The sequence below is a fragment of the Callorhinchus milii genome, unplaced genomic scaffold, assembly GCF_018977255.1.
Source record: "Callorhinchus milii isolate IMCB2004 unplaced genomic scaffold, IMCB_Cmil_1.0 Scaffold5, whole genome shotgun sequence".
NCBI classification, from domain to species: Eukaryota; Metazoa; Chordata; class Chondrichthyes; order Chimaeriformes; family Callorhinchidae; genus Callorhinchus; species Callorhinchus milii.
The window spans coordinates 67,038,325-67,108,483 of NW_024704746.1; the positions used below are offsets into that span (position 1 = coordinate 67,038,325).

The window sequence follows — 70,159 nt, forward strand, 5'->3', positions numbered from 1 at the left end:
AATCCTATGTGATCGATAATCTAGACTGCGCGTGCAAACTTCAACGCAGCCGGTAAGTGCACAGATGAGGTCTTATCTGAAGGAACGCGCCTGCTCAAAAATGATAAGGGGCTTGAACCCACAATCGTCTGACAGGGGCCCGGGGCGCTACCGACTGAGCCAAGGCTGATAGGAACAAGGCAATCTGATGCAATCAGTGAGTTGGTTATCACTGAGCGTCTCTCCACACTGGGCTCCAGTTCACACCCTGCGGTGAACAAACTCAAGTATGCTCTGGATTCGGTGGAAACTCAGGTTTTACTGGGTCTCAGTTTCAGGTTCTGTCAATTCCAACCTGACTCAACCCTGTTTGCACTCTCACCTCTCGAGTCAGAAGGTTTTGGGTTCAAGCCCACAAGCCATCAGAACTTTGACCTCAAGTAGTCCCTCCTGGCTAACGCTCCAGCCCAGTCGGCCAGGATAACGGGAGAGAGAAACTCCATTCTCTTTTCGAATAGCGCCATGGCACCTCCTGAACAGGAAACCTCACTTGAACGTCTCATCCGAAGGCCGGCACCTCTGACAATGCAACACCCCACCCCACCCCACCCCACCTCACCCACCAGCGCTGCACTGGAGCATCAGCTTAGACTGTGCGATTCCAAGTCCCGACGTGGTGGCTTGAACCCACAACCTTCTGCCTCGGAGGTTAGAGCGCTACCAACTGAGCCGGGCTGACACCTCCTTTTTCCCCGCCAGTCGCCAAGAAGAAAAGTGGCTTCCAAATTGAGACAGAATTTAGAAAGAATCCACAACTGTGTTCAGCATTTAAATTGTGAGTCAAGCTGGTTAGACTCCAGCAGTTACCCCCATCGCACACTCTGGGTTCCCCCGCCCCTAAGTCTTGGCTCTTGCCAACCTACGCCTAATACTTTCTGGAATTAGAGAAGCAGGATGCATCCCTCCAGGGATGTGTAGGTGGGAGGCCTGGAATTCTCAGTTGGGTTTGGAGACTCTTAAGCACCGGTGAGGGGTTTCCATTGTGTGTCAGACACCCCCGGCTGACCCACCCCCACAAAAAATATAATTTTTAAAATCTGAGCCAAAAATGATGCCGCAGGCTGAGCGAGACCGGTGGAATTTGAAGGCTTGGGTTGTCAGTCGCGATACGAGAGAATATATTTCCCCCAAACTGTGCCCCAACGCGCTATTGTGCGAAATCTTTCCTTTGGATCCATCGGGAGACAAAACACGGATTGCCTTACAAGGCTCCGATTTCCAGACAGTGCTGTTGTACTGCCTTTCTAATGGACTCAGAGAGCTATCTGGTCACTTGTGTCTTGTGACTTTTTAATCCGGTCTCGGATGACTAATGCCTCTCTTACATTACCGCCTCGCTCCCTCCCGCCGCATCGACCCACTCTCCAGACCAATTTCCTTTTATCGGCGGCGGGTGGTGGGGGGGTGTGGGGGGGAAATTTTCGGGAGAGAGAGAGCGAGAGAGAGAGAAAAACTCTCTTCTCTTTTTGAATAGCCCGCGGGATCTTTCACGTCCACCTGGGTTATCGTGCATGCCGTCTTTCGGACGAGCATTTCGCTATATAAGTGCAAGTTGTCGCCGTTGGCGTTGTTACACCGAGGTCCTGTCTGTGCCCTGTCCAGCTGGACATTAAAGTTTCCCGCGGCGCTATTCAAATCGAGACTTGCTCTCGCTCTCCTGGTCCACCGACTTCCCAAATAAAATAAAATAAAAGCATTGGCTTCATGGCCGTGTGTGGGAACGTTGCAGCTACTTTTTCCCACAAAAATCTAATAATAATAATAATAATCCTTGCATTTGGTACAGCGCCTTATCACGTCGTCGAGACGTCTCAAAGCGCTTCGCAGAATCATCGTAGAATTATACAGCACACAGAAGGGAGGCCATTCGGCCCATCGTGCCTGTGACGGCTCTTTGAAAAGAGCTTCCCAAATCAATCCCACTCCTCCCACCCCACCCCCCGCTCTCTCCCCATAGCCCTGCAAACTTGTCCTCCCCAAATAATTATCTAATATAATATACCACTAACCATTATAGCACTAACTAGACAGAACATACCACTGTCAACGCAACAATGCAATGCAACAGCCCAAAAAACCAACAGGATGACAAATGGCCAAAACACGTTCCATTCACCTTTCACTAATTTCTGTGAACCTGCAAGAATGTGGGTGGGAGCCGGTGAGAGCGCACAAGCAAACTGCCACGAGGCAACAGACTAAAAAGGGTGAGTCAGTGAAAGGGCAGAAACCAGCCTTAGAAAGTGATCCATCAGCTGCTCCGATTCCAAGTCGATATCCTGGGTCCGAGAGATCATTGGTGACTATTATTATAATAATAATAATAATAATAATAATAATAATCGTTGCATTTGATATGGCTCCTCATCACGTCTTCCGAGACGTCTCAAAGCGCTTCACAGAATATACTGTGAAAAAATTGACCGGATATCTTGCGGGCGAAACACGACAGCCGCGTGGAGTAAGGAGACTTGCCTAACTTTATTTACTCCCTGACCCGGGAATCGAACCCGGGTCCTCTCGCTCGCGAGGCGAGTGCTCTAACCACTGCGCTGGAGATCGCCACGAAGACATTTGGTTTGAGCACATTTCCTGCCAAACAGTGTCGGCGGTGACACGCGACACAGACGCAGAAGTGAAAGAGAAACCAATGAAGCCGATCTCTCGGTCGCAGGGAGGTCTCCTGAGGTGGACAGAACCCAAGCCACTGCTTAATAAAACGTTTAGCCTCGTGAGCACTGCAGATGACCTTGCAGATTAGATCTTAGTTTATGGACGTTACTTCCTCAAACAGATCGCGTTTCACAGCAACGGGGGGGGGGGAATATATAAATTTGCATCGGTTCAGTCAAACGATTGAAAGATCCTGTCAAATTCTGCTTTAATAAAAGGACGCAGGCTCCCCCTAGTAGTCGGTGGGTAGATTTCACCCACAAAATATACAGTCAATTCACTTCGCCGTATATCCTGTGAAGCGCTTTGAGACGTCTCGAAGACGTGATAAGGCGCTGTATCAAATGCGAGGATTAATCATCGTATTATTGTTATTATTACTGACACCTCAGTGGGCATTGCCTCCTCGCGGGAGTCCAATAGCAACATTGAGTTGAACGTTAAAGATTGCACATCATTTCTCAAATAACGCCCCCCACCACCTCCAGATAAAGTCGCTCGTTCGCTAGTCCACAGGGCCGTTTGTGGGGACGTTGCTGGACGCAAATTGGCTGCCGTTATACGCCGACAAAATACACGGTCACACTTTGCAGCAAATCCTGCGAAGCGCTTTCGAGACGTCTCGACAATGATCGATTGCCATAGGAATAAGAGACAGATCCCATTGTTTGCTGGTGCAGGTTAGCAAAAAAAGTCACTTCACTTCTAACCAAACCCCATTCTGTTCCTGAGGCACGATAGGTGTTACGTGACATCAAACTACTGTCAATTTGCAGTGTGGTTAGACTCATCTTGTAAGTAGGTTAATATCGTTTAGAGGGCATTTATGTTCAAGATGATTCAAGTTTCTCCGAGGTGAACGGATTAAAGGCTATTTGTTGCTGACTGGATCCCTGAATAACTGGTTAATTGACGGGGATTATACACAGGACCTGAAATAGAACACAATGGATTGGCAATGGTGCAACAGTAAGTTGCGGTGTCTATAGGTGGAGAATAATAATAATAATAAATAATAATGCTTGCATTTGATATAGCGCTTATCACGCCTTCGAGACGTCTTTATTAAAGCGCTTCGCAGGGTACATTGTAAAGTGGAGTGACCGTGTATTTTGTGGGCAAAAAGGGATATTTTGTGGGTATAGTGTAAAATGGATTACATTTTGTGGGGGATACACGGCAGCCAGTTACACACAGCAGTGTCCCTCAAACAGCCTATGTAGACCTGAAGGACGGCACCTCCGACACAGCAGTGCCAGGCTGGGAACCAAACCCTCGTGTCTCTCCAGTGCTCTCCGGTGGACAGGCGATGAGAAGTCAGCTCAACTTTGTGACGGAAGGAAAAAAAATCTGAAACAAACACAGAAGGGGCTGGGAATGGGAACTGGGAACACTCAGCAGGTCAGGCAGCATCCATGGAGAGAGGAGAATGCGTTAACGTTTCAGGTTGGTGACCTTTCGTCACTCACTGCCAAGCCTAACGCATGGGCAAGGGTCACTTTGTGGGGTGTGGGGGTGTGGTGGTGGTGGGGAGGAGGGTGGCAGGTACAGGAGGGCAACTAGAAGCATTCAAATGTCAGCCTGGCTCAGTGGTGGCGCACTCTCTCTCACTCACTCTCTCTCACGTCTCCGAGTCAGAAGGTTGTGGGGGTTCAAGACATGGAATCACACAAGTATAAGGTGACTCTCCAATGTCGGAGACACCGTCCTTCAGGTGAGACGTTAAACCTCTGCCTGTTCGGGTGCACGTTAAAGATCCCGCTGCGCTGTTTGAAAAGAGAAGGGAGTTTCTCTCTCTTTCTCTCTTTCTCTCTCTCTCTCCCCCCCCACCACCCCACCACCACCCAGTATCCTAGCCAACAATCCCCCAGATAAAATTAGTCGCTCACTCCACGACTGGTTGTGGGGACATTGCTGTGCACAGACTGGCTGCCGGGTGTCACCCCCCAAAAAATACACAGTCACTGCACTTTACAGCATATCCTGTGAGGCGCTTTGAGACGTCTCGACGAGGCGATAAGGCTCTGTTTCAAATGCAAGGATTATTATTGTTATCGGAACTAACTGCGAGGGGAGGCCAGACGGGGTGGGGTGGCAGGGAGCGGCGAATGTCAGCGGAGAGGAAAAAATGAGAGGACCCTGCAAAATGTTCAACAAAAGAACAGCCTCACCCCCAACCGGCTTTTAACAGCGAGTGCGGCCAGATGGCGTTTGCTATTTAAAACACTCAGGAATCTGCTGAACAAACAACAGTATCCTGTGCTCACACACCGCGCCGCCTTTCACGTTATGTGAACATCTCAAAGCTCCACCGTGAGAACGAGTTAGAGAGAGAGAGAGAGAATGCGGCATCGCTGAGCAGGCAAGAGAGGAAAGGGGAGGGCGAGGAAGGGAGGAAAGCCCCCACGTCGCAACTGTGAATCACATCCCGCCGAGGCCCAGACTGTCCTGTTCAGGCGGATGTTAAGGATCCCGCGGCGCTACCCGAAAAGAGAAGAAAGTCTCTCTTCTCCCGGGGTCCTGGCCAACAATTCCCCCCCGAAGCCCCCCAAATCCGTCACTCACTCCATAGATGTCTCCAGGAATGCAAATTGCCTGCCCTATTTCGCCTACAAATGACACAGTCACTGCACTTTAGAGTATATCCTGTGAAGCACTTTGAGACAAGACCTCCCAATGCGAAAGATGCCCCCGAAATCTATGGCACACTCTTCCTCTGTTCCTCCACCTTGTCCCCTCCTTCCCCTACTTCAGATCACACCTGAAGACCCTCCTCTTTGAACGTCCCTTTGGTCACCTCCCCTCTCCCCCAGGCTCTGCGTCAGGCACAGCTGGTAAGCGCTCTGAGATGCCTAATGAAGGGTGCTGTGTAAATGCAAGTCCTGTAGCTCAGTGGTTAGAGCACTCGCTTTGCAAGTGAGAGACCTGAGTTCAATTCCAGGCAGAGGGCGAAACCTCGGGCAAGTTTCCTTACTCCACACAGAGCCTAATAATAATACCTCCAAAACCAAAAACAATAATAAATTGGTCATTTTCAATCTACGACTGTTTGTGGGACATTGCTGTGCGCAATTGGCTGCCGCGTTCGCCCACAAATATACAGTCAATTCACTTTACAGTGTGTTCTGTGAAGCGCTTTGGGACGTTTAGAAGACGTGAAAAGCGCTATATCAAATGCGAGGATTGTTATTATTAAGTTGTGGTTACAAATGCAAGGAGTACCCCTTAAATCATACCCCTTCACCCGCACCACTGGGACCTCCCCCCCTCCCCGACCCCGTCATTGTGAAGAGTCCACAACGTAATCCTAAGTGAAGTTGGGTGTGGGACGTTGCTGGTGTCTGTTATGGTTGCTATGTTTGTCTGAATGGCAACATACACGCACACACACGCACAAGAAAAGCCTATTAGGACATTGAACATAGCATTCTGGCTCCGATCACAGGATTCCTCTCCTGCGCTCATTCGCATCTCTGTGTTATGACTCACCCCCCAGCCTCTCGCCGGCTGCCCGTTCCCTCGGAGAGTCTCTCTGCAGATATTTGGCTGAGATCCTGGTCCGTGTTCCTTTGCCGACTCCCTCCCCAGGGCCTCACCTCCCGCTGTGATTACCACATCAATGCTCCTTTCCAGGATATACTTGCACCTCCGACCCCGCAGCGCCGCATTGGAGCAACAGCTGTTAGATTCGGTGATAGACTCCCGGCTGTTTGCAGGGAAATTGCTACAGCCTAACACCTTGCACCGATCAAGCTGAGAATACTCAAATAAGGTTTGGTTTGTGTATGGCTCGATTTGAGTTGATTATGTGGGCAAATCCACTTTACGCTCAACAGCCTACCTTGCAAAGCGCTTTGAGACATCTCCAAGACTTGATGCGACGCGATATCAAATGCAATGGTTAATTATTATTTTCAATGGCATGTTCTTCCCCAACCACGTTTCACCAACTCACCCCCCCACCCCCCCCCACCAAAATTGCCAGAGTATCAACTAAAACCGTGAGGTTAAAGCACCCCAGATGAGGGACTTGGTGTGAAGCCACAATCGGGTCACATTATTAATGAATAATAATAACCCCCTTTATTTTGGTCTTCTTTTTTTCATCCCTTTCCCTTATCTCGGGATTGGAGGGAATTAAGGCAACCAAAAGGCGAGGGGATCAAGGGATGCGAAATTAGTTAATGGGATTGTAAATCTTAAAACTCGGATTAAAATCTCCACTATGTATGTTAGTTAAGCATTGGCCCAGATAGAGGTGGTGTGAGTTAGGTATTTGGAGTCAGATCGGAAATCTCAGATTAAAACATATTCAATATGTGTGTTAGTCAAGTATTGTCCTTGATTGGGAACATTGTCCTGGGTAAAGGACGTGTGTTGGGGCCTAGTTTGCCTATAATAATAATAATCCTTATGATGCTGTTCACATCAGGAGGACATCGCAAAGCACTTCACACGATATGCTTTGCTTGCTTGAAAGATCGTGGAGCCTTGTGGGCGCAGTGGTTAGCGCTCTTGCCTCGCAAGCGAGAGAACCCGGGAGTAATAATCCCTCCTCTCTCCCCCCCCCCCCGCGAAAAAAAAAGATGTGGTCACTCAATCCGCGGCCGTTAGTTGTGGGGCCAACGTCGTGCACAGTTGGCTGTCGGTTTTCATTCCGGAAAGAGCCATGTACCGGAGCTCATCGGCCTCCAAGTGAAGCGTGCCGGGAAACTAAACCTGCGTGAAGGGCGCGATGTAAAGGCGAGCTGTGGTGGTGGTGGCAGTGGTGGTGGCGGTTGTTGTTGTTGTTGTTGTTGAGATCTCCGATCTTAAGATGGTGATCTTAAGACTGTGAGAAATGTTTGACGCCCGGGTGCGTTCCTTTCCGGGCGAGATGACAGCTCGCGGTGCAACGTGAAACTTTTCGTCTCCCAAGCCCGGGTGTTTGGGCAAAGTGAAAGGAAAGGGATATTTTTCCCCCCACCCATTACTGACATCTGCAGAGCGTCACATAATGTGCCGGTACTCGGGACACGCTGTCACGTAGCAACAGGACCTCGGATCGCTCCTGGGTTGCCCCTCCCGATACGCGAGCTGCTGGTAATAGAACAACGCTCGCATTTTATGTGCTGCGCACGGAAGGGCCAAGGGTCGAAGTAATTCACAGGATTTAGTGTGAACAGCGCCACAGGATCTTTTAACATCCAGACAGGGAGCTCAGTTTAACCCCTCACCCGAAGGAGTCCTGTAGCTCAGCGGTTAGCGCACTCGCCTTGCAAGCGAGACACCTGGGTTCAATTCCGGGCAGAGGGCGAAACCTTGGGCGAGTTTCCTTACTCCACTATTAACGCCTAATAATAATATCCCTCCAAAATAAAAAAAAAACCAATAAATCGGTCATTTTCAACCCACGGCTGTTTGCGGGACAGACGCTGCTGTGCGCAATTGGCTGCCGCGTTTCGCCCACAAATATGCGGTCAGTTCACTTTACAGTCTGTTCTGTGATGCGCTTTGAGAAGGCGTGAAAAGCGCTATATCAAATGCGAGGATTATTGTTATTGATTATTATTTATAAGGACAGAATCTCTGGGCAATGCTACTCTCCCCCACCCAGCACTGCAATGGAGCGATCGCCTAAACCCCGAGGTCACAGCTCGATGATGGGGTTTGGTCAGTGACTTCACAACTATCCACCCTGACCTCTCCCCTCCCCTCTCCACCCTCTCCCCTCTTCTCCTCCTCCCCTGCCCTCTCTGAACCCACAACCTTCTGACTCTCCCACGTCACGTTATCAGCACGAGAGAGGTTACTTGATCCCTTCAGAATGCTAAGCCTTTCCCTGCCATCATCAAAGTCTTTCTCAAACAAGTTTTTCCTCTTAGTCGCACGTCTTTTTCCAATCACCATTCAGTCTATCACGTGTAGATAACTAAACATAGACCTGAACAATTATCCTTTAGGCCAGCTCTGATGGCTCGATTTTTCCGAGGGTTTATTTTCCTGGCTTCAATCCTCGTCCTCGCTTCAAAGACCTCTCTATGGCCTCCCTGCCTCTGTGACCTGCTAACCCCATACCGACCAGCCTGCTTCCTCCGCTCAGTGGGCTCCGGCCGGCTTCACGTCCCGTTCTGTGGCGGTCTCTAGACCCAGTTCCTGAGCTCGAAGGGTCTCAGTATTCCAGGGCGCTGCTGTTTTACAGCACAGCCCGGCCCATCGGCAGGACCCGGAAGGGCAGACCAGTCACTGGGGACAGGGAATCCTTCCTCTCAGCTCCATGTTAACCCTGCAAGCAACGGGTAGGTAGGGTGGTCCTAGCTGGGCAAGCAGCAGGGAAGCTTGCCAGGCAGTGAGCGCTCTCAATGGCAAGCTATAGGTTCTTAGCACACTCTGGGGTCCCCAAGTCTTGACTAACCCGCTCCTAAGGCTCTCCGGAATTAGGTAAACAGAATGCATTCCTCCAGGGAGAGAGTTCGCATTCCATTCTGACAATCTCTCTGTGGAATTTCCATGTGTAGGTGGGATGCACTTAACCCTGCGTTTGGTTTGCACGGTGACGTATTCCCGCATGAGTCAGACCAAAAAAAAGATTAAAAACTGGACCGTTTATTAACTGGCTCCCAATCTGAGGCCGTGCGTTCGACACAGCGCCTCATCCCGTCTTCGAGACGTCTCAAAGCGCTTCACGGGGTACGCTGCAAAGTGAATCGACCGTGTATTTTGTGGGGGAAACCCGGCAGCCAATTGCGCACAGCAGCGTCTCCCCGCAAACAGCCGTGGATTGAAGTGACCAATTTATTATTATTATCATTATTATTTTTGCGATGGGTGAGACTGACAGCTGCTCCGAGCACAAAGACAGCCTCACATTAAAACCCTGAGTTAAAATTAAAATGAAAGAATTAAAACGTGACGACAGATTCCGGGGAGCGAGTGAGGGAGCGAGCGAGTAACGCACAGCCCGAGGGTTCAGGCGGAGGACGTGAACGGCTTGACCTTGTCCCACGATTTATGGGAACCTGGTACATTCCCAAGATTGGCAATCGATTCCCGCTAGTACATCACTCGTCCCCACCCTCCTTCACGCTCTGTGCACACGGTTCCCCCGTCTTATCACATCGCCCGGTAACCTTTGTACTGTGTCCCTTCACAGCATTTACAAAACACACCGTCACTACACTCACTTCACTGTGTGCTCTGTGAAGCGCTTTGAGAAGTCTCAATGATCTGATAAAGCGACGACGACTACGAGGACAACAACTTCAAACGTCCCGGAGGCCTGGACAATGGCGAAGTCTGACAACGAGCCGGGGGGAGAGGGAGGGAGGGAGGGAGGGAGTTTTGGGGCGTAGCGGCTGAAGGCACGGCCACCGATGGTGGAGCGGAGGAGACGAGAGACAAACAGGAGGCCGGAGGCAGCGGGAGGATAAGCTGCTACATCAAATATAAGGATAATGACGTGTAATTTGATACAGCGCCTTATCAAGACGTTGAAACGTCTCAAAGCGCTTCACAGAGTACACCGTTAAGTGAATTGACTTAATATTTTGTGGGCGAAACGCGGCAGTCAATTGCGCACAGCAGCGTCCCCACAAACAGCCGTGGAATGAGTGACCGATTACCCCAGGATTTTTTAAACATTGATCTCACTCACACACACTCACAACACTCACACACACACCGTAGGCAGCGAATTGTTTAAAATGATGAAGTATTTTGATAAATAGCTGATGAGTCAGTAACTGGAGGGCACGTATTTAAAGATAATGATCAAAAGGGAAAAGGGAGAGGTCAGGAGAATTTTTTTTTAAACATCAACATGACACCCATCCGCACATCAATACACCCACCCACACGCTGTACAGGCACACAAGCACACACGCAATACAGATACACACACATACACAGACACGTACCCACGCGCTCAGACACACAGACAAACACACACGCAGGCGCGCAGACACGCGCGCAGACATGCACGCAGACACGCGCGCAGGCACGCACCCACACACGCGCGCAGGCACATACACACACGCGCGCAGGCACATACACACACGCGCGCAGGCACACACACACACACACGCGCAGGCACACACACACATGTGCAGGCAAACATACACACACGCAGGCACATACACACACACACAGGTAGGATACGATCAACCGTGCAACATTGCTGTCTGCAACAAAAGGCCTCTGAGGTTTGAATACCAAAAGTTTTACTTCCTTATCAGTTTGAGAGACATAAGAACATAAGCATTAGGAGCCATTCGGCCCCTCGAGCCTGTGCCCCGCCATTCAATAAGATCACGGCTGATCTTCTGACCTATCTCTAATTACCTGCCCTGTCCCCATATCCCCTAATCCCTCTATTTTTCAAGAATCTCTCAGTCTCAGCCTTGAAGATGTTCAAGGACTGAGCATCTACAGCCTTCTGGGGGTGTGAATTCCATAAATTCACTACCCTCTGAGTGAAGAAATGTTTCCTCAACTCTGTTCTAAAAGGCTGACCCTTAATTTTAAGACTGTGACCCCTGGTTATAGATTCTCCCACCGGGGGAAACAGTCCCTCTGTGTCTACTTTATCAGCCCTTACAAAGCACATTAACACGTCAGTTGAGACGTCCCAACATTCTTCCCAGAATCTACCGTAAAGTAAACTGACTGGGTATTTTGCGGGCGAAAGGCACCAGTTAACTGCACACGGCAGCGTCTCACAAACAGTCATGGATTGAGCGCCCGCATTTTTGTGGATGGGGGGGGGTGTGGCGGCGGGGGGTGGGTATTACTCTCGGAGAGCGACCCGCCAATCCATCCACAAACAACCGGCTTCCTATTTACTGCGGGGTAAACAGGGCAGCGTGCGTGCGGAGTAAGGAAACTCGACTAAGGCTTTGCCCGGCCCGGGACTCGAACCCGGGTCCTCCGGCTTGAGAGGCGAGCGCTCTGACCACTATACCATGGGACTCCCACTCATTGAACCAGCCCTCACCCTCTGGCAGCCATTTTGTAACATGTCCCCTTTGGAACACAGTTTTTGAGCTCAAGAACCCAAACCACTGTGTGAGTAAACGGGTTGACGCGTCGGTCTGTATCGCTCCTTTCTCTATCTCTCCCGCTATCTCTTGCTCTCGCTCCGTCCGTCTCGCTCTCTCTATCATCTTCAAAATACAATTTGCCCCAACGCGGATTACAATTAAAATCAAACGCATCGCACACATCATCACCGAGGGGAGGAAATGCTGAGATTTTGGGGGGAAAAAATGTCACAGAAAACAAAATCATTTGCAACATCAAAAATGTACCCTTCCCACTTCCCCTTCCTCCCTCCCCTCAGCCCAAAGTGACATTTTCCCACCGATTGACGATTCAACTTCAGTCTCTCTCTCTCTCTCTCTCGCTCCACGAATTGGCTGCCGCGTTTCGCCCACAAAGCACGCAGTCACTACACTTTACAGTGCATCCGGTGAAGCGCTTTGAGACGTCTCAAAGACGTGACAAGGCGCTGGCGCAAACGCCAGGATTAATTAAAGTCCACAGGAAAAGGGTACATTAACACAGTGTTTAAGAACCTTTCCGAAGCCAAGGCAGGGGAGGATTCACTGTCAATTTAACACGCGAGTAGTAATAAGAATCGTTGCGTTTGATTCAGGGCCTCACCATGTCATCGAGACATCTCAAAGCGCTTTCATAACGGTAAAGTAAATCGACTATTGATTTTATGGGCAAAACAGCAGCAGCCAATTGCCCACAGCAGTGTCCCGCAAATGCAATCGTGGATTGAGTGACTAAATCATTATTCTTTTTTTTTAAATTAGATTATTGCCCCGAACAAAATAATACCCCCACCCCTTCCCTCCCCGTTGAAGCGACCAAAGGCAACAGACGGAGCCCTTTGAGGGATCTGCAATTCAGATAATAGTGAGATGAAGAATGCAATTCACCTCAACCACTGCGTTAAAAGGACAAGTAGCTTAAGGTCAAACTAAATCAGAGGCAGGTAGGAAGGACAGAGCCAAGGAGATAAAATTCCTCACAACACCTCCCACTGTAAACCCTTCTCTCTGCTCTGTGGGTGTATGCATTTATATATATATATATATATTGTCCTTATTCAACACAAAATTATTCCTGGAAAGGCATTCCAGTATACAGTATACATAAAACCCAGTCGAAAAAGCCTCGCCCCTGAAACAGCTGATATGTAGCAAAACAAATATACAGTATTCCAACCTTTAAAGCACAATAATCTCTCCAAACGCTCTCCCACCTCCTGAACCTCACCCCCCCCCCCAAGTTACGATGCAAAAACTCACCAACTTCCAATGGCATCTGGCTGCGAGAGACGTGTCTACCTTTGGATAGAGATATGAAAGGGAGGAAAGAACGATATGCAAAGGGTTCGGAATGACAAGTCTGTCTCTCTGTTCCCTTTCTTGTCGCTGAAAATGATCTGATCCGCTCCGGTCTGGACGTGGGGGGGGGGGGAAGGCAATTCTATTTCCCGATATGTTGCTGGAACGAAAGGCTTTGGCTGCTGTCTTGCGTCGATTTCCAGTAAGCAATCTGCTTTCTTGTGCAAATGTGATGTCAAACCTCAGACGAGGAAGTGGCTTGTCGTTTTAACTCTTAACTTCCCCCAGTCATCAAACCCACTGCCTTCCTCCTAGCTTATAAGGTTAAAGGTCCCCGGTGGAAAAGAGAAAGGAGTTTCTCCCAGGAAATCCTGGCCAGTAATCATTTCTTTCTCCCTTTCCCCACACTCCCGATCAAGAATATATTATCGGTCGCTCGTTTCACGGCTGTTTGTGGGACTCTTCCTTCCGATATTGGCTGCTGTGTTTGCCTACGTGAGTAATGATGATAATAACAATCCTTGCATTTGATACAGCACCTCATCGCGACGTCTCAAAGCGCTTCGCAGGTTATACTGTAAAGTGGATTGACTGTGTATTTTGTGGTCAGTTGCGCACAGTGACGTCCCACAAACAGTCGTGGATTGAGTGACCACATTATTACTATTATTTTAGTGTATTTTTTTTAAAGGGATTATTAACCCTGGAAAGCAATCCTCCAATTGACTAACAAGTAAGGTTCCTACTTACTGCTCAGTAAATAGAGGCGTAAGGAAACTTGCCACGGTTTTGCCCCGACCAGGAATTGAACCCAGGCCCTCTCGCTTGAAGGTCCGAACAATTTTGATCTATCTTCCTGCAAGTTCCAGTCTGAAACCATGTCCTCGTGTTTTTGGGAGGGAGGGGGGAGAGGGAATGGACATGTGCCTGAAAGACAAATTCTCCACTTACCCATATTGTAACTTCTCACCCTTCAAATGTCCGAAGATTCAAAAGAGAGTGACTGTCTTGCCTTGTTAGTCTCCTGCCGTTGGTAAACGAATAAGTTTCACAACCGAGTAAGTTGTAAGCGAGCTCTGCACTTTTTTTTTGCCCAAACTCCCTTTCCTTCCTGTCACTTAACCAATGTCAGAATCCTCAACCGGTGACACGGGCGATTGCGTTATTTTTATCCTAATGCTATGTACGATACAGAAGTGCAGAGAAGAGCGGAGGAACAAGGAACAGGAAGTGGCCATTCAGCCCTGCGAGCCTGTTCCACCTTCTTTTTAGATCATGTCGGCTCTGTACCTCAACTCCCTTTACCAGCCTTTGCCCCATGTCCCTCGATACCCTGACCAAGTAAACATCTATCCACTTGGTCCCGAAAATTTGAAATGGGAGCCAACATCCACAACCTTTCAGTGGGGGGTGGGGGGGGGGGGGGGGAAGAGTTCCAGGCAGTGCCTTCGGTCACCCTCCTACCCCTGCCCTCCACCCCTCCTGATCCCAACCCCCAGCTCGGGTCCAAATCTCTGACTGTCCGACGCCATTGGACGTCCTCCTCCCAAAGTGTAGGGCGTTATACCAATGTAATTTGTTGTTGTTTATAGCGTTGCACTTGTATGTTGTATGTGTATCTGCGGGTGTGTGTGGGGTGTGAGCCTGGCCCAGTTGGTAGCGCTCTTTACCAGAAAGGGCCGTGTGTTGCATTGTCAAGAGGCGTTGTCCTTCGGGTGAGACATTGAGCCAAGGTCCCATCGGTGCCTGTTCGGATTGATGGTGAGGCTGCCACGGCACGCTTTTCGAAAGAGAAGCGAGTTTCTCTCTCCCCGTGTCCTGGCCAAAAATCCGCCGCGATAAAACTGATGGCTCGCACCTGTTTGTGGGACGTTGTTGAGCGCAAATAGGCTTCGGCATTCACCTACGCACAGCCACGCCACTTTTAAGTAGGATCCTGTGAAGCGCTTTAAGATGTCTCATAAACCTGTCTCATCAACGTCTCTAATAAAAGTATTATTATTTTTATAGCCTCTTGTGGTAATGCGTTCCTCAACTTGAAAGCTACTTTAGAGCAAGTAATAATAATAATAATCCTTGCATTTGATATAGCGCCTTATCATGTCGTTGAGACGTCTCAAAGCGCTGCATACAATATATTGTAAAGTGCATTGACCGTTGTGCACAGCGGTGTGCCACGACATTCGTGGACTGAACATCCGAATTATTATGCTTTTTAAGTGATTATTACCCCTGGAGAGCGGTCTGCCAATCGACTAGCAACCGGGTAATATTGTAAAGTGCAGTGACCGTGTATTTTGTGAGCGAAACACGGCAGCCAATTGATGAACGTGTCACACAGGGACCAAACATTTTCACTAGGGAAGGGGAGAAACGCCAGACATTCTATGCAGGTCAAACACTTTTCTGGAGGACAAGGAATTGGATGGGACCCACCATTCATCACACGTTGTGACCTTCCAACAAAGCTCTCGGTCTCTCAATCTGCAAAAGCCATAGATTAAATGAAAATACCAAGAGCAAGTTAGTTGGGTGTTCACGAGATTGTATTTCGCCCACTACATAGTCACTACACTTCACTTCAAGACGCGTCAAAGACGTAATAAGGTGCTAATATCAAACGCAAAGGTTATTGTTAATATTGGAAACATGCTAAGCATGTCATGCTCCGTGCCTCGCAAATCTATTTCTTCCCAGATTGCCTTTGCCTTTCCTTCTTCTCTCCCCATCTGCAAATGCCACCCCCAAAATGGATCTCTTTGATACAGCAGCTGATCAAGTCATCGAAACGTCTCAAAACGCTCCACAGAATACAGTATATTGTAAAGTGAATTGACTATATATTTTGTGATCGAAACGCAGCAGCCAGTTGAGCACAGCAGCGTCCCACAAACAGTCATGGATTGAATGAGCACATAGCGTGTGGCAGGATTATTACCCCAGAAAGAGATCCGCCAATCGACTAACAACCGGGTTCCTACTTGTTATTAGGTAAACGGGCGGGTGTGTGAAGAGTAAGCAAATTTGCCGAAAGTTTCGCCCCTCCCGGGAATCGAACCCAGGTCCTCTCGCTTTCGCGGTGAGCGCTCTAACCACTATGTCTCGCGACTCAACAATTCCAGAGCGCTGGCGTAATGGTGGAAAACAATCACACCTGTTGGGTGACAATTTGCACTTCCACGGAAAATGTAGTTAATTATTAGCTACTTGTTGATAAAGTGCGAAGCAGTAAGTTAAGGTAATGCATTAGCTGTAGCTTGTTCAATCAACCCAGCTGTGTGTACAGATAAAAATGTTTCATCATTGAATCATCTCGAAAACTAATAGCGTCAGCCTCTTTCAAAGCGCTTCTAAAACTTCTCCCTCCTTCACCGCCCCTCCGCTCATCTCCTTCCTTCCCACCCATCTCTCACCCTTTCGCACCAGGAGGACGTCTCAAAGCGCCTCACAGAATAGACGGTAAAATTAGTCCAAGTGTGTATATCTTTGTGGCCGAAACGTGGCATCCCAACAGTCGTGCATTGGGTGACCAATATTTTTTTGGGGGGAGAGGGATTATTAAACCCCCGGAAAGCAATCTACCAAACAACGAACAACCGGGTTCCTACTTACTTACTACCAGGTAAACAGAGGTGTACGGAGTAAGGAACCTTTTTGCGTGTGAATCAAACCCGAGTCCTCTTGCTTGCGAGGCGAGGCCATTTCCCACTACGCAACAGGAACTCCAATGAAATATAACAAAATTAAAAAAAAGGAGTTTACGAATACCTTTACATTTATTGTGAGCTTCTTCGACCTTTTTAAACCCATTGTCCGATTTCTTTTCTCTTTTAAAAAGCCCTTTTTTTTCCCCCAAACCAAAAAAAAATAATCTCGTACACGACCCACATCGATGTCAGCTTAAAAAAAAAGTACATCGACATTAAAGGCCCCTCGAGGCTGATCCATGCATTTTCACTGCTCTTTGAACGCAACAGAAAACAAATATTAATCTTCTTTTTCTTTTGCAGTTATGCCTCGTCAAGACACAGAACGCGTGCACAGTACAGCAATCTACCACGTGGGTCGATATTCTTAAAAGGGACCACAACAGATTATTATAATCGAAACGGGAACAGTCGAGCATCACAAGCACGGAGTAAGGCTGAGAAAACACAACCAAATACTTATAAGCAAAACGCAAACCGATTCACGGGAAAAGGGTACAGTCGTGGGCCTGATTCCTCGCTCGAAAAAGAACTCCTCTTCTCTTTTCTTTTTTCCTTCAAGGTTAGAGAGACTGACCGCTGAGACAAACGCGAAACAATCCACCTACGCGTTGTTGAAAGGAGGGAGGGGAGAAATGGGAATGGTTTGCAGAAATTTACTGTCCGGCAAACGCGAGAGTGCTCACATTTTATTTACGTGTGTGTGTGTTAAAAAAAAAATCCACTTTTTTTTTAATCTCCAACCTTGTCCCCACCTCCCCCCCCCCAAAGAAATCCCGCGCTCTGCTTCTCCAGAGAAATCCCTTTGAATCCTTTATCCCTCTTGCCTGTCACCCTCTTGTACCTCGCCATCAAGCCTGTTCCAACTGTGATCCTTGACTGCAAGCCACTGCAGGATAGTCGACTGGGGGAAGAGAGGGGGAGGAATAGAGGGGGGAGGGGGCAATGTCAAAGCCAAATTGGATCTTGATATCTACAGTCACCTTCAGAGGGAGGAGGTTGGAGGGGTCGTTGGAGAGCAATCAGGAGCTGTGCGACCCTGACTGAAATCCAATCTTCCAACACTGAGGCCAATAATAATCCTTGCGCTTGATACAGCGCCTTATCACATTGTTGAGACGTCTTAAAGCGCTTCACAGGATAGACTGTAAAGTGAATTGACTGCGTATTCTGTGGGTGAAAAGTAGCGGCCAATTGCAAACAGCAGCGTCCCACACACGGTCGTGGATTGAGTGACCAAATTGTTATTATTATTTTTGTTGGAGGGATTATTACCCCCGGAAAGCGATCCGCCAATCGACTAACTACCGGGTTCCTACTTACTGCTGGGTAAACAGAGGCGTGTGTGTGTGTGTGTGTGTGTGTGTGTGTGTGTGTGGAGTAAGGAAACTTGCCTAAGGTCGCGCCCCGCCAGAGAATTGAACCACAGTCCTCTCGCTTGGGAGGCGAGTGCTCTAACCACTGAGCTGCAGGACTCCACGCTGAGACCAGCTAACAAGCAGAGGAGCGGGATTCAAACCTGCCAGTTTCCAGTCGGCACGGCAAGGTATTGTACAGGTCTTACCCGAGGGAGCCGACAGATAGTGTTACTGTAGTACATAAACCTACGTACCCCTGTAGTAGATACTGACTTGCGAGTTTCACGGCCTAGGTATTGAGATGGCGCGGAGATGGAGGGGGGGGGGTTGGAGAAGAGAGAAAATAAGAGTAAAAGGCACCAACTACAGAAAGGCTAGTTCTCTCTGCTTCCATTTCCTCTTGCGAGACCTGAGACCACACTGGTGAGGGAGGGAGGGATGGCTGAGAACAGCACAGGACTTCGGGGAATGTTTCTCAAATCACGATCAGGGCTACGGATCTGTCGGCCAGAAGATTTGAAGAAGATTTTGTGTGTGTGGTTGCGGGGTGGGGGGGGGGGGGGGGGGAGAGAGAGAGAGAGAGAGAGAGGAGTGGGGTAAGAGAGAGAGGAGAGAGGACCACAACACAAAATAGCAGCGCACTTCAAGCCAAAACTTCCAATGTGGAAAAGGGAACAACCGAGAAGACTTGTCCACCAGCCATTTCAGGGTCAAGTCAACAAAGAGATGACTGACAAGAGGATGATCTGAACCTCTAAGAAAAGATAAAAGGGGGGGAGTGAGGAGCAGGAGGAGGAGATTGACAAGGCTTACAAAGCAAAATGGCTGCAGTTTTCTTAAATGTTTCCCCTTCACAGCTTTGCAGTCCATGACAGGGGGAACCACTGGCTCCCATGGACAGGGGGGGGGGGCGAGGAGTGTGTGTGTGGTGTGGTCTGTGATGGGTGACGGAGGGGGGGTGTGGGTCATAGGGGGTGATGAGGGTGTGGGTGTGGAGAGAGAGGCTGGCGATGCCGACCGCTTCAGAAAAGGTCACCCAAGTCCAATTGGCGGAACTTGTCCAGGTTGTAGAAAGAGGCCTTGACCACTCGGCCTCCAAAGTACCTTCCGTTCAGGTCAACGACAGCTGAAACACAAGGAGAAGCATTCATTATAATAATAATAATTATAATAATCCTTGCATTTGATAATAATAAGACATCTCAAAGAGCTTCGCAAAATATACTGACGCGGTGTCCAACAAACAGTCGTGGATTGAGTGACCAAATTATTAATATTATTATTATTATTATTTATTTTGACCGGATGTGGCCCGCGGGCCGCCAGTTGGATCACCCTGCCTTAGAGACCCGAACTTCCACCTCATCTTAGCTTCTCGTTGGGTTAATTGTCAAGACTGGGCAGAACAGTGAAAAATTCTTAAAGCCTTTCAGTTCATTTTAAGAGCTGAGGAATATCTGCTTCCAAACTAAGACTCAATTTCAGAGCTGCCCACGCCTCGCTTCATCGTATTTTTTTTTATTAACAGGTTTAAGCCTGGTGGAATTTCCTTTGCCTCGGGAGCAAATGATAGTTTTAGATTAAGATACAGTCACAAGTTAATTGCTGGTGGATTCGTAATCAGCTGTCCCCACGACAAGGCATTTGCTGGAGACATGTTCACTCAGTCACTCACAAAGAACAACAACAAATGATATTTACTCAGCACCATTCAAGTCGGGAGGACATCCTGAGGCTCTGGACAGTCAGGGATTTGGAGCCGTGCTGGGGGTTGGGATCAAGGGGGGTGGATGGCAGGGGTAGGAGGGTGACCGAAGGCACGGTCAAAGCGTAAGGTCTCGAGACAGGAGGCAAAAGGAGAGGGCGAGGTAAAACAACCTCCGCTCGACAGGCTCCGGCCTCCTGCTTGCACCTGGTGCCCTCGTTCTACTTTCAGCCACTACGCCCCGAAACTCTGGAACACTCTCCCTCTAATCCTCCGCCTTTCCCCCATCTTCCCCATCCTCATGTCGCGCTGGCGAGCCAAGTATCTGACACATGGCAGAAACCCATCGCCACTCTTAGTAGTGGCCAACCCATTCAAGGAGTTCAACATATGAATGCCACCTACACACAGAAATTCACACGTTTGGAATAGAATGAGCACTCTCCTTCTCGCCCCAGAGGATCACGCACTGCTCACATAATTCCAGAGAATACTAGATGCAGGCGGGCAAGAGCCAAGGCTTGGGAGGGATCTCAGAATTTGCGCTCGGGGTAACTGCTGGAGTCTAACCAGCTAAAACCACACATCTTGCCACTGATAGGACTGCCTGTCCAGCTTGTCCAGCGAGGACCACCCTACTCATTAGGGCTTTGGCTTTCTTGGCTTTGATTTGCTGTAAAATCAAATGATGGGGAAGGGTCCTTACCTTTGATGGCGGATTCTACCCTCTCAAACTCCACAAATATCCTGACTGCCTCGTCATCAGGCGCTCCAGGAATCTGAAAAGTCACAAAGTCACACAGAACCATTAATTGCGTGGTACACTAGTTTTCGCTTATTATAGGTCCACAGATAACGCCTGATCATATTGTTGAGACGTCTCAAAGCGCTTCACAGAATATACTGCAAAGTGAATTGACTGTGTATTTTGTGGGCAAAACGATCAGCCGATTGTGGGTTTATTCTGATTTATTAATAGTAAAACTTTAGATCCTGTCAATGGTGGTATCAAAACACACAAGATGTAAATCCAGACCTGCTGTTTGTATGCGTGTACACATGCGGGCGTGCAGGGGCGAGGATTTAAGCAACTTAACCGGTTTCCAAACGTGGTCAGTAAAACGGAAGAAATTCAATGATGATAAACTGTAATGTTTGTAACACGCACTTCTTAACGAACCCTCAGCACTGCGTCAATGCCAAACCTGGCTAAATGCCCAGATGACTCATCCAAGTTCTCTCGGAACTGACTGCCCTGAACATTCAGGAATTATACCTCTGGTATGAAATCTGTTTCTCCGGAGCAATGACAACCCACATTTACACAAGGTCTTTCACGCAACATAGCATCTCATAGAGCAGGGCTGTACACAGAGCGAGTGGGGAGGGAGAGGTAACAAGAATAATACCTGCATTTGATGCAGTGCTTTATCAAGTGACTGAATTGTTTCAAAGCGCTCTGCAGAATATTCTGTGAAGGGGATTGACCTTGCATTTCATGGGCGAGATGCATATATTTGATGGTAGGCGTGGTTGGAAGGGTAGGGCTTAAGGTGGGAATTAAAAATGCTGCTCTGCAGAAATTTGGAATTACAATTTCACCCTTTTAAAGAATTTGCCCTTTTAAAAGCGTTGGGTTTTGCGTCAGTCTGATGGTGCCTGGCGCACACTAAAACCCACCATCAATAATAATCATTAGAACAAGGATTATTATCAGTCTGATCAGTATAAAGCAGATAACTCGTACTTCGGGTAAGTCATATGAAGTGTATGGCCCTAACTTATGTGAAGTTTATTACTAACCCAACATTATAATTCCGCCCACAAACACGAACTCACAGCACTTAATAGTAAAATCTTGGAAAGTGCTTTGAGACGTCAGGATCATTATTCTCATTAAGGGTTTTAAGCAGGGGTTTTAACGGTCTGTCCACAACCCTGGTAGTGACGAAAGACGAGTTATGAATAAGTGGAAGCCTTTCTCGGAAAGGAAGCTGTGATGAAGCAAGGAACCGTAAGAGGAAACAGCTCTCTCTCTTCTGAGGCGCTTGCACAACAACAAACTCACTCTACAACAAGAGTGACTCTAACAGCGTGCGTCACACACACAGGGAGGTATTGAAGAGGATCGAGGTGTGTGAACCTTCAACTCCCGAGTTATACGTTTGTGGGTTCAAGCTCCCAACCACAGAGGCTTTGAACTTGCATAAATCTATGCTGACACCCCAGGACACTGTTAGCAAAGTGGCCGGTTTCCCCTACAAAATGCAGTCACTGCCTTCTACGGTCAAACCGCAACCCCTTGTGGTTGACATGGCGCCTGTCAACAACATGGGTGGGATGTCTCAAAGTGCTTGAAAATAACTTACGATTAAGTATAGAAGATGTGAAAAGCGTTATATCAAATGCAAGGATTATTATTGTTATTATCATAATAACTGTGCATTTTATAGGCCAACATGGCAGACAAACAATGTTCTCACATAAACAGCCAGCTGTGAAGTGAACAATGCTATCTGGGGGATTGTCACCCGGGAAACAACCACGAAACTCCCTTCTCTTCTTTTCGAATAGTGCCATTAAATTCTTTGTGATTCGCTTGAACAGGAACAGATGGGAAATCGGTTTAATGACTCATCCTCCGACAATACAGCGCTTCCCCCACCTCCTCTGCCCCCTCGCCCGCAGTGTCAGCCTGACCTGGGACTTGTACCCACTAGCTTCTAATAATAATAATAATCCTTGCATTTGATATAGCGCTTTTCACGTCGGGAGGATGTCCCAAAGCGCTTCACAGAACACACTGTAAAGTGAATTGACTGTATATTTGTGGGCGAACGCGGCAGCCAATTGCGCACAGCAATGTCCCACAAACAGTCATAGATTGAAAGTGACCAATTTATTATTGTTTTTGGGTTTTGGAGGGATTATTATTAGGCTCTGTGTGGAGTAAGGAAACTTGCCCGAGGTTTCGCCCTCTGCCTGGAATTGAACTCAGGTCTCTCACTTGCAAAGCGAGTGCTCTAACCACTGAGCTACAGGACTCCACACAGCTTCTGATTCAAAGAGAATGCTACCAACTGAGCCAGGCTAACATCAGGCCTCTATGTTTCGCTGAACCCAATTTGGCATCGTAAACACTCACTACATTCAAGCATACGTTACAAACAGAAGGTACCCAATGGTGAGTGGCATATTTGAGTCAGAAGCTAGTGGGTACAAGTCCCACGTCAGGCTGACACTGTGAGAGGGGGGGCAGAGGAGGGGGAGCGTCGTATTATCGGCGGATGAGTCATTAAACTGAGGTATATTAAGTAAAATCAATGGGATAGAAGCCCCATTTGCCAGGCCAGAGCACTTTACACCTGCCCTGTTACACAGATGACATAATGTCAGCAGGACTGTAGCTTCGGGACAGATTACTTCATGCAAGGAAGAGGTAGGAATCATTAATGTTTTGTGGACTCTACCCTGTGTGAGGGCCGCTAGAGAAATACAAGCTGTTGTTGTTAAAACCGTCGCTTTTCGTTCAACAGAGCTGGGGCGAGAGAGAGAGATTGAAAGAGACATACAAAGAGAAGTACAGAAAGAGAAAGAGAGGAGAGAAATATTGAGAGAGCCATACAGATTTACAGAGAGAGAGAGAGATACAGAAAGAGTTACAGAGTCATAAAATACAGTCAATTCAATTTACAGGATATTCTCTGAAGAGCTTTGAGACGTCACAACGACGTGATGATTATAAGAAATGCAAAGATTATAACAATAGATACAGAAATAGAGAGATACAGAGAGAAAGAACGAGAGGAGAGTTAAGCAATTCAGTGTTGAACGTTCTTACCTCAAATATAACGCATTTAGTGACTTTGCCATATTTCTCACACTCTTCCTTAGTTTCACCTTCCAGGTCATCATCCACCTCTCCTGCCCCCACCATGTTCTGAGAATGAAGCAAACCCGGTCTAAATTTCAGCACAGAAGGAGGCCGTTCAACCCATTACTATTCAAGACGTGATAAGACGCCATAACAAACACAAGGACTATTATTATTATGATGATGTCTGGCTAGCCAAATAGAACTGAAAAAGGAAATAAGAGGGGCAAAAAGATTATATGAAAAAAGTGGGTAACATTAAAGGGAATTCTAAAATATTTTACAAACATATCAAGAAAAAAAAGGTTAGTCAAAGGTAGGGTGGGGCCAATTAAGGACCAAGGCGGAAATCTTATTGTGGGGGCAGAGGGCATGGCTGATGTACTGAATGAGTACTTTGCATCTGTCTTCACAAAAGAAGTGGATGCACCAAATGCCGCAGTATCGGAGGAGAGGGGAGAGGAAATGGATAGGATAAGTATAAACAGAGAGGAAGTACTGAAAAGGTGGACTGGGCTGAAGGTAGATAAGTCGCCCGGTCCGGACGGGATGCAGCCAAGGGTACTATGGAAGGGACGGGTACAAATAGCGGAGGCTTTGGCTACAATTTTTCAATCTTCGTTGGACCCAGCGGTGGTGCCAGAGGACTGGAGAGTGACCAATGTGACTCCCCTGTACAAAAAGGGACAGAAGGACAAACCTGGAAACTCCAGGCCAGTCAGCCTAACACCATTAGTGGGGAAACTCCTGGAGACTATAATCCAGGACAGAATAAATCTTCACTTAGAAGAATATGGGTTAATTAGGGACACCCAACACGGATTTGTTAAAGGCAAATCTTGTCTAATAAATCTAATAGAATTGTTCGATGAGGTAACGGAGAGGGTGGATAAAGGTAGTGCAGTTGATGTAGTTTAGATGGACTTTCAAAAGGCATTTGACAAAGTGCCACATGAAAGACTTGTTAGAAAGATAGAAGCCAATGGTGTAAAAGGGACAGTGGCAGCGGATCCAGAACTGGGGGCTGGGAGACAGAAAGCAGAGAGTTGTGGTGAACGGCTGCTTTTCTGACTGGAGGGAAGTGTACAGTGGCGTTCCCCCGGGGATCGGTATTAGGACCACTGTCCTTAATATACATAAATGATCTGGACTTGGGAATAGCAAGCACCATTTCCAAGTTTGTGGACGACACAAAGTTAGGTACGGTGGGAAACAGTGAGAAGGATAGCAGCCGACTGCAGGAAGACAGACAGATGGTAAAATGGGCGACACATGGCAGATGAGTGTCAATGTGGAGAAATGTGAGGTAATGCATTTTGGTAGAAAGAATGAGGGGCAATATAGGCGGTAATACAATCATAAGGGGGGTAAAAAAACAGAGGGACCTGGGGGGGGCAGGTAAATGAATCCTTGAAGGTGGCAGGACAGGAAGATAAAGCTGTAAAAAAGGCATATGGGATACTGGGCTTTATAAATAGGGCATAGAGTACAAGAGTCAGGAGGTGATGATTAACTGATATAAAACACTGGTTAGGCCTCAGTTAGAATACTGCCCCAGTTCTGGGCCCCACACTGTAGGAAGGATGTTAAGGCATTGGAAAGGGCGCAGAGGGGATTTACGAGGATGGAACCAGGAACGAGGGACCGTGATGATGAGGAAAGGCTGGAGAGGCCGGGATTATTCTCATCGGAGCAGAGAAGATTACGAGGACCTAATAGAGGTCTTTAAAATCATGAGGGAATTTGTTAGGTTAGAAAGGGAAAAACTGTTCCCACTGGTGGGTGTGTTGGTGACTCGAGGTCATAGATTCAAAATAGTCTCTAAAAGAAGCCGAGGGGAGGGGAGAAGAAATGTCTTCACGCAGCGAGTTGTTCGAATCTGGAACGCATCGCCTGAAAGGGCGGTCGAGGCCGATTCGATAACAACTTTTAAAAACGCGGTGGACGGGTACTTGAGGCGGACGGGTTTGTAGGGTTATGGGGAAAGGGCTGAGGAGTGGGATTGACGTTGCATTGCTCTTTTCAAAGAGCCGCACAGACTCGATGGGCCGACTGGCCTCTTTTTGTGCTGTACGATTCTATGACACCAGAGACCAAAGTACAGTGCGTTAACCAGCCCGTTAGCGATCAGTACCTACGTTCACTGAGTGAAATTAAAGTCCATTTGGGTTAAAGGTCTTTCCAGGCAGTCTCTGATAAAAACCAACACAGCACAGCCACTGCATGCGACCCATTGCAGAAAAACCCCACCTGTTGGGGGTAGGATGGATCGCAGCAGATAAACGGAGGTTGTACTGAGCGAGCACAGTATGCACACGCAAACACAGTAACGCTCCCACTGCGTGGATGTAAGGGTCACATTGATTTGAGTCTCGCACTTGCATAGCGACCACTTGAGCAAAGTACTAGAGGAACTGTACCCCGGGAGGAGGAAGGAAACGGTCAAACTCGTTCTTCAGGAGACCAGGCAAGGCTGAAACCCCGCAGTAAACATTCACACAGGTGTCAATACACGTGTCGTTCTCTTACCCGCAGTAAGACCACCTTGGTGGGATTTTTTAGGATCTCTGTTAACGGGTTTGCCTCTGTTTTTTTGGTAGCTGCCGGAGCTTCCACTGTGGACAATCCAGGAAAGCAAAGTTCAGGTCAACGCACGAACGGCAAATTGCAAGAAACACCGGCCAGTCACACAGGGTACTGCAGTCCGTCACACACCAGCCAGTCACACAAGGTACTGCAGTCCATCACACTCCAGCCAGTCACACAAGGTTCTGCAGTCCGTCACACTCCAGCCAGTCACACTGGATTAAGTCACATTGCAACACTACGGAAATTGCATTGATATACAACAGATTTCGTCCCTAGTCAAAGAGATAAGTTTTTAGAAGTGTTTGGAAAGCAAGGAGAGAGAGAGAGAGAGAGAGAGAGAGGGGGGAGGGGGGGGGAAGAGGGTGAGGTGAAGGGATTTAGGGAGAGTTTTGGATAACGTGTAAAGTTGCCAAAGGTTTGCCCACCGATGGCACGGGTGGGGGGGGAGGGGGGTAAGAAGATTTGACATGGTCAAATTCCAGCGTGGAAACAAACTTCCAACTCAGAGGCAACCAACTCAGTCCAGCTTACACACTTCAACAACGACAAATTGCATTTATGCAGCACCTTTCACATCCGGAGGACGTCCCAAGGCGCTGGACAGTTTGCAAGGGTTTACACCCGAGCTGGGGTTTGGAGCCAAGAGGGGTGAGGAGCAAAAGAGGGTGGTGGTGAAGATGAGAAGATGACCGAAGGTGCGGTCGAGCAGGAAGCTCTTGAGATGGGCCTCGGAGGAGGCGGAGGAAGTTGCAGAGGGTGGGGGTAGAGAGGCTGACGGTTTCGTTCGGCTCAACGCAGACCTGGATTGAGAGGATCACAATGCCAGGAAATGTGTGGGGTAGTAAAGCCCTGGTTACCTTTTTCCGCACTGTCACCGACGATGATCTTGCCCCCTCGCTTGCTGGTTTTCTCCACCGACAGCGCCGTGCTCAGGCCCTGCTCGTGCTTCCCGAGGCCCTGACCCTCGCGGAATCCGTACTTCTGCATGATCTTGTGAGCCACGGTGCCTCTGTCACCAACACAGGAAACAACACCATCCTTATAATAGCAACAACAGGATCCTCGTGTGCAACTCAGCGCCTTTTAACGTCAAGTAGTCACAGAGCACTTCCGTAATCACTGCTGACAATGCGCGGCAATGGAATGTTCTGTCAGTCCTCTGTGCCAGTCTCGGTAATCTGGTTCCTGAGCCAGGACATTTGTTGCTGTTGTTGAGTATGTGTGGCACACAATTCAGAGGTACCTGTGTATACGTGTGTGACATGTCCTACCCTCGCCCCCTCCGTTCCACCACCGCTGGCCGTGCCTTCAGCCACTACACCCTGAAACTCTGGAACTCTCTCCCTCAATCCGTCCCACCGCCTTGCCCCTCCCTCCCTCCCCGCTTTCAAGTCCCGCCTAAAGACCTTCCTTTTAGTTCTCGCTGACGGTCACCTCTCCCCGCCCTCCCGGCTCGGTGTCAGACTCCGCCACTGTCAAGCGCTCCAGGACGCTACCCCGTACGCAGGGCGCTGTATTAATGCAAGTTGTTGTTGTTGTATACGTGCTACATCTGAAGCGACATTCTCCGCCGGGTCTTAGTCACAGAGGTCTGTCTGTCTGTTCCTGCCACTAGAAAGGCACTAAAAAAAAGGTATCCTTTGCCCCCCCCTCCCCCTGCGCAGACGTGTTTTGGAGCCTTCACCCACCCCATGTTGGCAATGAAGGAGTTGGTGGGACCAGGTGGGGAGCGTGGTCTCTCGGGGGGCTCGTCGTAAATAGGCGGAGGAATGGCGGCTTTGGAGGAGGGCGTGGCCCGCGATCTGGCCTCCTCCTCGTACTGGAAAGGCGGAATGACTTTAACAAAAGGGGAGGGGGGGGTAGAAGAAAAACGTTAGCACGTGCGAGACGGGAACCGCGCGGCGTTTAGCTTAGAACGTGTAAAAGACAGCTATTTTCGCCCACAAAATACAGTCAATTGACTTCACAGTGTATCCTGTGAAGTGCTTTGAGACATCTCGATAAGCCACTATATCAAATGCAAGGATTATTATTATTATTGATGCAAACTAACTTGCCGGGAAGAAAACATTCTCGTCCATCTCCATTGAGCAAGAAATAATAATAACCCTAAAAATAATCCTTGCATTTGATACAGCGCCTTATCACGTCTCAAAGCGCTTCACAGAATACACTGTAGAGGGAACTGACCGTATATTTGGTGGGCGAAACACGGCAGCCAGTTGCGCACAGCAGCGTCCCCACAAACAGTCGTGCAGAGCCAACAGTGAAGGCGAGATGAGGCCAGGAGACAAGATCACACGAGAGGTTCAGGTGAAAGAAACCCAGGAGTGTAGGTGGGGGAGTTATATAAAAAAAATACTAGAAATTTACAACACAGGAACAGTGGTCTATTGTGACTGTGCTGTTCTTACTTTAAATAAAACAAAGAATCCCACTTTACAGCACTCCCAAAGGAAGACAGGGCAGAGAATATTTCTGAGGGGGGGTGGGTGGGGGTGGAGATTGTCAGCCAGGACACCTGGAGAGAGAAACTCTCTCCTCTTTCCGAACTGCGTCTTGGGATCTTTAATGTTCACCTGAACGGGCAGACGCGACCTTATTTTAACGCCTCGTCCGAAGAATTCATATAAAATAGGCGTGATCTCAGTGAATTCATAACATGCATATTATTATAATTCATACATACGCTCTTTGTCCTTCTCGACGAGTGACGAAGGTGGTGCAATCGCTGCTCCTCCCACATCTAAACACAGAGGAAGAGAGAGCACTTAGCACTTGAAGCCTCTTATAATAATAAAAACAGTAATAATAATAATCCTTGCAAGGGATTATTTCCCCTTAAAAAGCGATCCGACAATCGACTAACAGCTGGGTCCCTACTTACTACTCGTGTGAGTAGGAACCCAGCTATTAGTCGATTGTCGTGTGTGGAGTAAGGAAACGTGCCTAAGGTTTCGCCCCACCCGCCCGGGAATCGAACCCGGGGTCCTCTCGTTTGCGAGACGAGCGCTCTAACCGCTGACTCTTCTTTCAGAGCCAAAGAAAATGAGCAAAGAGTTAAGTGAGGCTCAGCAGCGACCGGGAGACTGACTTGTGAAAGCCGCCGGACACCGAGTTCTCTTCCTCCTCTCTTTGTCTCGCTCTTCGTCCTCGTCGGAGTCGGGGTCTGGTCTTCGGGCGAATCCGGTCGGCTGCTCGTGTCGCTCTTTTCTTCGCCTGCGGGTTTCAGATCGGGAGTCGGGGATGAATTTTTTTTTAATATAATCGCACTGACAATCAATTTTTTTAGAGAAACAAACACCGGCCAAGTCTGCTGAATCAGGGACTCTGCAGTCATTCCCAGTCTTGCTTCAATCCGTTTCGGTCTAAATTTTCTAATGCTGTAATAATAATCCTTGCATTTGACATAGCGCCTCATCAATTCGTCGAGGCGTCTCAAAGCGCTTCACGGGATATACTGTTAAGCAAACTGACTGTGTATTTTGTGGGCAAAACAAAATTGCGCAGCCAATCGCTATTCTATATTAATACATATTATAGATGCTATCAGTTTATTTACACTATCAAACCCTATATATATTATACATTTTGCTTACAAAATACAGTATATTCTGTGAAGCACTTTGAGATGTCTTGATGTCGTGATAACCCTTAATACCCTCATTTCCCACTCATCTCCTCTCTCCTTTTTTAAACATCTCATTGACACTGCGTAAAATATCAGAATGCAGATTAAAAAGGTTTACTGAGCAAATATTTTACAGCCCCTTGGGACATCCACTATATAAATGCAAACCTGTGGATTATTGTACTGAACAAAAAAAGTCTTATATTTTCCACGGACACTTACTTTTCTCTCTCCTCGATTTCCTTCTGTCTCTCCAGCTCCCGCTGCCGCTGCCTCTCCTCCCGCTGGCGTTTCACAACTTTCTCGTAGTCGTTCGGGTACATGGGATCGTACTCATCAGCCAACGGGATTAACGCCTCTCCAGATAAGAATCCGCTCGGCACAGAGTCCTGGATGGAAGCAACACTGATCCTTACTGCAAACCCACACGTGCGCAGACAACAGCAAGAACTCTCATTCCTTTCAGAGCTATCGATGGCAGCAATAGTTCTTTTAAGGAAAACCTAAGCAACCGCCCTCAAAAATATAATCCGATTTACAATCCAAAGCCCGAACGGGGAGGGTGGACCGAGCTGGTCAAGCTTGGCCAGACAGCGCTCTCAATGGCAAGTTATGCGGTTTTAGCTGGTCAGACTCCAGCAGTTACCCTAATGCACAATCTGGGCTTCTCCCAAGCCTTGGCTCTCGCCAACCTGCGCCAGAATTAGGTAAACGGGATGCGTCCCTCCAGGGGGAGAGAGAGAGAGAGAGAGAGAGAGAGAGGAGAGAGAGAGAGAGAGCGCAATCCAATCCAACAATCTATCTCTCGAATTTCCATGTGTAGGAGGGATGCAGGGAATTCTCAGTTTGGTTTGGAGACTCTTAAGCAACGGTGATGGGTTTCCACGCGTGTCAGACACCCGACTGACACAGCCCCACCCCCCCAAAAGTAATTAAATTTACATTTATAAAGCGCCTATTGGATTGCAAAAGCAAAACAAAAACCTTGGATTTTAGACGGCATCACACTACAACGTGCAAACAGGAATATCTCAAAGAATATCTTATTCATGAAAATAATCCTTTATTAATAATAATAAATAACTTGATACAGCGCCTTCCACGTCATCTTACCTTTAAGCCTGAGGCTATATGAGGTGGTGTGTCAACGATCTGTCTGTCTTCACTAGAGCTCCCTCTCTTTAGATCTATGACCGGAGCTAAGACAGTGCTCTGCTTTGTCCGTTGTGTCTAAGAAAGAATCAATCGTAATAATAATCCCGGCATTCGATGCAGCCGAGACGTCTCAAAGCGCCTCACAGAACTTTACTGTTGTAGTGTAGTGACTGTACGTTCTGTGGGCGCAACGCAGTTGTCCCGCAGACACGCAAAACAGCCAGACTCTGCGACGGCCAGCGCGACGGAAGGCGGCCTTTACCTTGGTCTGCGTGAGCGTCGCCTTCTTCACCTGCAGCTGGGACTGAAGGAGCTTGAAGTTTTTGGACCAGCCCTCTGTTTTCGAATCGCTGGTCTCCACGCCCAAGTCATCGTACAGCGACATCGTGCCTTTCGCTTACCGCCTGGGAGAAGCAGAAGGTAAAAGGGGTTACGGGGAGCGATGCCCTCTCGCCGTTTTAACAATAACAACACGATTGATATTAACCTGATTATTTTCCGCCCCTTCCGAAACGTTTTCGTTCTTTTTCTCTCCCACTGGGGGATAAACAAAAAAAGAAATATGCGGTCGCTCTAATCCACGAGCGTTTGTGGGACACTGGGGGGGGGGGGGGGGTGGGGGGGGAGGGGGGGGGGGGGGAGACGAGCGATGGGGGACATTGGGCGCCAGGTGACCAAAGCGCAAGTATAAAGACTCAGGTTTTTAACTCAGCCCCAACTCCCACATACCCCCCCAACCCCCCCCCACAGCCACACCCCCCCAACTCCCACATACCCCCCAACTCCCACATACCCCCCCAACTCCCACAGCCACACCCCCCCCAACTCCCACATACCCCCCAACTCCCACATACCCCCCCCAACCCCACATACCCCCCAACTCCCACATACCCCCCCCAACTCCCACATACCCCCCCAACTCCCACATACCCCCCAACCCCACATACCCCCCAACCCCACATACCCCCCCCCCACAACCCCCCAACTCCCCACATACCCCCCCAACCCCACATACCCCCAACCCCACATACCCCCCCAACCCCACATACCTCCCCAACTCCCACATACCCCCCCAACACCCCACAGCCCCCCCACACAGCCACTCCAATAGCCTCTGCCAACCCCCAACTCCCACTTACACCCCTCCCACATACCCCCCACACCCCACAGCCCCGCCAAACCCCACAGCCCCTCCCCCCCACAGCCCCCCAAGCCCCACTCCACAGCAACTCCACAAAACCCCCGAAACCCACAGCCCCCCACCATACCGCCCCCCACGCACACACACACACACCCAGCACCCCCATAGCCCCCACACCCCCCCCACACACACAGCCCCCATACCCCCACACACAGCGCCCCCCACCCCAGGTCTAGGCCCGAGCTCAGGCCTGGGGCTGGAGTAGGAGCCCGAGTCCGGGTGTTGTGTACCTGTCGCCCCCGCCCTCCGGTCCCCGGCACAGCCCCTGACCCCCCACCGCCTCTCCCTCTCCCTCTGTGAGTCTCAGCCCCGGGCCCCGCGCTTCTCGGCGGGTCCGTCACCACCAGCGGCTCCGGAGGGAAACACACAGCCACCGCCGACAGTTCCGGCTGCGCAACGTCCACATCCTTCCCCCCAACCCCCAGCTCCTCCCCTCAGGCACTGAGTGACCCACTGACTGACCATCCACCCACTGACCACTCACTGACCATCCCACCCCACTCACTGACCATCCACCCACTCACTCACCCACTCACTGACCATCCACCCACCCACTCACTCACTGACCACTCACTGACCATCCACCCACTCACTCACCCACTCACTGACCATCCACCCACTCACTGACCATCCACCCACTCACTGACCATCACCACACCACTGACCATCCACCCACTCACTCACTCACTCACTCACTGACCATCCACCCACTCACTCACTCACTCACTGACCATCCACCCACTCACTCACTCACTCACTGACCACTCACTCACTGACCATCCACTCACTCACCCACTGACTGACCATCCACCCACTCACTGACCATCCACCCACTGACTGACCATCCACCCACTCACTCACTCACTCACTGACCATTCACTCATTCACTCACTGACCACTCACTCACTGACCTCTCACCCACTGACCACTCACTCACTGACCTCTCTCTCTCTCTCTCGCTCAGTCAGTTTAACTAATCCAAATATCCACCGAGTGACCGCTCACTCACTCACTCACTGACTGACTGACTGACCCTCTCCCCATCCACCACCGTAACCAGCGCGCGCGCGCCTCGGGCTACTTTGTGCGGTTTCTGGGGGCGACTCCGGGCTCCGCCGTGACCCCTGACCCCAGCGGGGAGGCGGATGGCGGCGATGCTGAGGCTCCGGTCCCGGCTCCTGGCGGCCAGGCCCGGGCTCAGCCTCACCCGAGCCCCCGGCCCCCGGGGCCCAGCCCAGGCCCAGGCCCAGAGCCGCAGCCACAGCAGCAGCGAGGCCCCGCCTCAGGGCCCGGGGCTGACTGTCCGCAGCCAGGACCAGGGCATCAGGTCAGGACAGGCCGCGGGGGGGGCGGGGGCTGACCCTGGGGCTGGGGGGGCTGACCCTGGGGCTGGGGGCTGACCCTGGGGGCTGACCCTGGGGGGGCTGACCCTGGGGGCTGGGGGGCTGACCCTGGGGGGGCTGACCCTGGGGGGGCTGACCCCTGGGGCTGGGGGGGCTGACCCTGGGGCTGACCCTGGGGCTGGGGGGCTGACCCTGGGGCTGAGGGGCTGACCCTGGGGCTGAGGGGCTGACCCTGGGGCTGAGGGGCTGAGGGCTGACCTGGGGCTGACCCTGGGGGGGGGGGGGGGGGGCTGACCCTGGGGCTGGGGGCTGACCCTGGGGCTGGGGGGGCTGAGGGGGGCTGACCCTGGGGCTGGGGGGCTGACCCTGGGGGCTGACCCTGGGGGGGGGCTGACCCTGGGGCTGAGGGGCTGGGGGGGCTGACCCTGGGGCTGAGGGGCTGACCCTGGGGCTGACCGCTGACCCTGGGGCTGAGGGGCTGACCCTGGGGCTGAGGGGCTGACCCTGGGGCTGAGGGGCTGACCCTGGGGGCTGACCCTGGGGCTGAGGGGCTGACCCTGGGGGCTGACCCTGGGGCTGAGGGGCTGACCCTGGGGCTGAGGGGCTGACCCTGGGGCTGAGGGGCTGACCCTGGGGGCTGACCCTGGGGCTGGGGGGCTGACCCTGGGGGCTGACCCTGGGGGTCCCTGGCAACAGGGGTTTGGCTTCCCCCCAGTAACAGAGTTGGGGGGGGGGGGGTTTTTACATCAATAACAATCCTCGCATCGTCGAGACGTCCTCAAAGCGCTTCACAGCGTAGACTGTTAAGCGCAGTGACTGTGTGCCTTGTGGGCGAAAGGCGGCAGCGACCCCCCCCCCCCCCCCCACAAACAGCGGGGGATTGAGTTGTTATTATTATTATTATTAACTTGCTTTTATATTTTTTATATCAGATTAATTATTAGCCGGGCTGCGGTATCTTTCCGTGCCGGAGTTTTGGACACTTAAGCCACTCCCATCTTGGATACGTAGCTCGGAGGGGGTTAGAGCGAGAGAGGACCCTCGGGTTCGATTCCCGGGTCGGGGCGAGTTTCCTTACGCCGCACACGCGCCTCTGTTTACTCAGCGGTAAATAGGTTGGTAGCCGATCGGCGGATGGCTTTTCCGGGGGTAATAATCCCTCCCAAAAAAATAAAAATGAATTGGTCAATCAATCCACGGCCGTTCGCGGGGACGCCGCTGCGCGCAGCCGTTGGCTGCCGCTTTTTCACCCGCAAAATATACGGTCAACCGCCTGTACAGTCCATCCCGCGAAGCGCTCTTGAGACGTCTCGAAGACGTGATCAGGCGCTGGATCGAATGCCAGGATTATTCTTGTTGTTGTAAATCTGCGATAACTATTCTCGAATTTATACCGACAACGCTCCTGCCTATGTTTCCTAATTTTCCTTTCATTGCGTCTTGGTGTTGAGGCTGGGCGGGTGGGTTGGGGGGTGGGTGGGTGGGCTGGGCAGAGGGGGTGCGCGGTGAGGGGAGGAGAAATTTAAGTAGTTGGATCTCTGTTCGGAGACTCCCCCACCGCCCGCCCCCACTCCCTTGGGCTCAGGCAATATCTGAAGCCTACAATTAAACCATAAGGCAAAATACTGGCAGATGCCGGAAATCCGAAATAAAACCAGAAGTCGCTGGGAACACTCCGCGGGTCAGGCAGGAAGCATCTATGGAGAGAGAGAGAGAGAGGGGCAAGTGAGGTGATGCTCTCCCGCAGCGGCTCGCTGACTGACCTGCTGAGCTGAGCGTTCACCAGCGACTTCAGCTTTAATATCCGAAGACTTACGGGGGGGGGTTTGCTTTCTGCTGACCGCAAACCGTCTCCTCCCAACAGGAAAATCACGCTGAACAACTCAAAGAATCGGAATGCTCTCTCGCTGGCCATGCTGCAGTCCCTGCGAGCCGACCTCCTCCACCAAATAGACAGCTCCGACCTGCAAGTCATCATCATCGCAGGTAAGTAGGTAGGTAGGTAGGTAGGTGAGATCGCCCCACTTTTCCTGTTGAAGCCTGGTGTACAGTCAGGCGCTTTTGTGGGGACACCGCTGTGCGCAAATTGGCCGCCGCGTTTCTCCCGCAAGATTAAACAAAATTCCCTTTGCGGTATATATTCTGCGAAGCGCTTTGAGACGGCCTCAACGATGCGACAAGGCGCTATGTCATGTGCAAGGATTATTATTGTTGTTGTTGTTATTAATAGCAAGGCCGCAGTTAATTTTGCAACAGCAAATGACATCCACGCAGCGTCTGTCACGCCGGGAGGACGTCCCCAGGAGCTGGACAGTCAGGGGTTTGGTCCCGAGCTGGGGTTTGGGATCAGGAGGGGGTGGAGGGGGCGGGGGGGATAGGAGGGTGATCGAAGGCACGGTCGAAGAAGAGGGTCTTGAGGTGTGCCTTGAAGGAGGCGAGGGAGGGGGCGAGGCGAAGGGAGTGTGGGATGGAGTTCCAAAGGTAAATATAAAATAAATAAACTGGTATTTTAAGCTGTTCTCAACCCTATCGTACTCCTGCTCACGCAGCGGAGGGGCCTGTCTTCTCATCCGGCCACGATCTGAAGGAGCTGACGTCTGCTAAAGGCCAGAGTTTCCACTCTGAGATTTTCAAAACCTGCTCGGAGGTGAGCGGATACTGGATTCATTTCTGTGGTGGCTGTTTAGTTTCAGCACTCCCAAGCACTTTAGGTGTGTGGTGACACACTCAAAAGAGTGTGCGTTGGGGTTAGCTCCTGGAGCTTAACCATCCGCATTGCCATTCAGGGCACTGTCTGGCAAGCAGACTCTAGGGGTAGAGAGCTCCACTGGGGCGTGGGGGAGTACAGACACAATGGGGAGAGAGAGGGAGAGCAGGGAATGGGGTTAGAGAGAGAGCTCCAGTGGGGGAGCGAGCCCCAGCACAGACACGACGGGGGTGAAGAGCAGGGGAATGGGACTGCCAAAGGTTATAGCAGTCGGGCCTTCAGCCACTCTGGCCCCATCCTCTGGAAACTCCATCCCACAGTCCCTCCGCTTCGCCTCCTCCCTCGCCTCCTTCAAGACCCTTTTCAGGAGACCCTCTTCTTCGACCGCGCCTTGGGTCACCTTCCTCCTCTCACCCTCTCCGTCCTCCACGCACCCCCCCCCCCCTTCCTGATCCCAACCCTCAGCTCGGGCGCGGATCCCTGAATGTCCAGCGATTTGGGACGTCCTCCCGATATGAAAGGCGCCACGTAACTAACTGCTCGTGTTGTCGTCGTTGTTGTTGTTCTGGTTGGACAGTATTTTTGTGACGCGTTGCCAGGTGATGAGCCTAATACAGGACATCCCGGTGCCGGTAATTGCCAAGGTGGACGGTTTGGCCACGGCAGCCGGGTGCCAGCTGGTGGCCAGCTGTGACATTGCCGTGGCGTCGGAGAGGTCCAAGTTCGCCACCCCGGGGGTCAACGTGGGGCTGTTCTGCTCCACGCCAGCCGTGGCGGTGGGCCGCTCGCTGCCGAGGAAGGTAAGCTGGCTCCCAGCTCAGCGGTCAGAGCTCTCACGAGGACACGGGTTCGATTCCCCGGGTCGGGGCGAAAACCTTAGCCAAGTTTCCTTACTCCCCACACACCCACACACACACACACACACACGCACCTCTGTTTACCCAGCCAGCCAGTCAATCCGCTTTTGCAGTATATTCTGTGGAAGTGCTTTTGAGGCGTCCCCCGAAGATGTGATTGAGGCTTTTGTCAAATGCAAGGATTAGTATTATTATCATTATTGTTATTAACAGGCGTTCTGGGACGCTATCCTGCGTGAGGGGCGCTCGACAGATCCAAGCTGTTGCAGTACGTTATAAATTGAGTCGTGCGGCGATGTGCATTTCCGTGAAGCACTTTGAGACATCCCAATGACGTGAGAGAGAGAGAGAGAGAGAGAGAGCGAGAGATAAGGCGCTATATAAATGCAAGGGTTATCATGATTATATGGCATATAGTATTAATAATAAAACGCATGCGCTGCCACACATACACACCTCGCACGCACACACACACACCACGCGCTACCACGCATACCACATGCACGCACGCACACACATTAATATTATAAAATCACACATAAAATCATATTAATAAACAGGTGGCCCTGGAGATGCTGTTCACAGGAGAGTCCATCTCAGCCCACGAGGCTCTGTTGCACGGGCTGGTGAGCCGGGTGGTGCCCAGGGAGCAGGTGGAGGCCGAGACCTTGAGGATCGCCCACAGGATCTGCGGGACCAGCCGGTCGGTGATGGCGCTGGGCAAAGCCACCTTTTACCGCCAGATGTGCCTGAGCCGGGACGAGGCGTACAGAGTGACCGCACTGGCGATGGTGGAGAACTTGGGCCTGGAGGACGGGCAAGAGGGGATCCGCTCCTTCCTGCAGAAACGCAAGCCGCTGTGGACGCATTCCTTGCGGAAAGCCCGGGAATGAGATTCCCACGTGGGTCTCTCTCGCTCTCTCTCTCTCTCGCTCACTGCTGGGGTGGGGGGCGGGCGGGGGGGGGGATTGACCGCCCCCGGACAGTCCCAAAGTAAGGCAGATAATAATGATGATAATAATAATTTTATAATGTAAAGATGAATAATAAATCAATCCCCGTCATTCTGTGTCTCTCGTAGAATGTCACAGCGCAGAAACTTTTTGGGCCCGCGCACACACCGCACGCACGCACACACACGCTACCACACACATACACCTCACGCACACCACACGCACACACGCATACATACACCACACTTTTTTGGCTCGTGCACACACCGCACGCACGCACACACACCACACGCGCTACCACACATATACACCTCACGCACCCACTCGCGCACTACACACACCGTACGCACGCATGCGCACACGCACAACACGCGCACGCACAAACCATCCGCTCTGATCTTCTGAAGCCCGAAATTCCACCCAGTCCAAGCCTCAGCCTGTCACACCACTTTGTCTTTGAGCCTAACTCGTCTCGGAATTTGTGGACAATCCTTCGATGCGGTGTTAAGCTGGAAGCCAGATTGAGAGCTGGGACACAAAGGGTCGTGTTCGACTTGGGAGTACTTCCTTGGACCGCTAGATTTTTAAGGGGTCAGCCGGGTACCTGACACACACGGAAACCCATCACCGTTGCTTAACAGTGCCCAAACCAAACTGAGAAGTCCATACATCCCACCTACACCTGGAAATCCCTGAGATAGACTGTTGGGATGGAAAGCGCTCTCTCTCCCTGGAGGAACGTATCCTGCTTACCTAATTCCGAAGAGTATTAGGCGCAGGTTGGCCAGAGCCAAGGCTTGGGTGGAGTCCGGAATTATGCATTGGGAGTAACTGCTGGAGTCTTAGCCGGCTAAAACCACACACGGCTCGGCCATTGAGAGCGCTGTCTGGCTAAGCTTTCCCGCTGCTCGTCCAGCGAGGACCACCCTCCCCGTTAGTTAGGGCTTTGGCTGTGGGGTTAACGGGAGCTGAGGGGGAGGATTCCCTGACCCCAGTGACTGCTCTGCCCTTCCCGATCCTGCGGATGAGCCGGGCCGGGCTGTGCTGCCATCAGCAGTGAATACTATAGACCCAATACTTCCTTGGATTATGACTTGAGGGTTGGATAAGGCTGACAATACTCAGCCTGAAGAGGGCGGCAGCGGTTAACTTCAGCTCCAAAGACCATTCACAAGGTCGTGAGAGTGTTTTGCATGAAGAAGACCCTTCGACGTGATCCAGATTCCTGGCGTAGGGATCCCAGGGAGGCAGAATCAAGTGGACTTTGGGCCCAACAATTTCCATATAGTCCTGGGGGAGGGAGTATTATTATTATTATTAAGTAATATTATCATCAAACTTTGTTTTTAATGAATCCCAACAATTATAATAATAATCTTTGCATTTGATATAAAGCCTCATCATCTCTTCTAGACGTCTCAAAGCGCTTCACAGACTACGCTGTAAAGTGCAGTGACTGTGTACTTGCGGGCGAAACGCGGCAGCCAATTGAGCAGCGGCGGCAGCGCCCCACAAACAGTCGTGGATTGAAGTGGCCAATTTATTATTGCTTTTGTTTTTTGGAGGGATTATTATCGGGCGTGTGGAGTAAGGAAACTTGCCCAAGGTTTCGCCCTGACCAGCCGGGAATCGAACCCAGGTCTCTCGCTTGCCAGGCGAGTGCTCTAACCACTGAGCTACAGGACTCCCCATTGAGCTACAGGAAGTAGCAGTTTAAATTAGTGTTGTACTACTGAAGGAACGACCGTGTTATGTAAATAGGCGCGCTGCGAGTGAGTCAGATTTACACCGTTTGGAGACTACAGATGTTTCTTTGTAATATAAGCGGTTGTTTGTTTGCTGTTCCGTGTGTGACGGCACCTAAAGCCATTGGTGGGAGTAGCACCTCGTAACGCACTCCGAGTTCGGTATTGTTCCTGCCTGAAAACACCTTTCCAGCCTATACACACGAGTACATAATATCAGAAGTATTTCTTTTGTTAAGGACACAGCGCTGCGTGCTTGCAATTAGGCTTATAGGGAGAGAACGAGAGGCAGGGAGAAAATAGCTGGTAATTATACACCCGGGAGTCCATTCAGATTAACCTTTCCCTGTTGCCTGTTCTCAGGTGATATCTTGGCTCAATCAATAGCGTATTCACTTCTGGGTCAAACGATTATGAGTTTAAGCTCCATGTCAGGACTTGAGTTCACAGCTATAGTGTCAGCGTGGCTCAGCGGTAACTCTCTCTCTCTCTCTCTCTCTCTAGTCTCTGAGTCAGAAGGTTGTGAGCACTTGGAATCACACAGTCTAAGCTGACGCTCCAATGCAGCGCTGGGGGGTGGGGGGGGTGGGATGGTGTATTGTCGGAGACGCTGTCCTTTGGATGAGACGTTAAAACGTCTGCCCTGTTAAAGGTCCCGCGGCGCTATTCGAAAAGAGAAGGGAGATTCTCTCTCCCGGTGTCCTGGCCGACAATCTCTCAAATAATAATTGGTCACTCACTCCACGGCTGTTTTGTGGGACGTTTCACAGGGAAATTCCCACGCGGTGGGTGACATGCACGGAATTCTCAGTCCGGAGTGGATACTCTTAAGTACGACGATGGGTTTCCGCATGTTTCGGACACCCGGCTGAACAAAACAATAGTGTTGTGGTTAATTGTAAGTTATCTAACAATGCACACATCAGGTTACAGGTTGTAATGGCGATAGATAACAATAATCCTTGCATTGCAAAGCGCTTCCCAGAAATATGCTGCAAAGCAAATTGACTGTATATTTTATGGGAGAAACACGGCAGCCAATTGCGCGCGGCAGCGTTCCACAAACAGCCGTGGATTGAGTGACCAAATTATTATTTTTTAAAAAAATAATTGAAGGGATATTTTATCCCTGGAAAAGCAATCCGCCAATCGACTAACAACCCGGTTTCTACTTAGCGCTGGTAATGGGGGGGGGGAAGGAAATTTGCCTAAGGTTTCGCACCGTCTGGGAATCGAACCCAGGTCCTCTCGCTTGCGAGGCGGGGGCTCTAACCGCCACGAGTCTCCACATTATTATTAGAGCATCATTTAAAATCAAGGACAGCAAAAAAAAAATAGGGCATTGAAAATGAAACACAAATCTGCAGGCTCTTAATATCAACAATGTCTTCAATCTCTTGTATGGGGGGGGTTGGTTGGTTGGTTGGTTGGGATGGGGAGGAGAGTGTTGGTAAAGATCTCTGCAGGATTCTCTCCAGGAAAATGACATCAGATCCTATTGGAAAAGTTCCACGTTTTAACTTTAAACTCCAACTCTGATCACCAGTGTCTATGTACTTTGCAGGTGTGTGTGTGTGTGTTTATGGATGAGTTTGAAGGAGAGCAAATGATAAGACATTTTTGCTTGAGTTGTGGGGGTGGTGGTGGTGGAGGAGGAGGGAGAGGGGAGGGGAAGGAGAGAGGGAGGGAGAGAGAGGGTGGTGGCAGAGAGAGAGAGAAAAAAAGTTGAGGTTTAACCCTTCAGTGTGCAGAAAAGAATTGCGACTTGCCCTGGTTCATTCCTGAAATGGACAAGGGAGAGAGAGAGACACACACACACAGAGGCTGGTTGTGTTTCTGAGTGTGTGTTGCTTTGCCTGGGAAAGGAGAGAGAGCTTCATCCAGTCAATTGGGAATATTTCCTGAGCACAGGAGCATTTGCAAACCTTTTGAGAGAGACCAGGAGATAAGTCACTGGTACAGTACGTGGGAGAATCAGACACACACACACAGAGACACACACAACACACTCACAGAAAGACTGAGACAGAGCAAACAGTTTCTCTCCTTGTGTGTGTTGTGTTGTGTGTGTCTCAAGTGATTCTCAGCAAAGATCCTTTCAACCAAGAAAAAGGGAAAACACAGAGAGAGAGAGAGAGGGGGAGAAGTTTAACCAGGTGTCACCCATCGCCTTTTTATGGTTTGCTGTGCACAGGGATCCAGGCAGGTGTTTCAGGTAAGAATAAGAGTGTGTGTGAGTTGAGTGTTATTAGTGTTCATTTGGTGTGTGTGTGGATTAATGTGTGTTACTGTTAGTGCGTATGTTAGTGTGTATATGTTACTGTATGTGTTTGTATATGTGTGTGTGTTAGTGTGTGCTTGTGACTGTGCGTGTATGTATGTTAAGTGTGTGTGTATGTTAGGGTGTGTTAGTATGCGTGTTCTGTGTGTGTTTGTGCGTATGTTACTGTGTGTGTGTGTGCATATATCTGTTAGTGTGCGTGTGTCTATGTTAGGATTTGGCACATGTGCTGCTAACATGTACACGACTCATTTGAGACTACAATGCCATGGCCACTCAGTTTGGATGGAAATGATAATTACTGTAGATATTTTCTTTATATATATATGTGTGTGCGTGTGTATATATTTAACTTGGGTTTAGATTGGTATCGGTTTAGCCTAAGCAAATCGCTAGCGGAGTGCCCAACCTTGCCCCGGTGTCTCTGGATTTTGGGTGGAGGAGTGTTTCAGGAGCCAAACCGGTATCAAACTTTAAATACCACTACTCCACATCTCCCACCCACCCCCCACCAACTCCCCGCTACTCTCTCTCGCTCCTCTCTTCGATGTCGATTGTTTTTCTAGGTATGAAAAATAAGAGGACATTGACTCTTAAACTTAAATGTGAAATGGTGTGACGTGGGGGCAGACATTTAAGGGAAAGGTTGTGTTGGCTGTTGAGAAGTATTGTAATCCTGTCATACTGACGTCTTGTAGCTCAGTGGGTTAGAGCTCTCGCCTCGCAAGCGAGAGGACCCGGGTTCGATCCCCAGGCGGGTCAGGGCGAAACCTTAGGCAAGTTCCCTTACTCCACACACACGCCTCTGTTTACCTGGGAGTAAGTAGGAACTCGGTTGTGAGTCGATTGGCGGATCGCTTTCCGGGGGGTAATAATCCCTTGAAAAAATAATAATTTGGTCACTCAATCAACCAGTTTGTGGGGACGCTGCTGTGCACAATTGGCTGTCGTGTTTCGCCCACAAAATACAGTCGATCTACTTTACAGTACAGTATATCCTGTGAAGAGTTTTGAGATGTCTCAACGACATGATAAGGCGCTATTATTATTATTATTATTATGTCAAATGCAAGGATTATTATCCTATGGCGCTGTTCGAAAATAGTCCATGTCTCTATTTACCATCTCTTCCGAAGGACGGCACCTCTGACAATGCAACAGCGCTGCATTGGAATGTCATCTCAGCCCATGTGAGTAAGTGCAGGTCAAGCCTGTGGGTGTGCGCGTGTGTCCGAACTGTTGGCAGGTAGATGGTGGCAATGCCTCTCACCCTGAGCTGTGTTGCCAACCAGGAACAACAACAACAGCAACAAGATTTTATGTATAGAGCGCCTTTCATGTCGGGAGGAAGTCCCAAGGCGCTGGACAGTTGGGTCGGGACCCGAGCCTTGGGGGGAAATGGTCAGGGTGAGGGGAGGGAAGGGAGGGAGCGAGGAGGGGGTAGACAGTCGAGAGGGGAGCTGAAGGCACGGTCGAAGAGAAAGATCTTGAGACCGGCCTTGAAGGAGGAAAGGGAGGAAGCGGCAAAGGCACTAGGGATGGAGTTCCAGAGCCTCGGGGCTGAGAGGCTGAAGGCCACCGATTGGTAGGGCGGTTGGGGCGGGGGATGTGGAGCAGACCGGAGCCAGAGGAACGGAGGGTACGGGCAGGTAGGTAGGGGGATAGTAGGTCGGAGAGGTAGGAGGGAGCGAGGCCGTGAATGGCCTTGTAGGTGAGGATGAGGATCTTGAATTCGATCCTCTGGGGGATGGGGAGCCAGCGGAGGCGAGCGAGGGTGGGAGGAAGCTGTGGCAGGGAGTTCCTGGTTCCTACCATCCCCTAGTGAGGGCTCACACCCACGCTGGTCGGACGACGAATGACCAACTGGTGACTCTCCTCCTCTGGAGCCCAGAGAAGTGGAGTTTCTTTGATGCTGAGCCGCCTCCATTGCTGTCTACATCACTTCCCGCTTGGCTGTGCAGCGCAAAGGAGGAACGTGACATCGTCAGCAACTTAACAACCCGAAGTTCGATCATCTCAGCTTCTGAAGTATTGTAGCAGGTCTAGATGTGATTAGAGCCCCATTAAAAAAAAAGAAAACAAACACAAAGTTCTTCCCAATGTTCGAAGTACGCGATTTCCTCCCGACAATTCATCTTAGACTGTTTGCGCTCCAAGTCCCGACGCGGGGGCCTGAACTCGCAACCTTCCGCCTCAGAGGCGAGAGCGTCCACCAAATTCACAGTCACTACGTTCTGGGGTGTCGCCCGTGAGGCGCTTTGGAGTGGTTTTTGACGCGACAGGCGGCACCGTATAGGAGGATTACCGTAACTCTGATAACAATTCTAATACCAGGAGCATGTTCTGCGAAGCGCTTTGAGACGTCTCGAAGGCTGTGATGGCCGTATAATAATCCTTGCGTTCGATAAGGCTCAAATAGTAAACGGAGGGAAAGAAAAGAGAAGGGGGGGGGGGAAACGTGTTTAAACTGTTGCTTGAGAACACAAACACATGACGAACGCACACAGGAATCCTAAGTATGCAGCCCACCCGCTCTTGAAGGAAGCAATTAAGTTCTTAATCAAATAAGCTGCTAAGGAAACATTGGAACATACAGCTGTTTTACTCTGCGTCAAAAGGAACGTTAAGTGCTTTCACATCTCCCCAACTGATGTCCCCCTCACCCCCAGACCCCCCACCGCACCCCTATCCCCGACACACCCCAGCTTTGTGCCTTGGTCTAATGGTCACCGGTCAGCGCTGACCCTAACCTAACAACAGTGATAACAGTTCTTTACATTTGACACAGCCCCTCATCGCATCGTCGAGACGTCTCAAAGCGCTTCGCGGGATATACTGTAAAGTGGATTGACTCCCAGCGTGGAAACTGCAGCGTAGAAAAGATATCTCAGTCAGGCTAACAATTAATCTAATAATAAAACACGCGGGAGATCCATCCTGTGTTTTTTTATTATTAATATTATTGATGGTGATGAATCTTCCGTTCCATGTGCCGCCTTTCGAGTCGGGAGGATGTCTCTCAAAGTGCTTCACCGGATGATACTGTAAAGCGCAGTGACTGTGTGTTTGGTGGGCTAACGCATAGCAATATCTCTACAAACAGCCGCACAGTGAGCAATTGATTGTTGGCCAGTGACAGTGGGAGAGAGAGAGAGAGAGAGAGAGACTGCCTTCTCTTTTTACAACTAAGGCGCAGGATCCTTAATAATCACCTGAACGGGAAGACGGGTCCTTGTTTTAACGTCTCATCCCAAAGGACAGCGCCTCCAACAACCTCCAGCACTCCCCCCAGCGCTGCCTATTGGAGTGTCATCTTTGACGGTACTAGTTCCGAGCCCCGATGCGGGGCCTTGAGCTCACAAACCATGGGACTCAGAGGCACGAGCGCCACCAAATTCACAGTCGCTCCGCTACACTCTGCAGTACATTCTGTGAGACGTTTCGAGTGGATTTGACGTGACAGGCAGCTTAGCAAACAGAAGGATCAGCCTAATAATACTAACAATAATCCTTGCATTTGGTATAGCGCCTTATCACGTCAGTGAGACGTCTCAAAGCGCTTAGGAACATAGGAACGGGAACAGGCCATTCAGCCCCTCGAGCCTGTCCCGCCATTGTATAAGATCACGGCTGATCTGTAGCTCAACTCCAATCGCCCGCCTTTGTCCCGTGTCCCTCCATCCCCTGACCTAACAAACATCTCTCCACCTCGGCCTTGCAGAGGTGAATGTTTTGGAAAGCGAATCGACTGTGTATTTTTTACGGGCGAATAAAAGGGAATCTCTCGCTCTCTCTCTCTCTCTCTCTCTCTCGCTCTCTTTCCCCCAAGCTACTAATGACACCTTCTAAACTCTTTTGTCTTGTGTGTGTGTGTGTGTGTGTGTGTGTGTGACCTAGAAGTAACACGAAACTGGTCTGCAGAAGCCAGAAATACAAGTTTGTGGCGAGAGGGAGGACAAACAACTCAGGGCTTCTTTTGTCCTATAGTGGAGCTGGTATGTTTGCCTTTCCGACATGGGCCTCAAAGTATTTCGCAAGCGATCTTTGTCGAGTGCAGCGACCCTCTCTTTTTTTTTTGTAGGCAGCTGTTTGGCACACACCGAAGACTCGCGCAGAAACAGCCACGTGTTGATCTGGTCAGCACTTTGAAAATAATAATAATTTTAATAATAATTTGATACGACCCCTTCTCGCTTAACTGAGACAGCAACAACTTGCGTGTCTACGACCCGGAGACGTGCCTAAACCCTTCCCAGAATATACTGTGAAGCGGAGTGACTGTGTGTTTTGTCCGTGAAAGGCGGCAGCCAATCAATTGCCCACGGCAGCGTCCCGCGGACGGTGGTGGATCGAGGGACCAAATTCTTATCATAATTTTTTTTTGAAGGGAGTGCGTGCTCGTGTGTGTGTGCGTGTGGGGGTGTGTGGGGAGGGGGGGGCTGTGTGTGGGTGGGAATCTTCCCGCTCCTGTTAACCCTGTTAAGCCAGGGTTAAGGCGATCTCTCTGGCTCTACCCTTTTCCGAGGTTCCGGTGTTGGGAGGTGCTGTTATAAAAGTTTCTGAGGTCTAAAGGCCCGTCCAGAGATCCTATCAGATTCCCGATACCTTCGTGAGTATAATTAGCGTTGGTCGTTGCCATGCCGACCCACACAGCTCGTCTCACCGTGTAAATCGATAGTCAGTTTGTTGAATAAAACCAACTGTCGCCAACCGGCCTCCATTCCCCATCAGCTCCCACCCAATCTCCCATCACTTCCCACCCCCATCAGTTCCCAGCCCCATCACCTCCCACCCCATCACCTCCCACCCCATCACCTCCCACCGCCCCATCACCTCCCATCACCCCAACACCTCCCACCGCCCCATCACCTCCCATCCCATCACCTCCCACCCAATTTCCCATCACTTCCCACCCCCATCAGTTCCCAGCCCCATCACCTCCCACTCCCATCCCCCCATCACCTCTCACTACCATCACCTCCCATCCCCCCATCACCTCCCATCACCCCAACAGCTCCCACCGCCCCATCACCTCCCATCCCATCACCTCCCCCACAATCTCTCAGCACCTCCCACCCCATCACCTCCCATCCCATCACCTCCCATCACCTCCGAACCCCTCCCCGTCACGTCCCACCCCCATCTCGGTTCAGGTGGACATTAAAGATCCCACAGCTGTACTCAAAAGGAAAAGGGAGTTTCTCTCTCCTGGTGATTCCTGGCCAACAATCTCCCAGATAAAATTGGTCGGGCACTTGACGCTGTTTGTGGGGACGTCGCTGTGCACGAATTGGCTGCCGCGTTCGCCTGCAACAGACACGGTCACTGCCCTTTACGGTAAATCCTGAGACGTCTTGACGACGCAATAAGGAGTTTTATCAAATATTATTGTTATGAGCTCACAGAAGGAAGCAAGGGCGTATCTCCTTTCCGATGAAACACCGTGTTTGTTGGAACAATACAAACCTTAGCCTCTCCCATCCGGAGGACATCTCAAAGCGCTCCACTGGATACACCGCAAAGTGTAGTGACTGTGTGTCTGGCAGGTAAACTGGCTAATGTTTGCAATCAGGGGGTGGAGTTCGGTTTTGAAGGGCCGGGGCGGAGGGGGGGGGTGGTGGGGGGGATGGTGGGGAGGGGAGAAAGAGGTCAGAAATGAATTTCTTGGTGACCTAACTTTTTTCTCACAAGACAAGTCTCACCTCGGAGTCACCCATCGTGTTGCCAAGGAGGGAAAGTAAACACTTGACGTAAACATCAAGTGCTCATCCCATATTTTCTTTTGCTTTACCCGCCCACGGCATCAAGGGGACCTCATAAGAGGTGCATAAAATTTTATATGGGGCTGAAAAAGTGAGCCCGGAGCAATATGACACGTGGAGTCCCGTAGGGTAATGGTAGGGAAGGGCAAAAGTTTCCTTACTCCACACGCCTCTGCTTTCCGAGCAGTAAGCGGGAACCCGGTTTGTTAGTCGATTGACGCAGCACTTTCCGGGGATAACAATCCCTTCAAAGAATATAATAATTTGGTCACTAAATCCGCGGCCGTTTGTGGGGGCCGCCGCCGTGCGCAATCGGCTGCCGCGTCTCGCCCACAAAATACACGCTCACTGCACTGTACAGCGCATCCCGTGAAGCGCTTTGAGACGTCTCGATCACGCGATCACAGGCGCTGTGCCCAACGCGAGGATTATTATCGTCCTGCGGTTGAAAGTTCTCCAAGCTTCTCGCTGCGAAGCGTAGTGACTGTTGCGCGGAAACGAGGCGACCAGTTTGCGGACAGCAACGTCCCCGCAAACAGCCACGAAGTGAATGGGGGTAATACCCGGGAATTTGCACATATAGTTGAGTACTCTTAAGCACGGTGATGGGTTTCCGCGTGGAGACAGACACCCGGCTGACCAAAAAAAGACGGAAATATCTCGATACTTTGAAAAGATTTGAATAAAATGCAGACATACGAGCGGCCAGTAGACACTTGGGTGTCTAATGACGAACTAAAACACAGTCTGGCCTTGTGGAAGGCAGTTCAGAGCTCGTTTGAGCAACGTTACACGGATTCTCTCGCTTTCACTCTCTTGCTCGCTTGGGCTTTCTCTCTCTCTCTCTCTCTCTCTCTCTCTGACTTGCGCTCTCTCTCTCTCGCTCTCTCGCTCTCTTTCGCTCTCACTTTCTCAGCTTCGTGCTGTGTAGGTTTTGCCTGACCTGTCTCTTGTTTACTTTGGGGGGGAAGGGAGGAGAGGGGGGAAAGGGAGAGGTCTGTGGAATGCCGTGTATGATGAGCATTTCGCTGAGAGATTTGAGCCTGGGCTGTGAATAATGGCGCTCCACTGTGTGCGTCTGCGTGTGTGGGTGTGCGTGAGTCTGTGCGTGTGAGAGTGTCTGTCTGCGTGTGCGTGAGTCTGTGCGTGTGAGAGTGTCTGTCTGCGTGTGTGTGCGTGTGTGAGTCTGCGTATGTGAGTGTGAGAGAGTCTGTGTGCGCGTGAGAGTATCTGTTTGCCTGTAAGTCTGTCTGTCTGTGTGTGAGAGTCACTGTGTGTGTGTGTTTTATATTATTATTATTATATTAGCGCCCTTCACATGGGTAGAGTTTCAGAGCGTTGTTTAAAGACAACAACAACAACAACAACAACATCCTCGCACTTGATACGGAGCCTTATCACGTCATTGAGTTATCTCAAAGCGCTTCACAGAATATACGGCAAAGTGGAGCGACTGTGTATTTTGAGGGCCCAAATCAATCTAAATCCAAGAAATAAACCCGACCAGCAGTCTCTATGGACTGAGCTACACGCCAGATGCACCGCGTGTGTTTGCTCAGATTGTTCCCTGCGATAAATATCTCAAGAGCACAAAACCACCCCTCTGTGTCCTGATCGACCAGTGATAGCTGTGGTTTGGCCGAACCAACTGTTAGGACAGGACAGACAATAAAATAGGCTCTCGCAGATGTCGCAATAATAATATCAACCACAACAAGAGATTGCGTTTATATAACGCCTTTACATATTGGGAAGATAAAATTATATTCTCCCCCTCCCCCCCCTCCCCCTCCCCCTCGCCAAATAGTAATAATTTGTTCGCTCAACTCACTTTACAATATACCCTGTGAAGCGCTTTGAGACGTCTCAAGGACGTGATAAGGCGTTCCATCAAATGCAAGGATTATTATTATTATTATTGTTGTTGTTGGACAGTTGAGGTTATGCACCCGGAAAAGCGATCCGCCAATCGAATAACTACCGGGTTTTTACTTACTGCGGGTAAACAGAGGCGCGCGTGTGTGCGTGTGTGTGTGGAGGAAGGAAACTCGTCCTGGGGTTTTGCCCCCCCCTGATCCGCCCGGGAATCAAACCCAGGGCCTCACGCCTGCGAGGTGAGCTCTCTGACCATTACGCTCCGTGCCATCACCTCGTCTAGTCTAGTTTTGCGCACCTCGATTTGCACCGTCTCTGACTTTGCTTTGATGATATTTTTCATGGAGGGATCCTGACAGATAATGCCGGTCGAGGTTTCGTCTTCCAAGCCGGATTTCGGAGCTTTGCCTGGGAGCGGAATAGGAAGAATGGGAAGCAACGACAGCGGGATTGGCCCCGCATTCATGGACCCTGGCTCTGTGAGTACTGCCACCTCGCACTGGGCAGGGGGTCGAACCCCCAAACACACACACACACACGGATGGATTAAGGCAGACATGAATGTAGAGATGGCATTGACCGCTGGTCTCTTGTGCCCAGGACGATGACTACATGTCCCGTGAGGAGAAGGAATGCATCCAATTCTTCGAGACCACCCTAGACTCGCTGAGCGACGGCTTGGAGCTCAGTAACCTCTCCGGCGAGGCCGGGGAGGAAGAGGAGGACGAAGGAAGGGCTACTCCGACCCTGTCCCACACCCAAATCCACCCTCACCCGAGCAGCGAGGAGATCATAGACCTGGTGAAGGACAGCAGACATCAGCTGGAGGAGTGCGAAACAAATTACGTGAAACCCATACGATGTACGTTGAGTGGATTGTGAAGAGTCATGGAGTTCCTCTTACCTTTGCGAGTGTTTTGGGTGGAAAGGCCAGGGTGGGTGGGGGGGGTGGGGGAGGAGGGGGTAGGAGTGGGGGACGTGATGCATTTGATGGGTGGGGGGAGGGGGGGGAGGTGGTTCAAGTGAGATCACTCGCCTCTCAAGCGAGAGGACCCGGGTTCGGTTCCCGGGCCGAGCGAAAGGTTAGGCGAGTTTCTTTACTCCACAAACACCCCCCACTGTTTATAGGGATAAGTAGGAACCCGGTCGGTCGTTTGTCGATGGGCGGTTCGCTTTCCAGGAGGTAATAATCCGTCCAAAAAAAATTGGTCGCTCAATCCACGGCTGTTTGTGGGGACGCTGCTGTGCGCAATTGGCTGCTGGGTTTGGCCCACAAAACACACAGTCACTACACTTTACAGTGTATCCTGCGAAGAGCTTTGGGGCCTTTCTCAACGATGTGATAATGCGAGGATTATTATTCTTATCAAATCATTTAAGGATGACCCAGACGGTGACACCGACATGAAGTCCCGATTCTGTTCTGTTGCTGCACATAACTTGTGTGTTTTTTTTCGTCCCTTTTATCTTTGTAGACATGAACGTGAGTGAGATCCTTCCCAAGGAGGAGGTGGAGCCGGAAAGTCCCGGCCTCGACCAGCGCCGTGCCTCCCTCGTCTCGCCCCGGCAGAGTTTTGATTGGCCCCTGCCCCCACCGGACATAGGCCCCCCCGCCTCCCCACAGCCGATCGGCTCGGTGCCCACCCCCTTGGTGATCGCGCAGAGAATCGCGGAGAACGGCAGCCTGTCCCCCACCTCACCGATCTTTCCATCGCCGCCGCCACTAGGGGTGACCGACAGCAAGGCCTTCCATTACCACAACAGCAGGTCGAACCCCACCTCCCCCACCGAGTCCCGGGAGCCCCAGCACCGACCCCTCTCCCAGGGCAGCTTCAAGCACCAGAGGTTCCCCTCCAACATCAACGTCTCGGTGGGCAACCGCGAGTACAACAGTACCATCACCAAGGCCTCGGTCAACATTCAGGAGCGCAAGGCGCGAGTCCTGGCCAATCTGGGCTCCGCCGCAGGGCGGCTGGCCTTGGAGTCAGACGAGAGGCAGCAGAGAGCTCGGCTCTGGGCTTCCAGCAGGAGCACGTCCTTCAAGGAGCTTGGATCCGGCCAAGCCAGGAACGAGGCCTTGTCTAAGCTGGGTTTGGCCAAGGAGCCCGAGGAGACGCCTCTCCACAACGGTTCCCCGGCAAAGCTGCGCATCGCCGGGTTCTCCCACTCGCTCAAGGTGAAGCCGACCGTCAGCGCAGCCGGAGAGACCTCTCCGCCTCTCAGGAGAGCCTCCACTTCCAAGCTGGATCTGCCATCTCCGAGCGAAGTCCCTCCCCCGGCATTCCTGAGCCCCTCCCCAGGCCCCTTCCACCCAGAACTCCGGCGTCTCAGCTCCACCCCTCGCCCCAGCGGGTTACGCACCCCGGGAATCACCGTCCAGTTTTCCGGACGGGGCTCAACGGATGAATCCCGCAGGGAAGCTCTGCGGAAACTGGGTCTCCTGAAATCCCAATGACCCCCTACCTCCCCCCCTACCACCACCACCCCACTTTCTCTCCCCCTCCTCCCTCCATTCTCCCTCTTCCCCTTCCTCCCCCCACCACACCCTCACTCCCACTTTCCCACCTCCTCCCAGAGAGTCGAAATGAAATGAGGAATGACTTACTGCGTGGGATTCCTGAGATTCCCTCCAGGCCGTAGGGAGGCTGTCAGCTCCGTTCGCACAAAGGGAATAATCTCTTCCCGTTTCCGGGGGCGGATTCGGACCAGATATTTTTTATAGGGAAATTCTCCTTCCTGCTGTTGTTGGACAGGACGGATCAAACTTTCTACCAACGTCCCCCCTGACTCCGCTCGCTTCTGAAGAAGTCAGGGTATTGGCCATCGTGAATGTGAACCACTGGGAATTGGGGGAAATGGGGCTGGAAGGTTAAGCCAACAGCCATCTCTGGAAATCACTGTCGGAGGGGGTAGTCAGGTGGACGAACAAACAGACGGGTCTCATCGCACCCCCCCAACCCCCCAACCTCACTTCTTCTCCCCACCTTTCACTTGTCGGAAGCAACAAAGCCGCAGAACGAAACCCGTTCCAAGACACAAGACTGACACGGGGGAAAAATTCAGAACACGAGGACTTCAGAGAGGAATTGAAGAGGGGAAACAACGCTCAGCCTTTTTTCCCACCATCACCAAAGTCAGACTCTTAACTCGTGGAAAAATGCTTTTAATTTTCTAACTGGTTCATTTTTTTACGTCCCTGAGAAAGTGCCTCAGGTGTGAGCATGTGATGGGCCTGGCCCTGTGGGTCCAAGCCAAGAAATTCCACCCAGCCTTAGCCTGCACATCTGCTTTCCCTTATTAATATAAGAACGTGAGAATTTGCTGTACCACAGAAGATCGAGGTCCATCCAGTTTGCCTTCCATCCCTCCTGGCAGTCGCTTGACATGTCGTGTCCCAAACTCTGCACTGTTCCATACGCTTACTATTCTCTCACTGAAGTAGTATAATATTCTAATAATAATAATAATTCTTACATTTGATAGAGCGCCTTTTACCGCGACACTGGAGGTCACAAAGCGCTTCACCAGATATTTTGTGAAATGCAGTTTTTGTAAGCGAATGCCCATAAGGAACTGAGATTGCGCAGAATCGTAGAAAGCTCTTCATTAGCGTATAATTCATCAGTCGGTCTTATTATTCTTAGTAACAACAACGGTAAATGTCCACGATTCTTTGTGCGGTCACTGCTGTGAGCAAATGCCTGCCGCGTTGCGCCCACAAAAATATACAGTCAACCCCTCTTTACAGTGTATTCTGTGAAGCGCTTTGAGACGTCTCAATGACCTGATAATGCACTGTATAAAATGCAAGGATTATAATTATTTTATTGTGTAATTATGAATCGTGTGACAGGCTAAGACCAGGTGGAATTTCGGGCCCGGTTACCTCGGGCTGGTGTCTCTGTTGTCAGACTGAACGACACAGTTTGCGCTCAGGGTAAAGAAAACAAAAGTCTCTCGAAGTTTGTCTTTTTAAACTCCTTCAGCCGAGCGCTGGACCCCACACACGTGGGAGAGACACAGGACTGGTGCTTTCATCGCTGGCGTGAGCTTCGTGCATCGCACCACGCTCAGCCGGCCAGGGTCACGCTAAGATGCGTGTTCTGCTCCATGCTTTGGATCACATGACGGGTCCGTGACGAAGAGAAAGGGTAAAGAGGGTGTGTGGCGATGGGAGAATACAGACTGGGGGGCTGAGGTGGTATTAAACACCGTTGTAGATAGGTTGGGCCCAACGGTCTGTTTCTGTGCTGTACCATCTCTGTAGTCTTTGACCCACTGTCGCATTATCTCCTCACTGCCCATTATTCTGTGCCACACACACACTCGGCTGATGGCTTCGCAGCTGCTGCTGTTTTTGGCCTCCGACCAAACTCAACTGACCTCCAGCTCATCGCTCAACACTGCACCGCGCAGCTTGGATTGTTTCCCGTTCTGGTTTCATTCACCCTCGTTGTAGGAGTCTCCGTGTCCTTGGTTCCCAGCCCTATTTATCATGTACATGGCAACCAGCTCCCCAGTATCCCTACCCCCTCCCCCCCCCCACCCCCACCCCCACCCCATTCGGGTCCATTTCTCCTGTTGTGAAGTGGACACACCCAAGTTGCAGAAGCGGAGAGATCTACAGGGTAGAAAGAGGCCATTTGGCCCATCGAATCTGTCCCAACTCTCTTTCGATGCCGGAAACGGCCAATATTGAACAACAAATGACATTTACGCAGCGCCTTTCACGTCAGGAAGACGTCCCATAGCGTTGGACAGTCAGGGATTTGGACCTGAGTTGGGGGGGGGGGGGGTCAGGATCCGGAGGAGATTAGGGCAGGGAGGGAGGGGTGGGAGGGTGACCGAAGCCACGGTCGAAGAGAAGGAAGGGTCTTGAGTCCTGCCTTGAAGGAGGCGAGGGAGGGGGCGAGGCGAAGAGACTGTGGGATAGAGGTCCAAAGTGTGGGGGCAGAGAGGCTGAGCGGAGGGAGAGGACGGGTCAATATGGATATATAGACCCCTGTAGTGGCCCTTCCTGGTGACGAGGCTGTTACGTGTATTAATTATGTTACAGACATAATGTGAAGCTCTTATCCAGTTCCAGGTTGATGCGAGAATTATCATAGTACCAAAAAAAACAAATGACACACCTCAATTGATTGTGAATATCACTGTTAATGATATATATAATTCTATATATAAAATATATATGTATATTCTGCGTCAAAAGTCTCAAATGTATACCCAACTGTAAAATGCATTCCCGTACAAGAAAGGCTATTCAGTTGGGGCGAAATTTTGCGGTATTCCTTACGGTTTTCCTCATGTTAATCAATGTCAAGGAAGCCTTAATGTGTTACCTGTGTTTGTATCTTTCATGTGTGTTTTTTATATAACTTTTATTTCTTTCAAACCCTAGAGCAGTTCGGTACGTTGAACATAGCCATAGAACAAACTCCATTGGGGGAGATATTCTCTTGTGAAAAGACTGTGAAGGGATGTTGATGGTTGTTTGGTGGAAGAATGTATTTGCCATTGTGTACATTAAAGTGAAATGACTTCTGTATAAAAACAGTTACTGCCGACAGTGAGATTTTCATGGTTCGATACCACACTTACAATAATAATAATAATAATAATAATAAAACCACGACAGCGTGTCGGCCTGGCACAGTGGGAGCTCTCTCTCTCTCGCCTCAGAGTCAGAAGGTTGTTGGGTCAAGGTGGGCACTAAAGATCCCGCGGCTCTGTTTGAAACAAGAAGGGGGTTTCTCTTTCCCGGTGTCCTGGCCAGAAATCCCCCCCCCGCCCCGGGTTAAAATCGGTCACTCGCTCCACGGCTGTTTGTGGGGGACGCTGCGGTGCGCAAATTGGCCGCTGCTGCGTTTCGCCCACAAACTACACAGTCAACTGCACTTTACAGTTCATCCTGTGAAGCGTTTTGAAACGTCTCGACAGGTTTGGTGAGGGGCCGTATCAAATCCAAGGATTATTATTATTATTATTATTATTATTGCTGTGACTGAGGAGCGTGGGGATCGGGCAGGGGGCTTGAATGAACGCTTTGCTCTCAGAGCCGGGTGTGAGCTGAAAGGCTTTCCTCCTCACTGTAGATTTCCACGGCTGGCGATCGCAAGGATTAGTAAGAGATTCCCGAGCGGCTCCTCCTCTTCTAACCATTAACTGAGGGAGGAGTGGAGTGACGGGTTATCAGAAAACTGCCCGATGACAACACAGACCTTGAATTTTGCCTCTTCCTGGTTTAATATTAAACCAAATGGCACCGGAGACTCAGGTCCCAAACCCAGGCCTCTCCACAGCTAAGCCGGTCAGGTCCCTGCTGACTTTGAACATAGGAACAGGAGGAGGCCATTCAGCCCGTTGAGCCTGTTCTGCCATTCTATTAGATCATGGCTGATCTGTACCTCAACTCCATTCACAACAACTTGCATTTATATAGTGCCCCTCACACACGGTAGGGTCCCAGAGCACTTGACCCAGTCCCAGATGCATTTACCCCCTTTTGCTCTTTATCCCTCGATACTCCCTTCCTTAATTCCTCCGCCTCCATCCCGTCTTCCCCAATATCTGGCCCTGCCACCATATCCACCCTGATCTCTCTCTTTCTCTCTCTCACTCCATCTCTGTAATATGCCTCCCTCCCTTGTCCAGTCTGGGGATCTTCCCAATGGTGTCACCAAGTTAGGGCTTTGGCTTGTGAGGCCATCAGGAGCCAAGTGGGAACAAATCCCTGCTCACCAATGCCCACTTTGAGTCCCGCCGACAAGCCAGGCTGGGCTGGTCTGTCTGACACCAGCATTGCCCTGGACTACTGTAGACCCGTCTCGCTCAGAAACCAGACTCTGAAGACGGCTACAGAAGATGGACAGGGTTTACACACAAGAGAAAGGGAGAACGGAACGGGATAATGGCACAAGGCTTTTGGGTATCAAAGGATATGGAGCAAAGGTGGGTAAATGGAGTTGGGGAACGAATCTCAGCCACGATCTAATAGAATGGCAGAATGGCCTCCTCCTGCTCCTATGTTTGCTGTGGCCGTCCAAAGGTCGTGAAACGGTTAAGATTTCATATCATATCTACGCGAGAGAAAGGCGTGGAATGTGCGGTGGCATCCAATCTGCATCGGGGCTTTCTGATCCACAGTCATATAGATTAGAGTCAGTTGCTAAGTCTTTCAATCGCTAATCAGTTTATTTCAGGTTTATCACTGGTAATCAATATAAATTGCAGGTTTTAAATCCTGTGCAGCTCTTCCGAGACATTCACCCAACGCGATAAAGATGCCTTATCAAACGGCGAGGATTATCGTCACGTTCAGCTTTCCAGCCCCCACCCTCACCCTCACCCCCCCCGCCCCCCACCCTCACCAGACTGGAACCTCACCACCCCATTTCCCACAGCATTGCGCACAGCAGTGTCCCACAAACAGCCACGGTGTGAGTGACCAATTTTTATTTGGGGCGGGGGGCAGGTTGTTGGCCAGGATACTGAGAGACAAACTCCCTGAAAAGCTGGACGTGGCAATAATCCTCGCCTTTTGATAAGGCATCGTTATCACGTTGGGTGACTGTCGCGAAGAGCTACACAGGATGAATAATAAACTGGCAATTTATATTGATAACCAGTGATGAACCGATTAGTGAATGAAAGACTTGGTAACCGGCTCTAACCTATATGACTGTGGATCAGAAAGGCCCCGATGCAGATTGGATGCCACCCCACACTCCACGCCTTTCCCTCGCGTAGATGCGATACGAAAACTTAACCGTTTCACGACGGCCACAGCGAACGCAGGAACAGGCTGCCCACAAAATACAGTTTAAAAAAAAAACACACGCACATGTAAGGATGACTTTGCAGATCCCATTCGATACTCTTGATAAAATCTACAAACAACCGGGATAACCCGAGTCGAATTCTTTACAGGTCGTTATTGGAGTCCCGAATGGATTGAATCGCCCTCTAAAGTATTTACTTCAAAGCACAATGACTGGAAGATTCCTTGTTGGTCCCTTTGCCGTCTTGTCTCCCTTGTTTTCTCACTGCTGTTGCCACCTCTTTACCTCCTGAGGTTGAAATACATTTAATGGTAATAATCCTTGCATTTAATCGAGACGTCTCAAAGCGCTTCTCAGAATATACTGTGCATTCACTGAATATTCTGTGGACGAGACGCGGCAGCAAATTACGCAGTGTCCCACACGGTCGTGGATTGAGTGAACACATTTTCTTTGGAGGGATTATTACCCCCCACCCCACCCCGGAAAGCGATCCGCCAGTCGACTAACAACCGGGTTCCTACTTTACTGCTGGGTAAACAGAGGCGTGTGCGTGCGCGCGTGTGGAGTAAGGAAACTTGCCTGAGGTTTCGCCCCGCAGCGGGGGAGCGGGCAGAGGAGTGGGAGATCAACAAGATAGGGAGGTTCTAGGGCATTTGTATGGCGGTGAGGGGACTCGGGTGAGGGACGAGGAGACACCTTTAGATGGAGTGACCCAACAGGCCTCTTCGCTCATGATCCACCACATTTGTTTTGCTGGTACAGTAAGACTCACCTAAGTTTGATAAGTGTAAATCGTCTGATCGCCTAAGTCGTACATCTGCCCAAGTCCCGCTCAAGAGGTTATTTTCTAAGTTTGACATAACATGGCATAGTCCCTATTAAATGTCTGGTCCCAACTGATACGACTTACGTTGCTGGGGGGCACGGCAACTTGCATTTACAAGTTCGACACAAAGAAAAGTTCGATCAGAGCCCGAGAAGTAGGAGTTCAACAACTTTTTTTTTACTGCAAGATTGGCAACAACCAAAGGTTTAGTAAATGATGAATGAGACCGTGCGGTGTGCAATAATACACTTCTACACTTAGCTCTTCGCTAAGTCTTGTACGAGCAGTTACCCGGAACAGAAGAAAAACACAAACAATGGTAAGCTCGAAAACCGAAAAGGACCGTGAGTGCGACTGGGTGTGAAACTGCTAAAACTGGGGGGGGGGGGGGGGGCACATCATGGCGGTACGCACGATAGGTACCTTCGAACGCGCGCGTGCGTAAGCAGATGGGCTTCATGACAAACGCAGTCGTACTAATAAATTATCAGATGACAATTTCGGAGCCGAGAGAGGAAAAAAGAGAGGGTGGGGGGGGTAAAAAAGTCATGTAAATATCAAAAAAGAAAACAAATGCTTGAGCTCCTTCCCTCCCCTCCCCAAGTGATGCCTTCTCCTGCTACCGCCACAAAACTGGAAAGAACAAAGTTCCGAGAACTTCACGAACATCCTGAAAAGGTTTCCAAAAAAACCCCAATGTAAAATCAAAACTAGAAATAGCTGCTTCTGTAATCTATCGCTCGCCTTCTCTTATTCCCGCTGGAAGCCAAGGGGTGTGTGTGTTTTTGTTGAATCGATGGCCTTTTTTTTTGTTGATTTAAGAGGTGTTTGGGGGGGTGGGGGGGGGGAGGCAAGTAAAAAGCAAGCCCCACATCTCTTGTGCTTCTGCAAACCCTGGCACTTTACTCTACCTTTCTGAGCGGCAGCAGAAAATCTATTGATGTTTAAAATGTACCCAGAAGTGGAAAGGAGAGGATTATTTTTTTTTTTGAGGTGGGGGCGGCGAGGGGGGAAAAAAAGAAGGGGACGGGAGACAAATGGGTTTAACGCTGGTTCGCCCCCGAATCCACAAGTGAGGCGCATGTTCCGACGAGGATGCGTTTTTCTGGGGTGGTGGGGGGGGGGGGGGGGAAAGAGAGATTTTTTTTCCCCACACACAAACGCACACCTCTCCCTCGCACCCCCTCCCGCCGTGAAAACCATTGCCGCTGCTCGGTCTGTCCTGTGGACGGGCGCACACACAAACACACACTCCGAGCGGACACTAACTCCCCCCCGGTCCCTCGCATTGCGCCGGATTGCAATCTCCTTCCCGAGAACGTTTACAGTCACACAAAATTAAAAAAAAAAATCATGAAACCCCCCCCCCCCCCCACCCCACTCCTCCAGAAGATTTTGGATGAATAAAAAGCCAAAGCGTCATCACCTCAAGAAGTGATCCCCGTTCTTAAATGAAACGCGCGCACCCGCTCTCCTCCCCGAGAAGGATCTCGTTATTCTTTTTTTTTTTAAAAGACATGTACTTGCCGACGTGTCGGCTCACCTCGCTGTTTCGGACTCTTTCTAACATCGGGTTTTCTCCCTCCTCCCCCCCCCCTCCCCCTCACAAGAGATGGAAAAGATTTAACACTCCGTCGAGTGTTTTTTTGTTGTTGTTTGTAGACGCGTGATCAATTCTTTTTTTGTTGTTGTTTTGTTTAGCCTGCCAGCCGCTTTGCGCTGTCGTCGGAGGCTGGCATATCTGCCCAAGGCCTGGGTCGTACCAGGCACGTGTGCTGATCCCTAGACAGCCATGGTGAGATAGATGTATCCACTGCTCTGCATGGAGGGCCCAGTTACCCTGGAGATCAGAGGTACAGAGGGCAAGTCAAAGTGCTCCCGAGCACTCTCATCAACGTCGCCTGCAAATGGAGAGAAAACAGTTAACGTCCGGCATCGACAGCGGAGGGGATTATCACTCAACGAAACTACTGATGAGAATATTATCAACATTAACAAGAATAATCCTTGCATTTGATGTAGTGCCTTTTCACGTCTTCGAGACGTCTCAAAGCGCTTCACAGAATATACAGTGAAGTGAATTCCTCGCTTTTGATATTGGATACAGCGCCTTATCACGTCGTTGAGATGTCTCCAAGCGCTTCGCAGGACGCACTGTAAAGTGGATTGACTCTATTTTTGTGGGCAAAACACGGCAGCCGATTGTGACCAAATTATTATGTATGTATGTATGTATTTATTTATTTGTTCAAGGCATTATTAACAACAACAACTTGCATTTATGTGGGGTGAGGGCCCGATATAAATGCTCTCACAAACATGCTCTCAGCTGTAATGATTATCCATTTGCAGTTGAAACGTGGACAGTCAGGTAGAACTCGTCTGAGCCCACGGGTCAGAGTTTGTGACATATTTGGTAGGATTGTAATTACTGACGGCTATTGTCCTAAGGTACAAGTAGGTTCTGTGTGGGTTTGCGTGCGTGTGCACACGTGTGCGGCTGTGCATGTGCTCTGCGGGTGTGCATGTGCTCTGCGTGTGTGTGTATGTGTGTGTGTGTATATAACAGAATCAAATCAAATATTTATGTCCTCTCGGAGCTATAACCGATTAAGTTGCCACAACAGAACAAACAATGGAAAATCCCTCGGAACTATTAACACTTCGTATATTAGATTAAAATACACCAACAAGTGACAGTTACACAGCGCCTTTCACGTCGGGAGAACGTCTCCAAGTCGACGATTTGGACCCGAGCTGGAGGACGGGGCTGGCGAGCAGGTGGGGGGGGGGGTTGGGGGGGGGTTTAGGAGGGCGAAAGAAGCGGGGTCGGAGAAGAGGTTCTTGAGACGGGCCTTGAAGGAGGCAAAATATATGTTAAAAGTGCAACGACGCCTTTCTTCAACAGAGTTTTGTCAAGAAAAAGGTGGCCCTACAGTGACGAGTACAAAGGCAGAGAATGAAAACGGAGTGATTTATAGCGCTCCCAACATCCAAATATTTGTTAAGCCACTGAACCCAACCCGCTCCCAGCTACTTGGTTAAGGGTAAATCACAGGTTACATAGGTTACAACCCTCCAGCACCTCGCAACAAAGGCAGTCACCACAACTGAGTCAGTCACAGATGTCAGCTCTCACCGCCAGTCAGCTTCTTGCCCATTGTCACACGTCCCATTCGGGGCTGCCCAGGCTTTGCGGCAATCGATCCCCACAAAGCCCGGCAGCCGATTGCACGACAATAAAAACATTACCTTTTAAGACGGTGTTTTTTTCTTTTTAGAGTGAGACAGCAGCTTGCGCTTGCAGAGCGGTGCCTCAGAGCGCTTAACAGTGGCGGAGCCTGACTCCGAGCCGGGGGGGGGGGGGGGGGAGAGGGGAAAGTGACTGTAAGCACGAAAAGAAGGGTTTTCAGGCGGGACTTGAAAAAGGGGGAGCGATGGGGCACGGCGGAGGGATTGAGGGAGAGAGAGAGTGAGGATTTGGATTGGATGATCAATTATATCTGGAGGATTGTCGGCCACCAGACCGGGAGAAATCGCCTTTTAGTTTCATGGGATCTTTAACGTCCACCTGCACTGGGCATAGATGGAGTTTACCATGAAGTGTAGTGACTATCTGTTGGCAAACGAGTGTAATGCTCAACACTCGCACACGTACAAATAAGCTGAAACCGATTACGGTCACCCGCTCAGCCAAGATGGATACTATTGACACGTCTAGGAACGTGTTTGAAATCTTTTGCAGAATTTAAAACCCAACGATTTAAACTGGGTGCGATTTAAGGAGGTGTCCTACTTTAAGGAGGTCTGCTACTCTTGGCCGGTTCAATATCCTGCAGCTTTGCACTGGGGAGCTGCGAACACCGGCTGAACTTGCTCAGTCAATGCTCAGGTATGTTTGCTAAACAGTTGCCTCTTTCACAGACGTTCCCATGTGATCAGTAGACGCAGTTACTTATTAACGCCATTGCCGGTTCCAAGAACCCAGGACTCCGGGAAAAGTCAACAGCAGAGAGAGTAGGTTTTTGTGATGAACGCCTGTGAACTTCGGCAAAAGAGGCAAAACTACATTTTATTATGACTTTTGTTGAAACTGCCAAAACACGTTTCGTTTTCTACATTCCAATGGTGCAGTACATCGAGACTGATGAGGAAACTCACACAAGTCACCTGTCCTTCTCCCAATGTCCAACACATACACATTCCGACTGAGGTCCCAGTGATCAGGAGTGAATGGAAACTCTGTCTGATTTTAGCCCCTGATCTATTCCCACTTTCCTGCTCATCCCAATACCTTTTCGCATCGCTCTGAGACACTACCCTCTGTGAAGGATGCTACATAAATGCAAGTTCCACGGAGTCCTGTAGCTCAGTGGTGACAGCACTCGCTTCACAAGCGAGGCAATCTGGGTTCGATTCCCCAGCAGGGCAAAAAGGTTCCTTACTCCACGTGCCTCTGTTTACCTAGCAGTAAGTAGGAACCCGGTTGTCAGTCAACTGGCGACTCAGTTTCTGGGGGTAATAATCCATCCAAAAATAATAATAATATGGTCACTCAATCCACGAGTCTGTGCTGTACGCAATTAGCTGCCACATATCCCCTCCAAAATACAGTCTCACCACTTTGAAGTGAATTGCTTTGAGACGTCTTGACAACGTGATAGGGCGCTGTATTAAATGCAAGAATTATTATTAATATTATAAGTTGTTCTGTAATATCACGTACGGGGGGAAATGGCAGGAAAATGGGACTCGACGGATAGCTCTTTCAGAGAGACAACATAGACCTGATGGCCAGAAGGAACCTCCTTCAAAGGAAAACATCTAAGCACAGCTATTTATGGGACATTGCTGTGCGCAAATTAGCTGGTGCGTTCCGCCTGTAAAAATGCACAGACGCTACACCCTTTACAGTATATCCTGTGAAGCGCTTGTAGGTGTCCAGACGTGAAAGGTCCTGTATCCAATGCAAGGATATTATTTAACATTCATTGATTCTAAAGGTAGTTTTGATGTCTTGCAAATCATGTAACAAGATACAAGAAGAACAATACCTCCACACATTCGGGCGATTTCTATTTCCACAGCCCACGTAAACAAAGCTGTTCAGCTTCAAAATAGAAACCGAACAAAAGAAAATACCAGAAAGATCCAGCCAGATCAGACCCAAATGGCCTTAGTCCGCGCTGTAAATATATCTATTGATAATAATAATCCTTAAATTTAATATAAAGTGTTATCAGGTTTTCGAGACGTCTCAAAGCGTTTCACAGAATATACCGTAAAGTGAATTGACTGAATACTTTGCGGATGAAACGCAGCAGCCGATTTGCGCTCGGCAGCGTCCCCACAAACAGTCGTGGATTGAGTGACCAAATTACTTTATTTTAAATTTTTTAAAGGGATTATTACCCCTGGAAAAGCAATCCGCCAATCGACTGATAACCTACTTACTGCTCGGTAAACAGAGGCACGTGGAATAAGAAAACCTGGCTAATGTTTCAACCTGCCCGGGAATCGAACCCAGGTCCTCTCGCTCGTGAAGCGAGCGCTCTAACCACTAAGCTACAGGACTCTGCTGTGCCTCCAAAATTCTTCCCAACAAAATCGTTAAAGACGATAGAATTTCTCTGCGAAAGTCCGAATGGATATCCTGCACTTCAGAACAATGGCCTCTGATGGTTCGGTTGCCAAATCTAACCGGTGGGTCTAAGTTTGCTTGTTTGGTTTGGAGAACGCACAATGCGCCAAAAAGCAAACTTGCACAAATACGCTAACTTCCTTAAGACCTATCGACAAGGGATGTTTTTATTCAGATCAGAATCTTTAGTGAGGCAAGGGATCAGATTAAAGGCACGCCGCATAAATAATGTCAAAGCAATCCTTTGATTTGGATCCCCGCCCACATGGCGGAAACGGCTTTATATTTTAAGACAATTCGAGTCTCGGCTGCAGAGATTCCGAACCGGAGTCATTGCTGACATAAGAGAACAGCTGTGGATCCGGTGACTAAAAAGAGTCACTCTATTGTGTGTGTGTGTGTGTGTGTGTGTGTGTGTGGGCTGACACACACCCAATACATTTGTGCTTTTAAGACTGGAGCATAAGGCACCACAACTAACTAAGATGGATTCCCTGTTCAGACACAATCTAGCTAGGCGACGTCCAAAATCTTCAGCAAAACTATTTCGAGCGCGAGGACCTGGGTTTGATTCCCTGGCGGGGCGAAACCTTATGCAAGTTTCCTTACTCCTGTTTACCTAGCGGTAAGTAGGCACCCGGTTGTTAGTTGATTGGCGGATCGTTTTCTGGGTGTAATTATCCCTTTTTAAAAAAATTATAATAATGGAGTCACTCAATCCACAACTGTTTGTGAGGCACTGCTGTGCGCAATTGGCCTCCGTGTTTCGCCCACAAAATATACAGTCAATTCACTTTACAGTATATTCTGTGAAGCGCTTTGAGACGTCTCGAAGACCTGATAAGGCGCTGTATCAAATGCAAGGATTATTATTATCGAGACGATCCAAGTGTACGTCAAGGTCCCAAGGCAGCCTGGCCTTTCCTAATGCGACCAAAGGAACTCATTGCCCTTACACCGTCAACACATCCAGGGACATTCCAGTCTCGTGGGACAGGTTGCTTTTGTTTAGTTTTCAACCTAAACACTTTGTGAAACCACAAAAACAAAAAGAGCTTTATTTACCAAAGGAACAAAGCCATTTGAAAGTCAAATTACTGCTGTAATGTTACAAGAACATAAAAAAATTGCTGGGCAAAACAAGACCAAGGTCCATCGAGTTCGCCTTCCACCATCCTGGCTGTCGCTTGACATGTCGTGCCCCCAAACTATACACTGTATCCCCAGATATTATTTTCCAGTGGAAATCTATCTCATTTGTTCTTGAAACAAATGCCATTTTCTGCTATCACCGTCTCCCCAGGGAGCCTGTTCCATACGTTTGCTACTCGCTCACTGCAGTGAGCAATGTTTCTTTAAGCGCTCTGAGTCACTACCCTGCGTGGAGGGCGCTATATAAGCGCCAGTTGTTATTTTTCTGCAGATTTGTTCCGAATCTACCCCCCACCCTCTTCAATCACAGGCCGTATCCTCTGGTTCTACTGTTCAGCGCAAGACAAAACAGCGTATCATGGTCTACGTTATCTATTCCCTTCAGAATCTTAAAAGAGCCCCTCGCGTTCACTGACAGTCAGCCTTACCTTCCCCCAGTCTTGAAGATAAGATCAGCGTTCGGTGCTCCTTTAGGATGCTGGTATCGAGGCCGTCGCTCCCGATTGGTGTTCGCTGGAGCCGGTCGCTGAGCCAACGACTGTAACATCTCTGTGAAGAAGGAAGGTCCCGGTGTTTAGTATTTATTGGCTCACGAAATATACAGTCGTTTAATAAGCCTTTTAGGAGTGAAATCAGGAGACAGTTTTTCAGCCCAAAGGGTGGTGGGAATCTGGAACTCTCTCCCTCCCCCCAAAAGGCTGTGGATTATGGCTGGATCCATCCACATTTTCAAGACTGAGGTGGACAGATGTTTGTGAGGTCAGGGGATCAAGGGATACGGGGCAAAGGCAGGTAATTGGTGTTGAGGTACAGATCACCCAAGATCTTATAGAATAGAAAGGCAGAACAGGCTTGAGGGGTTGAATGGCCTCCTCCCTCCTATTCCTGTATGCCACTCTACGTGCTCCGGGACACTACCTTGTATAAGGGGTGCTAAATAAACTCAAGTTGTCGCTGTTGTTGTCACTCTACTTCCCAGTCGCTCCCATGAAGGGCTTTGGGACGTCCTCCCAACGCAAAGGGCCCTCTGCCAAAAGCAAGATTATTATCATGATATTGATCTTATAATTACTATTAGTATTATTTAGCCGAGTAATAAAAATGTAGCTTGTTCCCCCACCCCCGTTTTGTTTTGGTCAGCAGGGTGTCGTGACCCGTGAGGAAACCCATCACCGTTCCTCAAGGGTCTCTCAACCAAACTGAGAATCCCGGACATCCCAACTACATGTGGAAATTCCAGTGTATTGGAATAGATCGCGCGCTCTTCCACACCCCCGGATGGGGCAAGGGTGGAAGAAGGAACATTTTTTTTCTAAGGGAGAGGAAGAATAGGAGACGTGACTGAATTGAACTGAACTGACTGCAACTGACTTACTTGATGGCTTTTGATGCCACACACGGAAGTCAAAAACAAGAACCCGAAATGCAACGTTTGCTGCTCTTCGCCCATGACTGGAGGGTATGAATGGCTTTAGTTGAAGCTACACAACGACCTCCCGCATCTCAACCCAGCAAAATCCATTAACCCCTTTCTTGGGACACAAACGATTCTCTCAACTTATACCATTTACTTACATTGTGGTTCCAGACTTCCAAAGATTGGCAGTAACTCTTTATCGATCATTTTATTCTCTCTCTCTCTCTCCCTTCCTACCCACCCCCCTTTCACATACACCTCCCACATAAAATGACGAAAACATATCTTTCAATGTAAAACAAAAGGAAACGCGTTGATCACCATGATCACAATACAGTCACACCCTGTTATGAGGCAATGGTTTGAGCGTCCATAAAATGAAACCTGCATCAAGTTGCAGCCTATTGTAATAATAAAAATAAATAATCCTTGCATTTGATGTAGCGCCTTATCACGTCTTTGAGACGTCTCAAAGCGCTTCACAGAATATACTGTGAAGTGAACTGACTGTACAGTTTTGTGGGCGAAACGCGGCAGCCAATTGCGCACAGCGCTGAGACTACTGAGCTACAGGCCTCCGTTTGCATTTCCGAGCTCCACGTCCAGCCACTCACCCTGATAATCTTCCTGTTCCTGACGCTCATTGATGTCCAGCGTTAGCTTCTTCATGCGCATTCTCTCCTCCTGCTCCGCCTGCTGCTGGTTCCAGTGGTTTGCGGCGAGCTGGGAGTTCATCGGTACATTCAGGATCTTAAACTGAGCGGAGCAAATAAATACAATCATCAGAAATCCAGCAATAACCCAACCTTTAATACCCTATCTAGTGTCCACAAGGAAAAAAAACCAATGCATTCAAGTTTCAAGAGTTTATTCTATTCTCCCACCACGTTTGATATCAAAGGTTGAGGGACTGGCAGGTAGGGTGTTGACAACAGTTCTTTAACCTTGGGGGAAAGGGGATGGAACTCGTCTTCAAGAACCATAGAAAATAATGCAGTTGATTCACTTTATAGTATATTCTGTGAAGGGTTTTGAGACGTCTCGAAGAGGTGATATCAAATGTAAGGATTATTATTATTATTATTATTATTAAAGGCACAGTAGGCCATTCAGTCCATTGTTTCTTGTTGGTGTTTGCTCCTTCAACCGTAAGCCTCTGTTCCTCTGTTGTGTGTATTTGTCTGATCCTAACTCTACACACTTGATCTACAATGCCTTCGAATAAAAATAACTGGAGAATTCCTGGTGGATTTCTCCATCGCACTGTGAGTCAAAAGCACTGAGCTGACAAGTACCGAGGCCACCTGCAGTTCATCCACTGCTGGCCCACACAAAACCAACACTGTGTAGAACGAGTATCTCAATAATAATAATAATAATAATCCTTGCATTTGATATAGAGCCTGATCACGTCTTCGAGACATTTCAAAGCGCTTCATAGAATATATTGTAAAGTGAATCAACTGTGTATTTTGTGGGCAAAATGTAGCAGCCAACAGTGCACAGCAACGTCCCACTCACAATCAACGACACGAAGAAAACTACATTTATAAAGCGCCTTTCACGTCGGGAGGACGTCCCAAGGCGCTGAACAGTCAGGGATCAGACCCGATCATGGGGGGGGGGCAGAGTTGGGATGAGGGAGGGCAGAGGGGATACGAGGGCCTGGGTTCCTAACCGGCTTAGCGAGGTGGAGTGTGCAACTGTGGATGCATGGATTGACAAAACCAAATTATTATTATTTTTTGAAGGGGTTATTACCCCAAGAAAGCAATCCGCCAATCGACTAACAACTGTGTTCATACTTAGTGAATTGACTGTATATTTTGTGGGGGAAACGCGGCAGCCAATTGCAGCAGTGGCGTCCCACAAACAGTCGTGGACTGAAGTCACCAATATATTATTATCATTTTTTAAGGGATCCCCAGAAAGCGAGCTGCCAATCGACCAACAACCGGATTCCTACTTGTAGCGAGGTAAACAGTGGCGTGTGTGGGGAGTAAGGAAACGTGCCTAAGGTTTTGCCCTGACTGGCCCGGGAATCAAACCAAAGCGCTTCACGGAATACACTGTAAAGTGGATTGACTGTGTATCTAATGTTGCCATCTGGCACAGCATCATTAACACTAACACCATGGAAAGCAAACACTCCACTGTGTCCTCTTTCGTGGGGCTGGGTTTTATATTGCATTTTCCACAGTAAAACCCAAGAAGCAGTCCTTATTTTCCAGTGGCGAGCGAGAAGCAGAAGTAAAATAAATTGTGAGAGCCTTTCCCTCCACTGACAAACCCACCCTTGTTCTGTCGGGTTCAAAGTTATTAAGCACCTTCGCATACCTCAAGAGGCTTGCCATTTGCCGATCTAGAAGAACCTGTGTTTTCACAGGAATGTACATATTTTTTCACCAGAGAGAACCCACCCTCTCAGAAAATAGTGAAAGGTCTGTCAGTCAGAACACAGCCCGGCTTCACTAACTGCAAAACCTCAAGCGCAAATTAAACGACATACTTTTCTTTGTTACGGTTCCACCCAATACAGAAAATATAAAACACTGCTTTGGTTTATCCTGGGTGTAAAGAGGTCGTGCCACCTGAACCTTCACTCAATGATTCACACAACCTTTTTTTGTTGTTAAGAATTGCTACCCGAGGAGCTTTTCCCCTTATACAAAGATGGAGAGGGGTGTGGAAGGGGAGAGGATTAGGAGTGAGTGACTCGATGAAAGGCATTTAAGCTGTTCTTTTTCTGCTTGTGTGTACCTTTCTATAAGAAAAAAAATAGCTTAAAATTGTCAGGATCCTTTATTGCGTTGAAATGTCTCAAAAGCTTTGCCAAAGATAGTTACTGTTTCGCCCACAAAATACACAGTCAATTCACTTTACAGTATATTCTGTGAAGCGCTTTGAGACGTCTCGAAGACGTGATAAGGTGCTGTATCAAATGCGAGTATTATTATTATATCCTGTGCGTCGATCTGGCATGAAGGCGCACTATACCAAATGTAAGGATTATTATATCATATCAGAGCTACAATACTACCAACAGCTTGCATTTATATAGTGCCCTTCAAATGGGGTAGCACCCCAGAGCTTTGTGTGAAACATTTCTCTCGCTGTTGCCCTGCCTCTGCCTCTCTCTCCCTCAATCCCTCCGCCTTGCTCCCTCTCTCTCCCTTTTTCAAGTCACCTGAAAAATCTTCCTTTGCGACCCTATTTACGTTCACCTCCCCCCACTCTCCCTCCCCACCCCCCGGCTCAGCCACTGTTAAGCGCTCTGAGACGCTGCCCGCGCTGACAGTACCTGCTGCTTGTTGCCCTTCCTGGTCAGCATCACGAACTGCATGGTCTCCGAGGTTTCGGAATCCCCCTCTCCCCCTCCTGGAGGTGGGGGGCCTTTCTTCAGCTGGCTCTTCAGCTGCAGGGGAATGGCTACGTCCAGCTGGTGCACCTTGACCGACTCACCGCTCCGCTGCTGTACAACAAGAAGCAATGATTTTGGTTGTTACCTCTGCAGATGGTGACACAATCGTCGAGGGAGAGGGAAGACTGT

At 49.7% G+C, this 70,159-nt stretch overlaps 4 protein-coding genes and 1 non-coding gene across 12 annotated transcripts in view; 2 read left to right on the forward strand and 3 right to left on the reverse strand.

Annotated features, from left to right (window-relative positions):
* Nucleotides 1–19,066: 19,066 nt before the first annotated feature.
* On the reverse strand, nt 19,067–33,493 carry rbm17 (RNA binding motif protein 17). 5 transcript variants are annotated; one of them, XM_042335306.1, is made up of 12 exons: nt 33,300–33,493; nt 31,328–31,469; nt 31,024–31,140; nt 30,133–30,299; nt 29,374–29,498; nt 28,969–29,025; nt 27,968–28,115; nt 27,137–27,288; nt 26,220–26,305; nt 23,658–23,756; nt 20,523–20,595; nt 19,067–19,237 (listed from the first exon to the last, which is right to left on the reverse strand). In XM_042335306.1, the coding sequence occupies exons 2-12, from the start codon at nt 31,448–31,450 to the stop codon at nt 19,134–19,136; spliced, it is 1,251 nt and encodes a 416-aa protein (XP_042191240.1). In that variant the 5' UTR covers nt 31,451–31,469; nt 33,300–33,493; the 3' UTR covers nt 19,067–19,133. The 5 variants fall into 5 exon arrangements, with proteins under 5 accessions (XP_042191240.1, XP_042191238.1, XP_042191237.1 ...); XM_042335304.1 differs by having other exon boundaries at nt 33,284–33,493; XM_042335303.1 differs by having other exon boundaries at nt 33,208–33,493.
* On the forward strand, nt 33,412–38,119 carry echdc3 (enoyl CoA hydratase domain containing 3). The gene is made up of 5 exons (XM_042335463.1): nt 33,412–33,593; nt 35,474–35,595; nt 36,159–36,256; nt 36,916–37,116; nt 37,734–38,119. Exons 1-5 carry the CDS (start codon nt 33,412–33,414, stop codon nt 38,064–38,066), a joined length of 936 nt encoding a protein of 311 aa, XP_042191397.1. The 3' UTR covers nt 38,067–38,119.
* A 1,621-nt stretch (nt 38,120–39,740) lies between these two features.
* trnaa-ggc lies at nt 39,741–39,812 on the reverse strand. Its single transcript has one exon. It is a non-coding gene; the product is annotated as a tRNA-Ala (tRNA).
* Nucleotides 39,813–41,892: 2,080 nt separating this feature from the next.
* Nucleotides 41,893–52,272, forward strand: LOC103187921 (proline and serine-rich protein 2). Of its 2 annotated transcripts, none has more exons than XM_007907641.2 (4): nt 41,893–42,086; nt 50,137–50,268; nt 50,390–50,651; nt 51,265–52,272. In XM_007907641.2, exons 2-4 carry the CDS (start codon nt 50,152–50,154, stop codon nt 52,242–52,244), a joined length of 1,359 nt encoding a protein of 452 aa, XP_007905832.2. In that variant the 5' UTR covers nt 41,893–42,086; nt 50,137–50,151; the 3' UTR covers nt 52,245–52,272. The 2 variants fall into 2 exon arrangements, with proteins under 2 accessions (XP_007905832.2, XP_007905831.2); XM_007907640.2 differs by having other exon boundaries at nt 50,149–50,268.
* Nucleotides 52,273–59,931: 7,659 nt separating this feature from the next.
* The window catches only part of upf2 (UPF2 regulator of nonsense mediated mRNA decay), a 45,749-nt gene continuing 35,521 nt past the window's right edge, over nt 59,932–70,159 (reverse strand). For 2 of the 3 annotated variants that reach the window (XM_042335281.1, XM_042335283.1), the window contains exons 19-22: nt 69,911–70,081; nt 67,224–67,365; nt 65,621–65,741; nt 59,932–60,300 (exon numbers count right to left, since the gene is read on the reverse strand). In XM_042335281.1, coding sequence (XP_042191215.1) covers nt 60,291–60,300; nt 65,621–65,741; nt 67,224–67,365; nt 69,911–70,081 — 444 coding nt within the window. In that variant the 3' untranslated portion in view covers nt 59,932–60,290. Of the gene's footprint in view, nt 60,301–65,616; nt 65,742–67,223; nt 67,366–69,910; nt 70,082–70,159 lie in introns of those variants that run through there. The other variant, XM_042335282.1, reaches the window with a different exon arrangement.

Bases quoted from the DNA above. Each gene is read 5' to 3' on its own strand.
- rbm17 (XM_042335306.1), bottom strand. From the start codon at position 31,450: ATGTCGCTGTACGATGACTTGGGCGTGGAGACCAGCGATTCGAAAACA. The intron at 20,596-23,657 runs GTAAGAACGTTC...GTGACTTTTCAG, and splicing joins CTAAATGCGTTATATTTGAG to ATTCCTGGAGCGCCTGATGA. The intron at 19,238-20,522 runs GTAAGGACCCTT...CTTGTGTTTCAG, and splicing joins GGTAGAATCCGCCATCAAAG to CTGTCGTTGACCTGAACGGA.
- LOC103187921 (XM_007907640.2), top strand. From the start codon at position 42,048: ATGGTTTGCTGTGCACAGGGATCCAGGCAGGTGTTTCAG. The intron at 42,087-50,148 runs GTAAGAATAAGA...GGATCCTGACAG, and splicing joins GATCCAGGCAGGTGTTTCAG to ATAATGCCGGTCGAGGTTTC. The intron at 50,269-50,389 runs GTGAGTACTGCC...TCTTGTGCCCAG, and splicing joins CATTCATGGACCCTGGCTCT to GACGATGACTACATGTCCCG.
- echdc3 (XM_042335463.1), top strand. From the start codon at position 33,412: ATGGCGGCGATGCTGAGGCTCCGGTCCCGGCTCCTGGCGGCCAGGCCC. The intron at 35,596-36,158 runs GTAAGTAGGTAG...CTGCTCACGCAG, and splicing joins GCAAGTCATCATCATCGCAG to CGGAGGGGCCTGTCTTCTCA. The intron at 36,257-36,915 runs GTGAGCGGATAC...ACGCGTTGCCAG, and splicing joins TTTTCAAAACCTGCTCGGAG to GTGATGAGCCTAATACAGGA.